This window comes from Trichomycterus rosablanca, chromosome 3, assembly GCF_030014385.1.
Source record: "Trichomycterus rosablanca isolate fTriRos1 chromosome 3, fTriRos1.hap1, whole genome shotgun sequence".
Classification (NCBI taxonomy): domain Eukaryota; kingdom Metazoa; phylum Chordata; class Actinopteri; order Siluriformes; family Trichomycteridae; genus Trichomycterus; species Trichomycterus rosablanca.
This window is the reverse complement of record NC_085990.1, coordinates 17466789-17538877: the sequence shown is the minus strand read 5'-3', so window position 1 is coordinate 17538877 and position 72089 is coordinate 17466789. Positions and strand designations below refer to the sequence as shown.

General features: G+C 39.6%; 4 protein-coding genes across 4 annotated transcripts; all 4 read left to right on the top strand.

The window, feature by feature from the left end:
- The first annotated feature begins 7158 nt into the window (after nt 1-7158).
- On the top strand, nt 7159-19707 carry gtpbp10 (GTP-binding protein 10 (putative)). The gene is made up of 10 exons (XM_062990995.1): nt 7159-7315; nt 11971-12164; nt 13170-13261; nt 13826-13970; nt 14188-14261; nt 15236-15288; nt 15379-15486; nt 15566-15643; nt 15840-15963; nt 18302-19707. The coding sequence occupies exons 1-10, from the start codon at nt 7283-7285 to the stop codon at nt 18553-18555; spliced, it is 1155 nt and encodes a 384-aa protein (XP_062847065.1). The 5' UTR covers nt 7159-7282; the 3' UTR covers nt 18556-19707.
- A 3855-nt stretch (nt 19708-23562) lies between these two features.
- LOC134310107 (uncharacterized) lies at nt 23563-43853 on the top strand. Its single transcript, XM_062991624.1, has 8 exons — nt 23563-23621; nt 23710-23764; nt 23919-24069; nt 24643-25216; nt 42460-42593; nt 42682-42734; nt 42824-42974; nt 43070-43853. Exons 2-8 carry the CDS (start codon nt 23725-23727, stop codon nt 43644-43646), a joined length of 1680 nt encoding a protein of 559 aa, XP_062847694.1. The 5' UTR covers nt 23563-23621; nt 23710-23724; the 3' UTR covers nt 43647-43853.
- A 12134-nt stretch (nt 43854-55987) lies between these two features.
- Nucleotides 55988-58971, top strand: LOC134310344 (apolipoprotein A-I-like). The gene is made up of 4 exons (XM_062991899.1): nt 55988-56020; nt 56104-56159; nt 56268-56418; nt 58183-58971. Exons 2-4 carry the CDS (start codon nt 56120-56122, stop codon nt 58757-58759), a joined length of 768 nt encoding a protein of 255 aa, XP_062847969.1. The 5' UTR covers nt 55988-56020; nt 56104-56119; the 3' UTR covers nt 58760-58971.
- Nucleotides 58972-64615: 5644 nt separating this feature from the next.
- LOC134310343 (apolipoprotein A-I-like) lies at nt 64616-65874 on the top strand. Its single transcript, XM_062991898.1, has 4 exons — nt 64616-64678; nt 64789-64832; nt 64953-65103; nt 65195-65874. The coding sequence occupies exons 2-4, from the start codon at nt 64793-64795 to the stop codon at nt 65769-65771; spliced, it is 768 nt and encodes a 255-aa protein (XP_062847968.1). The 5' UTR covers nt 64616-64678; nt 64789-64792; the 3' UTR covers nt 65772-65874.
- Nucleotides 65875-72089: the final 6215 nt, after the last annotated feature.

Sequence of the window (72089 nt, the reverse complement as noted above, 5' to 3'; positions counted from 1 at the left end):
CCACCTTTTGCTGCGATTACAGCTGCAAGTCGCTTGGGGTATGTCTCTATCAGTTTTGCACATCGAGAGACAGAAATTTTTGCCCATTCTTCCTTGCAAAACAGTTCGAGCTCAGTGAGGTTGGATGGAGAGCGTTTGTGAACAGCAGTTTTCAGCTCTTTCCACAGATTCTCGATGGGATTCAGGTCTGGACTTTGACTTGGCCATTCTAACACCTGGATACGTTTATTTGTGAACCATTCCATTGTAGATTTTGCTTTATGTTTTGGTTCATTGTCTTGTTGGAAGATAAATCTCCGTCCCAGTCTCAGGTCTTTTGCAGACTGCAACAGGTTTTCTTCCAGAATGGTCCTGTATTTGGCTCCATCCATCTTCCCATCAATTTTAACCATCTTCCCTGTCCCTGCTGAAGAAAAGCAGGCCCAAACCATGATGCTGCCACCACCATGTTTGACAGTGGGGATGGTGTGTTCAGGGTGATGAGCTGTGTTGCTTTTACGCCAAACATAACGTTTTGCATTGTGGCCAAAAAGTTCGATTTTGGTTTCATCTGACCAGAGCACCTTCTTCCACATGTTTGGTGTGTCTCCCAGGTGACTTTTTATAGATATCTTTGAGAAATGGCTTTCTTCTTGCCACTCTTCCATAAAGGCCAGATTTGTGCAGTGTACGACTGATTGTGTCCTATGGACAGAGTCTCCCACCTCAGCTGTAGATCTCTGCAGTTCATTCAGAGTGATCATGGGCCTCTTGGCTGCATCTCTGATCAGTCTTCTCCTTGTTTGAGCTGAAAGTTTAGAGGGACGGCCGGGTCTTGGTAGATTTGCAGTGGTCTGATACTCCTTCCATTTCAATATGATCGCTTGCACAGTGCTCCTTGAGATGTTTAAAGCTTGGGAAATCTTTTTGTATCCAAATCCGGCTTTAAACTTCTCCACAACAGTATCTCGGACCTGCCTGGTGTGTTCCTTGGTCTTCATGATGCTCTCTGCGCTTTAAACAGAACTCTGAGACTGTCACAGAGCAGGTGCATTTATACGGAGACTTGATTACACACAGGTGGATTCTATTTATCACCATCAGTCATTTAGGTCAACATTGGATCATTCTGAGATCCTCACTGAACTTCTGGAGTGAGTTTGCTGCACTGAAAGTAAAGGGGCTGAATAATATTGCACGCCCCACTTTTTAGTTTTTTATTTCTAAAAAAAGTTTAAAATATCCAATAAATTTCGTTCTACTTCACGATTGTGTCCCACTTGTTGTTGATTCTTCACAAAAAATTACAATTTCATATCGTTATGTTTGAAGCCTGAAATGTGGCAAAAGGTTGAAAAGTTCAAGGGGGCTGAATACTTTTGCAAGGCACTGTATATATATATATATATATATATATATATATATATATATATATATATATATATATATATATATATATATACATATATATTTATAATTATATATATATATATATATATATATATATATATATATATATATATATATATAATTATAAATATATATGTCAGTTTTCATTTTATATATATCAAGTTTTATTTGATATATATGGAGTTTCATATATATATATATATATATATATATATAAAATTTGTTGAGGGGGCCCAAAAAATTTTTTTGCACTGGGGCCCATGAGCTCCTAGTTACGCCACTGTCCTGGTCGGAGTCGCGGTGGGTTGTGTGCCTTCTGGAAACACGTTACACAAGGCAGAAATACAATCTGGACTTGACCACATTCCCACTAATTACCCACATTAAGTAGCAATTTAGAGCTGCCAATACACCCACTGGCATGTTTTTGAAAATCAAAGAAAACCCACACAGACACAAGAAGAACATGCCAAACCTCTCACAGAAACTTGTGAAACCAGTACCTTAGATACCATAGTGCTGTGTGGCACCTGCTTTAGTGGCTGCGTCAGCAAGCTCTCCACAATCACAATGATTTATAGACTTACAGTAATAACCATACACTAAATGGTCAAAATTATGTGGACACCTGACCATAAGCTTCTTGGACATTCCATATTAAAGGCATTAGAGATAGTACCAAATTTTACTGCAGCGTTTACTCTTTGTAAGGCTTTTTATAAAATGTTGAAATGTATCCATGAGATATTAATGACTGAATACACCCCAAAGGTGTTCAATGGGGTTGAAGTCAGGGCTCTCGTCAGTCGAATGGAATTGATCCACCGTGAATTAATTAATTAAATTAATTGAATTAATTAAACCTGGTATGGACCAAACTTTGTGCACAGGTGCACAGTCATGCTGAAATAGGAAAGAGCTATTAATTAAAATTAATCTGTAATGAATTTTAGTCATCTGTCATCTGTAATATTCAGTAATGTGACATTAAGATATAATACTGGCATGTTTAGGAAATTAAAGGAAACCCAGACAGACACAGGGAGAACATGCCAAACTGCTCACAGGAAATTGTGAAACCAGTACCTTAGATACAACAGTGCTGTGTGGCACCTGCTTTAGTGGCTGCACCAGTATGCCCCCCATAACGACAATGATTATTGTTATTAGACTTACAGTAATAACCATTCGAAAGTATGTGGACACCTGACCATAAGCTGCTAGGACATTCTATATCACAAGTCAATGGAAAGATAGCACCACCTTTTACTGCAAAGGCTTTTCATAAAATGTTGAAATGTATCTATGAGAATTTGTGCGTATTTAGTGTTCAATGGGGTTGAAGTCTCATCAGTGGACTGGAATTGATCCACAGTGAATTAAACCAGGTCTTTATGGACCAAGCTTTGTGCACAGGCGCACAGTCATGCTGAAATAGGAAGGAGCTATTAAACAAATTTATTTTAGTCATCTGTCATCTGTTAGCAACCAGCGTGGCTGAAGCACCTGAACCTTTTGGCCACATAGTGTGTGTGTGTGTGTATATATATATAATATGTATATATACTGTATGTATATATGAATATATAATATAATATATAAGATAATATATAAGATAATATAGGGTCCCTAGGCAGGTCCCTATATAATATAGGGTCCCTAGGCAGAACAATTAGGCACAATAAACAATATATATATATATATATATACAGTGTATCACAAAAGTGAGTACACCCCTCACATTTCTGCAGATATTTAAGTATATCTTTTCATGGGACAACACTGACAAAATGACACTTTGACACAATGAAAAGTAGTCTGTGTGCAGCTTATATAACAGTGTAAATTTATTCTTCCCTCAAAATAACTCAATATACAGCCATTAATGTCTAAACCACCGGCAACAAAAGTGAGTACACCCCTAAGAGACTACACCCCTAAATGTCCAAATTGAGCACTGCTTGTCATTTTCCCTCCAAAATGTCATGTGATTTGTTAGTGTTACTAGGTCTCAGGTGTGCATAGGGAGCAGGTGTGTTCAATTTAGTAGTACAGCTCTCACACTCTCTCATACTGGTCACTGAAAGTTCCAACTTGGCACCTCATGGCAAAGAACTCTCTGAGGATCTTAAAAGACGAATTGTTGCGCTACATGAAGATGGCCAAGGCTACAAGAAGATTGCCAACACCCTGAAACTGAGCTGCAGCACAGTGGCCAAGATCATCCAGCGTTTTAAAAGAGCAGGGTCCACTCAGAACAGACCTCGCGTTGGTCGTCCAAAGAAGCTGAGTGCACGTGCTCAGCGTCACATCCAACTGCTGTCTTTGAAAGATAGGCGCAGGAGTGCTGTCAGCATTGCTGCAGAGATTGAAAAGGTTGGGGGTCAGCCTGTCAGTGCTCAGACCATACGCCGCACACTACATCAAATTGGTCTGCATGGCTGTCACCCCAGAAGGAAGCCTCTTCTGAAGTCTCTACACAAGAAAGCCCACAAACAGTTTGCTGAAGACATGTCAACAAAGGACATGGATTACTGGAACCATGTCCTATGGTCTGATGAGACCAAGATTAATTTGTTTGGTTCAGATGGTCTCAAGCATGTGTGGCGGCAATCAGTTGAGGAGTACAAAGATAAGTGTGTCATGCCTACAGTCAAGCATGGTGGTGGGAATGCCATGGTCTGGGGCTGCATGGGTGCAGCAGGTGTTGTGGAGTTACATTTCATTGAGGGACACATGAACTCCAATATGTACTGTGAAATACTGAAGCAGAGCATGATCCCCTCTCTCCGGAAACTGGGTCGCAGGGCAGTGTTCCAGCATGATAATGACCCCAAACACACCTCTAAGACGACCACTGCTTTATTGAAGAGGCTGAGGGTAAAGGTGATGGACTGGCCAAGCATGTCTCCAGACCTAAACCCAATAGAACATCTTTGGGGCATCCTCAAGCGGAAGGTGGAGGAGTGCAAAGTCTCAAATATCCGCCAGCTCCGTGATGTCGTCATGGAGGAGTGGAAAAGCATTCCAGTGGCAACCTGTGAAGCTCTGGTAAACTCCATGCCCAGGAGAGTTAAGGCAGTTCTGGGAAATAATGGTGGCCACACAAAATATTGACACTTCAGGAACTTTCACTAAGGGGTGTACTCACTTTTGTTGCCGGTGGTTTAGACATTAATGGCTGTATATTGAGTTATTTTGAGGGAAGAATAAATTTACACTGTTATATAAGCTGCACACAGACTACTTTTCATTGTGTCAAAGTGTCATTTTGTCAGTGTTGTCCCATGAAAAGATATACTTAAATATCTGCAGAAATGTGAAGGGTTTACTCACTTTTGTGATACACTGTATATACTGTATCTAAATATATATAAATACACACACACACACATATATATATATATATATATATATATATATATACAGTATATATATATATATATATATATATATATATATATATATATATATATATATATATATAATATGTATGTATGTGTATGTATGTATGTGTGTGTATATATATATATATATATATATATATATATATATATATATATATATATATATATATATATGTAATATGCAGTAATGTGACATTAAGATAATGTAAGGTCACTAGGCAGAACAATTACGCACAATAAACCTTAGTTCTTAGTTTCTGCTCAAGTGTTCTGTTTACAACTACGGACAATATATATCACATCAATCTCCACACACAAATTTAAGTTTACCTGTATTGTAGTGAGTTTATCAGTGGTGCAAGTAAAGCTTCTTTGTTTTCCAGGTAGGCATTCACAAAGTCCCCCGCTGCTGCAGAACAGAGTTTAAACGCTAGTTTTCCCGCACAGCTGTGCACCAGGACTGAGAGTAAACAGGGTTTATGAACGTCTTACCGCACTTGCAGATGTGCGCAAGAACCGCGCGCCCACCTTTTATGCGTCACAATTGTGAAAGCGCGTGCATGTACCGCTTCTCCTGTGTCATTACTGCTGATTGAAAATGAAATGAGTGCAAGTTTAACAATGAAGGGCATGTTCAAGCACACTAGAATATACACTACATGCATGGTTGAAAGTATGTGGACAAAGAGGGCTAGATTAAATGACCAGACAGCACTAAGCAGACCACTGTTTCTGGGCACACTTTCCACCTTTGCATGATTATACACATGCATCAGTCGTATATAAACCATAAAAGTATCAGTTTGTTTATTAGGATTTTGACGTCATGTTTTACACACTTTGGTAACATTCATAACAGGAAAGGTAGTTACTCATTACACAAGGTTCATCAGTTTACAAGGTTATATTAAACACAGTCATGGACAATGTAGTGTCTCCAGTTTACCTCACTTGCATGTCTTTGGACTGTGGGAAGAAACCAGAGCACCCGGAGGAAACCCATGCAGACACGGGGAGAACATGCAAACTCCACACAGAAAGGACCCGGACCGCCCCACCTGGGGATCAAACCCAGGACCTTCTTGCTGTGAGGTGACAGTGCTACCCACTTAGCCACCGTGCCACCTAAAAGTATCAGTATCAATGTCTCACTGCAAAAAGGGTCCTTTCTGTGTAGAGTTTGCTTGTTCTCCCTGTGTCCGTGGGTTTTTCCCAGGTTTACCTGCGTTGGATTGGTGCTCCGTCCAGGGTGTTCGTTCCTACATTAATTCCTACCAATGCTTCCCGGTGGAATCAGACCCGCTGCAACCCTGACCAAGACAAGTGGTTGATAAAATTGAAAATAAAAACTTATTAAAAGGAAATTATAAAATGTGATGCTGCAGGTTTATTCATTGGACGTTTAGGTGACAGTCATTTTTCATGTTTATTCATTCACTGTCTGTTTTACCTTGTCTTTTTCCTGCTCAGGGTCGCAGTGGGTCTGATTCATTCATCAACAGTCCATCATAGGGCAGATACACACTCACATTTCGGGCAATTTCTAGTAGCTGGCCTGACCGCTTGTGGCAGGAAAAGCAGAGCACCTGGTGGGACCACAGGCAGGCACATGGAGAACATGCATACTTTGTACTAAAAGGACCCTGGCCGCCTGCTCGAGGAATCAAAACCAGGCCCTTTTTTTGCTGTGAAGTGAAAGCTTATATATACCTACTACGTATAAATAAAAAAGCCATGCCGCCACTGTTGGGCCCTTGAGCAAGGCCCTTAACCCTCTTTGCTTCAGGGGCGCCGTACAAACAAGCTGGGATATGCGAAGAGAGAATTTCGTTGTACTGTACATCTGTATATGTATATATGACAAATAAAAGCATTCTATTTTATAATTCATCACAGATAGTAGGGCAGTTGTAGCCTAGTGGTTAAGGTACTGGACTAGTAATTAAAAGGTCGCTGGTTCAAACCCCATCACTGCCAGGTTTCCACTGTTGAGCCCTTGAGCAAGGCCCTTAACTCTCAATTGCTTAGACAATATACTGTCACAGTACTGTAAGTCGCTTTGGATAAAAGCGTCTGCTAAATGCTGAAAATGTAGTAAGTAGAGAAACCGTATTACACTGCTGTGGCACCTCAAATTTGGTAAATTGTTCTTGTAAATATCTCTTTAAAAACTCTAACGAAGTTTTCTTGCAGTTACAATGTTTTAATTATCTTAAATAATAAAACAGTTTCTACTTAATTTTATCTTAAGATATGCGAGGACTTTTATTTGTTAAGCAATATGAGGCTAATCAAACTTTTATTTTGAAATGTAATTTTCGCTATGGCTGAGGCTTGTTATGCCGCTCCACAAACACATGGTTTGTGTACATCTGGTAGCTTCAGTTATGTGTAGTATTGTAGAAATGTATTACATATATAATTTGTACAGATAAATATATATTAGCGACTGCTTTCTGGAAGTGCTTCATAACGAGACTGTCAGAATGGTTTGGATTAGCAGGGCGTGTTTTCGGAAGGTTAGTTACTCCGTCCTTCAGTTACACATTCAGCAAACTACGTGCTCACGACATTTTTAAATGTTTTTTTTAATTTCATCTTTTTTTTTTTTTTTTTATAAACAAACAACACTACAGTATAGCCAGGGGATAGAAAAAGGAAAATACACATTAATATAAAAATAAAAAAATACAGAGAAGTATCAGTAAATTCTAGAACACATTACAAAATTATAAACAAGATTATTTACATAAAATGGCAAAATCAAAACACAGTTTCCAGGTTTTTAAAGCTTTTTCATTACAAAAAGAAGATAAGGTTTTTACAATACATAATACTACTTTTTAGCACCTTTTACATTACATTTTAGGCTTTTATCCAAAGCGACTTACAGTACTGTGACACTATACAGTCCAAGCAATTGAGGGTTAAGGGCCCAACAGTGGCAACCTGGCAGTGGTGAGGCTTGAACCAGCAACCTTCTGATTACTGGACCAGTACCTTGACCAGTACCTTAACCACTACGCTACAACTGCCTACAGACTAGCTGGATATGCAGGGGATCAAACCCTGGACCTCATACATGCAATGCATGCACTCTCCCACTGAGCTACATCCATTGGACACTTATGTGTGTAGTACTTTGCCAACAAGATAAAAAGATGACATAAAAAATGTTTGTTTTTCAGAATATTTTAGTAATTTATACTAGGGATGTAACGATGCACCACAGGACAGTTAAAAATCGATTCACATGTGTAACGATTTAAATCGATTTGACATGTAAAATGAATTGATATTTACTTTAAAGAGCAGAGGGCATTGGCGCTATTCACCTCGCCTGGTTTACGTCACTACAGGGTTGCCAGGTTCAGAATTTTCCAGCCAAATGTATTTATGTGAGGATACTTTCTTTATTTGTATTATTCATTTATTTATTTAATGTGGGATTTGTTTAAAAAATTTTATTTCAGTTTTTTTTACACAAAATGTAAAATATGCAGTATTGTTTTGCATAGTTTGTACCTACCTCAGAAATAAAAGGACATTCATTATTTAGATAAATAAAAGATAAACACAAATACAGTATTTTATTTTCCTTTTTTAAGTAGAAATAATAACCGGAAACTTTGTCATAATTTGTCTTTAATTTCATTTTGTTCAAAAAAATCGGGAAAAAAATCGTATCGTGAACCCAGTATCATGAATCATATCGCATCGTGGGTAGAGTGTATCATTACATCCCTAATTTACACAAAAGAGGTGGCTTGGTGGGTCCTGTGTTTGATTCCTTTCTGTGTGGAGTTTGCATGTTCTCCCTTTGTGTGGGTTTCCTTCGGGAGCTCCAGTTTCCTCTCACAAATTGGAGATACATAATTGTCCATGACTGTGTTTGACATTAAAGACTTGAACTGATGAATCTTGTGTAATGAGTAACTATCCTGCCAAAGTCTGTAAAATATGACATTAAAATCCTAATAAATTAATACACAAATAAAAGGATCAAATTCACAAGGAATAAAGTACAGGATAAAACTATTTTGCCATAGTCTTCAAGTGTGATCACTCAAGGCTTTGGGTGTGCCACAAAAAGTATACCTTACATCTTGACAAGAAGAAGAATTTTACTGGATTTATTTGGTGAATAATCTTATAAGAATCTTCCTTGATTTAATTTATCTGTAAATACTTTTTGGGAAGCATCCAAACCTTCTTCCAACAGATAACTGTTAGAGATATGTTCCAATTTGCAATTATCTGTGGAACAGAAACACCTAATTTTGGAACAATACATGAGTGTTTCTGTTATTTTTTAAAACAGTTGCTTGAAAACATACTTTTCCTATTGGTGTGTCAATTGGATTAAGAAAGGGTTTTACTGAACATAATGGATAAATTGATTCCTTACAGCATTCACAGTTCCGATGGGGGTCACAACTTTGTTGCAACTTCTATTTCTGACGCTTGTAATGTTGTATGTATGTACAGTGGTGCTTGAAAGTTTGTGAACCCTTTAGAATTTTCTATATTTCTGCATAAATATGACCTAAAACATCATCAGAAGTCCTAAAAGTAGATAAAGAGAACCCAGTTAAACAAATGAGACAAAAATATTGTACTTGGTCATTTATTTATTGAGGAAAATGATCCAATATTACATATTTGTGAGTGGCAAAAGAATGTGAACCTTTGCTTTCAGTATCTGGTGTGACCCCCCTTTGCAGCAATAACTGCAACTAAACGTTTCCGAAATTTTAGCCCATTCCTCCATACAGAACAGCTTCAACTCTGGGATGTTGGTGGGTTTCCTCACATTAACTGCTCGCTTCAGGTCCTTCCACAACATTTCGATTTTATTAAGGTCAGGACTTTGACTTGGCCATTCCAAAACATTAACTTTATTCTTCTTTAACCATTCTTTGTAGAACGACTTGTGTGCTTAGGGTTATTGTCTTGCTGCATGACCCACCTTCTCTTGAGATTCAGTTCATAGACAGATGTCCTGACATTTTCCTTAAGAATTCTCTGATATAATTCAGAATTAATTGTTCCATCAATGATGGCAAGCCACCCTGGCCCAGATGCAGCAAAACAGGCCCAAACCATGATACTACCACCACCGTGTTTCACAGATGGGATGAGGTTCTTATGCTGGAATGCAGTGTTTTCCTTTCTCCAAACATAACGCTTTTCATTTAAACCAAAAAGTTCTATTTTGGTTTCATCTGTCCACAAAACATTCTTCCAATAGCCTTCTGGCTTGTCCATGTGATCTGTAGCAAACTGCAGACGAGCAGCAATGTTCTTTTTGGAGAGCCATGGCTTTCTCCTTGCAACCCTGCCATGCACATCATTGTTGTTCAGTGTTCTCCTGATGGTGGACTCATGAACATTAACATTAGCCAATGTGAGAGAGGCCTTCAGTTGCTTAGAAGTTACCCTGGGGTCCTTTGTGACCTCGCCGACTATTACATGCCTTGCTCTTGGAGTGATCTTTGTTGGTCGACCACTCCTGGGCAGGGTAACAATGGTCTTGAATTTCCTCCTTTTGTACACAATCTGTCTGACTGTGGATTGGTGGAGTCCAAACTCTTTAGAGATGGTTTTGTAACCTTTTCCAGCCTGATGAGCATCAACAACTCTTTTTCTGAGGTCCTCAGAAATCTCTTTTGTTCGTGCCATGATACACTTCCACAAACGTGTGTTGTGAAGAGCAGACTTTGATAGATCCCTGTTCTTTAAATAAAACAGGGTGCCCACTCACACCTGATTGTCATCCCATTTATTGAAAACACCTGACTCTAATTTCACCTTCAAATTAACTGCGAATCCTAGAGGTTCACATACTTTTGCCACTCACAAATATGTAATATTGGATCATTTTCCTCAATAAATAAATGACCAAGTATAATATTTTTGTCTCATTTGTTTAACTGGGTTCTCTTTATCTACTTTTAGGACTTGTGTGAAAATCTGATGATGTTTTAGGTCATATTTATGCAGAAATATAGAAAATTCTAAAGGGTTCACAAACTTTCAAGCACCACTGTAGCTAGGAAGGGGTTGTAACAACTTGTTCTGCAACGTTTTATAGTAACCACCCAAAAACTTTTTTGCTGTTCCAGAAATGTTCCTCTCTGTGTCTTTAGCTCAACAATTTTATATTAATGCCCATGGTTTTTGTGATAAGATGTTTAACCTTGTTAGGTGTCTACATATGTTTGAGCATATTGAGTAGATCTACTTGGATTTTATATGTATACACCAGTAGCCTATTTTTTTTATCAATTGCCTATACCAGTTATTTAATGAAGATGTTATGAGGACACAAAAGTGGCACTAATGGGTCATGATCGCCAGGTGCTTTAATGGGTTTACCCCAGGTATGTCTGTTTTCTCTGACATCTCAAACATATGTAGGTTGATTGGCTAGGTGTGCATGAGTTACTCTGTGTGTGTGTGTGTGTGTGATGCTGTGCAGTGGGATTTAAGGAAGGCTCCAGACCCACCGTGACCTAGAGAAGATTAGTAAAGGAATATCATCATGCAAACTCACTTCAAATTGTGCACATCAAGCCTACACGATATGGTCAAAATTATGTGGACACCATGCTGTGAGCTTGTTTTACATCCCATATTAAAAACATGGGCATTAACATTGCATTGGCACCTGCTTACACATATAACCGCCTCAACATTTCTGAAAAGGCTTTCCACAAGATTTTGAAGTGTGTCTCTGGGATGTTATGCCCCTATATTCAAAAGAGCAAACACCAAACTATTAAACCATGTCTTTATGGACCTTACTTCGTGCATAGGGGCACAGTGATGCTGGAACTGTAAATGTCGTTTTCCCCAAACTATTTACACAAAGCGGAATATAGTTGATTGTGTTGAAGTGTTAGCTATGGCTGTTGCTGAAACACCTGAACTTAATAGAGTAATTAGGAGGGGTGTCCAGATACTTTTTTTCATATAGTTTTTTACATGATGATTCTGGGTCATTATCATCAGTCATTTGTTTTTTATATTATCTGCAAACAAAGGAAGCAACTTTTGGTCGTCAGACCCAATAGATTATTTTTTGGAGTATGCTATACTAAAAGCACATGCAATTTTTTTTAAATAATATATATTTTTATATTATTATTATTTCTTTTTGATCTGATTGCAGTATGGGAACTTCGTGGATAACCTGCGGCTGTATGTGAGGGGAGGAAGCGGTGGTATGGGCTTACCTCGCATGGGAGGACATGGTGGAAATGGAGGAGATGTGTTGGTGGTGGCTAAAAAAGACCTTACCCTGAAACGTGTCAAAGACAAGTTTCCCCAGAAACGCTTCATTGCCGGTGTTGGGACCAACAGCAGGTGTGTATATCAAGTTTATATCATACAAACCTCAATTCCAGAAAATACAAAAGCAATCCATTTTGCTCTGTATCTGAATGAAGCAGAACAAGGTTATTTATATTAAATGTTGTGCTTTTCTATTTATTTTTAATTTAATATATATACAATAATTTACAAATCAAATCTTTTGTTTTTATTAACAATTTAAACATAGTCCCATCTTTTTTGAAATAAAGGTTGGTAATACCTGCTTAGAAATTGTACCAGTGCGGCATGAAGCACTTTATTAGGTACACCTATGTGGCACTTACATTTAGTGATTATTTTATAAGCCACACATAACATACAGGTGAACTTTGTGGGTGTACAATTACTGACTGTAGCTCATCTGTTGCTTTTTACACTGTCACCACCCCCCTGACCCTCATATGACCCCTGGTGACTATTTACATTTACATTTTCGGCATTTAGCAGATGCTTTCATCCAAAGCGACTTACAGTTGAGATTTGAAACATTAGAGACTCATATGCGAACCCTTGAGGCACGGGCGAAAAAACAGGGGTTAAGGGACTGCGCACATGTCAGAGGGGGCGTGGAGCAGGCAAATATACCCTCCTCGAACAATCAGGATCTCCAGCAGCAGAATACTAATTGGCTACGCTAAATCGGGGGAAAAATGCATAAATAAATAGAAAAAAAAGAAAAGAAAATGCCTTTTTTTGTACAGGAGGAAAAAGTTAGTGCATTAGTGCCTTCCATGATTACTATTTAAATAATGCAGTTTAAATAAAATAACATATGGAAATTTACAGCTACTACCCTAAGATTACCAGATTACCCTAAAATGTTCGAGGTAATGAGCTGTGTCAAATGTAGTTCATCAAAGGATACATGTTGTATTAGGTGGCTACATAGTGGTGTTAAAAAACACAAATGTAAATAAAAATGGAAGTTGCTTCTCAGTAAGTAGTGGGCAGGTAAATGATTCATGTGATCAATGTCTGTTTTCTTTGCTTTTTTAGTATCCGTGCACTTAAAGGATCAAAAGGGGAGGATGTGGAAATCTCTGTTCCAGTTGGAATTTCAGTGACCACAGATGAAGGAAGAATGTTGGGTATGAATCTCAAAAATTGTGGGAATTTCATTAGTGAAAAGAACTTATGAGCAGTAATAATTAAGAGAGGATTAGTGTTTCTATGCCACTCTTTTAATAAATTTTTGTCACATTGAGCTTTATTTTAACGATAGACGTTTTAGACTCTCAGAAAAGCTGATTCTCATAATTCCTCAGAACCCCGAGCTGTAACACAAGTTTAAAAGTGAAACAGGAGGAAAATACAGCTAAACACAGATACCCAGCATCGTACCAACTTTTTAATGCCATCAGCAAAAAATGTTTTTGGTTGAGTTTGTAGCCACTGATGCAACGCTGCTTTCACATCATCATCACAAAATCTTTTTCCACTTAAAGCTTCTTTAAGCGGTCCAGAAAGGTGGAAATCAGATGGTGCTAAATCCGGACTATAAGCTCTCTGTCAGTCTCTTAGACACGACCAATTACTACTCCTCTCATCCTCACCGTTTCCAACCAAAATATATATATTAATGTTTTTTTATATAATTTTTTAAATATTAGGATTGTGACAAGCCTAATCATTCCTATTGTTTCTTGTTTTAGGAGAGTTAAATCATGAAGGAGAAAGGCTTTTAGTGGCAAGAGGTGGACTGGGTGGATCCCTCCAGTCTGGGTTTTTACCCAGTAAAGGCAAAACCCGGCACGTCCGTTTAGACCTCCGTCTCATTGCAGACCTGGGTTTAGTGGGGTGAGAGATATTATTTTTATTTGTTCTTTGGGTAACTGTTCTATCCTTAAACAAACAGGTACTAAACAGATAGAAAAAATGAATTTAAAGGAAATTATCCTAATATATTTCATCACTGAGTTTAGTCAAACGGAGTGGGAGGGGGCTGAGGTCCTAAAAAATTTAAAACCACTGGTATAGTAAACCACTTTTACATTTCTGTTATTTATCATAACAGGTTTCCTAATGCAGGTAAATCTTCTCTACTAACTGCCCTGTCTCACGCCACACCTCAGATTGCCAGCTACCCTTGTAAGTACTGACCACTAAATCCACCACCACTTTCTGCAACCATTTAGTCTGAACATTAGTCAATGTTCTGCTTCAGCTAATCTAAATGAATGTAATTTAACATATAATTAAATACTTTATTTAAGTTTGTGTTCAATTTGACATACACAATATGGCCAAAAGTATGTGAACACCTCTCTTAGTTATTGGGTTCAGGTGTTTCAGTCACATTCATTGCCAACAAGAGCATACAACTAATTATAATGAAAGAAATATGCTTTTAAGTTTGTGGCAGCAGTTGGTAAGGCCCTTTCCTGTTCTAGCATGATTGTGGCTCTGTGCACAAACTGAGCTTCATAAAGGGGCATTTGTAGCCTAGTGGTTAAGGTGCTGGACTAGTAATCACCACTGCCAGGCTGCCACTTTTGGGCCCTTGATATAGACAATATACTGTCACAGTACTGTAAGTCGCTTAGGATGAAAGCATCTGCTAAATGCCAAAAATGTAAATAAAGATATGGTTTGATGAGGTTGAGAACCATAAACTCAACCTTATCAAACTCCTTTGAAGTTTGGAATGTTGATTGCCAGCCAGGTCTTTTCATCCAACATTGTCTGACATGACAAATGCTATTGTTACCAAGTTGAAACAAACTCCTACAGACACTTCAAAATGCTGGAGAAAGTTATTCCAGAACGGGCTGTTACAAATGCAGCAGATATACCGCTAGCACACCAGCGCAAAGATTCTGAACTCCTCGATTTGAAACTTGGCGTTGCCATCGGTCAGCTGGGCGCCATCTGGAGGGCATAATTGGCATAATTGCGCTAAATCAGGAGGAAAATGCATTAATGCAATGGTTTTGGAACATAATGTTTGATAAGCCTGTATTGACATACTTATGATCATAGAGTGTACATGTTTCTGGCAAATGTTTTGTACAATTTTATTACGGTTCATGAATTCCAAGTGTCTTTGTCATGCTTTCCTTCAGTCACGACTCTGAGACCTGAGATTGGCAAGCTGATGTATGAGGACCATAAGCAGGTAACTGCTTGTTTGATTATAAGTGGATTCATGCGCTGCTCTTCAGCACGTTTCAGCATCTGTATGACCGACCATTGTATTGTTCCGTAGGTGTCTGTGGCAGATTTGCCCGGCTTGATAGAGGGTGCTCACATGAACCGAGGCATGGGTCACAAGTTCCTCAAACATGTAGAAAGAACCAAGCAGCTCATGTTTGTGGTAAGTTGAAAAATAGACGTTAGGCTTCAGTGTTAAATTTATAAACAAGACTCTCTATTTAAGGTCTCTGAATTTTCAGGTTGATGTCTGTGGGTTCCAGCTGGCCAGTAACACACCGTTCAGATCTGCGTTTGAAGCTGTGCAGTTGCTCACTAAGGTAAGACCCACTGTCCTGCCTCACACTATGGCTCTGTTTTATTTGGAACCCATTTAGGTCCATTTGGCACTGTGTAAAAGCCTGGGTATGGTCAAAAGTGTGGATTATTTTTAGTTCTGGTTTTTCAGCCACACTTCTTGCTAACATTTATATAAATGAATTATATAAAATGAACGATATGTTTCCAACTTAACAGGAACTGGAGTTGTATAAGGAGGAGCTATTGACTAAGCCAGCTCTTCTTGTGGTAAATAAGATGGACCTACCTGAAGCTGATGAGAAGCTCAGAGAACTGGAGAACCAGCTAGACAACCAAGAGGGTATAAACATGTTGAATCTGTCTAAATAAATCTAAGGTTATCTTTAAATAAGAGAATTAATATAGCCATGGCATCACAAAACAGGACGTGTTCCTGACAGCTGCCAAATAATATTTTCACACCTTTATTAAAAACCATTTAATATACCAAATATACCGAATTTGTATACTGATTGGGTAGAAATAGGTATGGTGCACTAGGCTATCCTAAATGATGAGCCCAATGCTCTTATTTACAATGCTTCTTGGTGGAGCCCATGCAGCTAACCATGTCGGGGACAGCCATGCAATTCAACTTAACCAGGACCTGACGTTAGACCACAAAATACCTCATGTACGTGTAGTGCCATCTGCTGAAAAAGCAGTGCAATTGCATGTCCTGTATAAAATGTTCTACTCTATATTGGACAATCTGCCTTTGTAACACAAAATTGACCTAGGAAATATTTATTTGTCCCAGGTAAACATGAGTGGGATTTTACTACATGACCTAAATGAAGAAAGGGCAGTTGTAGCCTAGCATGTAAGGTAGTGGACTAGTAATCGAATGGTTGGTTAGTAATCACTGTTGAACAAAGGCCCTTGAACAAAGCCCCTAACCCTTAGTTGCTTAGACAATATACTGTCACAGTACTGTAAGTCTGTAAATGTAAATTATAATGCATACACATACAAAAGTATTGGGACACCTACACACTACACCTACAGGAGCTTTTATTACATTCACTTCTCAATCCATACAATTCTAAAGGCATTTATATGGAGTTGGTCTCCTTCTTTGATGCTATAACAGCTTCCACTCATCTGGGAAGGCTTTATTTTTTCTCTTTTTGCCCATTTATTTAAAAGAGCATTTCTGAGGTCAAACACCGATGTTTGGCTTGCATTTTTTGAACCAAATCTTATTTAAAAAGGGAAATTTACAAACAAATATACAAAAATATTCAAAAGCTGCTGTGGTCAGAAGCTCCACAACGTGACATTTGACAAGTACCTGTCTCCATCAGGCATATTCTAATCGACTGTCCCAAGTATCTAAAAGAGCGGCGAAGACTTGCTTTCCCCCAAACCATGAGAGAAATCTTTAACAAAGTTTAAGCTGGTAGAACAGTAATCTAACTATTCATGAAAATAAAACTGAAAACATGCATATGAAGGTAGACAAAACAAAAACTGAACAATAAAGACTATGACTTGATTCTTTATTTATTAAAAAAAAAAAGATAATCATTTATCATGTCATGAATGTAACCAATGTGTTGACATGATGTTAAGCCAATAAATAAACAAATAAACAAATCTTGCAATAAGACCCGCTGGGTGGCACAAACAGTGATGGTAGTATCTAAAAAAATAACTGGAATCATGACTGTTGACCGAAAAGAAGGGTTTAATTCGGGTATTACTTGCAGAGGGATGAAGTGAGTTTCAGTGCTTTTACTCTTCAAACTTCAAAGACGACAGTTCATAAGAACAAAAACGACACTCCACTGACTGGGAAGGGGCAGGACTGAAGTCAGTCAGGGTTAGAAAAAAAGACTTTCATCATTAAGAGGCATAGAAGAATATGGCTTAGGTTTGCAAAAGACCATAATAAATTGACTGTAGAGTACTACAGTAAGGTCGTCATCTCTAATGAGTCCAGTTTTCAGCTTGGGCCAACATCTGGCCATCTAATAGTTAGATGGAGACCAATGGAGGTTGTCAAGCCACACTGCTTTACATCCACTCTTAAATTTGGTGGAGGATTGGCAGTGATCTAGGGATGCTTCAGCTGAACAGAAATCGGGCAAAAGTATGCATGAATCAATTTATGAATCAATCCTCTACTTCTAAGGATTGTTTTTTTGCCCAGCAGGACAATGCTCCATGTCACACTGCCAGGTCAGTCAAGGTGTAAATGGAGAACCACTAGATTAAGACCCTGTCATGGCCAGCACAATCTCCAGACTGAATCCATTAAAAACTTTTTGAATTTTTGCTTCAGAGGTGGCATTAAGTCACCTAACAGGAATGTGAAAAACTGGTGGAGAGCACAAGCCAAGATACATGACGACTGGGATAAAAAAAATCAGGGTTGCTTAAAATCGCAAAATGTGATTTACTCAAATGTTGAAACACTGTGGTGAATGTAATGCCTTAAATAGTGTGATCCTTCATAGGTTAGTTGTTTCAGACATATCAGAAAGGTCATATGTAGTGGTTCATCCTACAGAGGAATTTCAGTAGGGAAATAGAAATGACTAGGTGACAAATAAAGAGGGATTTTATGACAACAGAAACTACAGTCTTTTCTGACCCTAACCTGACTCACTGCTGTTTTCTTCTCCTTCATTCAGAACTGAGTCAGCTCATGCCTGAAGACATGAAACCCACAAGATTTGTTCATTTCAAACACATCGTTCCTGTATCTGCCTTGACACACCTTGGACTGCCTCGCCTCAAAGACCTGATTCGTGAGTCTCTGGAAGAGCAGGATGCCGTAGATTCAGAGAGGCAGCGAGTAGAGAGACTACAAGAGCTGAGAAGAGAGGTTCCTGTTGTTTCCAAGCCTGCCTGGGGTCAGCCTCAGTCAGCCTGGGAGCCCTCCTAAAACCCCTAAACTAGAACTGAACATACTAGATGGGACAGCTGCCTTTTTTCTATTTTTGTATGCAAAAACTCCTATCTCAGTTTATTATAGTTGTGATTTGATTTGCTTGGTCAAATAATGTCAGTGCAAGTAAACTAAACAACTAGTACAAGATTTTGTTGTTTTAATCTAGTGTCTACAGATTTGTCCACCTAAGAATTAGGTTTATGCCCAAATTTAACAGTACATCTGACCATGACGTTGTTGAACATCATATTTCAAAACCATGAGTATTAATGGGGAGTTTCCCTAGAAAGGCTTTCCATGTGAGTTAGTGTTGGAATTTGTGCCCATTTAGTTAAAAGAGCTTGTAAGAAAAGGCAGTGTTTTAGGCTCCAGGTTTGGACTCTAACTTTACCACTGGAGTTCTTCTACTTTTTCAATTGACCCACACTTTTTCTCCCAACTTTTAGCGCGTCCAATTGCCCGATAGCCTCATGCTTCCTCTCCACCAATGCCGATCCCTGCTCTGATTGAGGAGAATGACGCTAACCCACGTGGGCAGCAGCCGTATGTGAGTGCAATGCATGTCAGCACTGTGTACCGAGAGACACCCCCTGACAGCACTCTTTTCCCATCCCTGTGCAGGTGCCATCAATCAGCCAGCAGAGGTCATAATTGCATTAGTTATGAGAGAGTCCTTATCCAGCTTTTTAATATCCCACCCCTATCTGAACAACAGGCCAATCGTTGTTCATGTGGCTGCTCAGCCCAGCCGGCAGGCAGAGGTGAGACTTGAGACGATGTATTTGAGATCCCAGCTCTGGTTCCAGCGTGTGTTTTTACCACTGCAAAATTAAATATACTTAATCAATGAAATTGGCGGCAATCTGGTCCCACTGTGATTTACAAGATGTAACGTAAAGCCTCCACAAGGGGGCGTACATGTACAAGTTCATTTCGTGTTTTGTATCTGTTGTAATGTATTTTATTTAATTATTATTTTTCTCTGCAACCCATTTTTTTTGGTTCGTGGCTCATTTAAGGGTCACTACCCAGGTCTACTACATCAAACCATGTCTCTATTGACCATGCTTTGTGCACCGGGGCTGCTGGAACAGGATTGTGTTTTCACCGACTGTTACTTCAACTATAAAAGCAACATGTCACTAATTCGAATTTAGTAATTTGTTCAGTAGGAGGGGTGTCCACATTCATTTTGGCTATAGAATGGATATTTTTGACCTAACAGATTTTGTCATGCATCAGTAAAACCCTCAATAAATGTACATAATTTAAACTACATTTTTTTAAACAAAAAATGTGTCCCATAAATACAGTTATAGTAAAAAAAAAAATAGTACAGAAATAATTCAAATCTCAGGATTGCCATGTCATAAATGCCCCTTTACAAGGGTCTGTAAATTATTGAGACTGCTTGTTGTTTGCTCCTGTATGTGTCAGACGGTGGAATCCACACATGCCAGCGCTGTGTTGTCAGTGGACTCTGATCCTCCACGCTGGCTCTGTTATGAAAGTTGGGTGGGGAGAATTGATGGTTGTAGTACTGCTCAGGTCAGACAACGGGTATAAAATCCCTTAATATTTAAAGATACATCTTGATTAGTGGTATTAAAAAACAAAACAACAAAAAAGCACCGTCATAAAAACATAAAAGCCATAATCGAAAGTCTGCTGCACTTTGTTTCTGTACATGTACAGAGAAAACAACCACACATTCATTCCTAAAATGTAGGGAATAGAATTAATTGTGATATTGGGTGTCAGTGTACATTCCATGATGGATTGCTGCTAAAACAGCCCTGACCCGTCAAGGCATAGACTCCACTAGACCCCTGAAGGTGTGCTGTGGTGCTGTGTGTGCTGTAGTGGATCCTTTAACTCCTGTAAGTTGTGAGGTGGGGCCTCCATAGATCGGACTTGTTTGTCCAGCACATCCTACAGATGCTTGATTGGATTGAGATCTGGGGAATTTGCAGGCCAAGTCAACACCCCAAACTCATTGTTGTGCTCCTCAAACCATTCCTGAACCATTTTTGCTTTGTGGCAGGGCGCATTATCCTGCTGAAAGAGGCCACAGCCATCAGGGAATAGCGTTTTCATGGTCTGCAGCAGTGCTTAGGTAGGTGGTACGTGTCAAAGTAACATCCACATGGATGGCAGGACTCAAGGTTTCCCAGCAGAACATTGCCCAAAGCATCACACTGCCTCCGCCGGCCTGCCTTCTTTTCCATAGTGCATCCTGGTGCCATGTGTTCCCCAGGTAAGCGACACACATGCACCTGGCCTTCCATGTAGTGTAAAAGGAAACATTGTTCATCAGACCAGACCACTTTCTACCATTGCTCTGTGGTCCAGTTCCGATGCTCACGTGCCCATTGTTGGTGCTTTCGGTGGTGGACAGGGGTCAGCATGGGCACCCTGACTGGTCTGCAGCTATGCAGCCCCATACGCAACAAACTTCACTCCCCACGTGCATCAGTGAGCTTTGGCCGCCCATGACTCTGTTGCCGGCTTACCACTGTTCCTTCCTTGGACCACTTTTGATAGATGCTGACCACTGCAAACCGGGAACACCCCTCAAGAGCTGCAGTTTTGGAGATGCTCTGACCCAGTCGTCTAGCCATCACAATTTGGCTCTTGTCAAACTCGCTCAAATCCTTACGCTTGCCCATTTTTCCTGCTTCTAACACATCAACTCTAAGGATAAAATGTTCACTTGCTGCCTAATGTATCCCACCCACTAACAGGTGCCGTGATGAAGAGATAGTCAGTGTTATTCACTACACCTGTCAGTGGTCATAATGTTATGCCTAGTCAGTGTTAATATTGATAAACGGATGTGTTTAGGGAAATCTAAACAATGAGAAGCAGATGTTTTGCCAAAAGGTCTTCTTTGTTGAGTCCTGTTTTTAGCTTTGCCCAGAATCTGGTTGTTTAAAGGTTAGATAGAGGCCAGGAAACCAGGAAAGGCCTAGAGGCCACAGCGCCTCACACCCACTGTATTTTGACACCACAGATTACTTTATTGCAAAGCTGATGGCAGTTACGGCTTTCAGATATCTACGATAAGGAAAAAACCTTTTGCAGCATTGCGGTTCAATCTTGCCCCATTCCTATTTCTCTTGGCAAACTGGTGGGGTCAAGAAAAGGTCAGGAGAGAAGGAAAACACTTTGATATCTGCCTTTTTCTATAAAAACAAGTTTTAAGTTATTCTGACTTTATATTTAAGGTCTTTGTTTTGTTAAAATGAGATAATCATAAACTTATTGGGAAAATACTTTGTGTTTATAGCAGTATATGTCTCTCTAATATCCCAATACACACTTCTGCATCAATGGTACCTTTACACATATGCCATGACAGATGTGGGCTTTTGCACCTTGCACTTATAAAAGTCTTGATGGTCCTTTTCATCTTTGGCACTAATACCTTACCGACCATTTTACCTGTAAACTAGCTTGGTCTCTGTCTTCCGGTCCATCTGAGATAAGCTCGGGCCCAGAGAACTTGGCATTTCTGTCGAGAATAAAGTTATGGCTTTCTCAGGTTGCATTTCACGATGCAGCAGAGTTTTCCATAGTACTTCCCATGTGGCTATCTTTGTCACAGTAGCATGTTTCTCACCCTGTGTTGCTTTGGACTTAAATATCATGCACTTCAGCAGTGGTTTCTGGCATTGCCTTACATAGACTGAGAGGTCCCATGAATCTTTTTACAATATTATGTATAGTAGATGGTGAAAGACTTTTTGTTCATAAAATTATTTTTATCCTCATTTTATCCTTAAAGCTGATGTGTTAGAAGCAGGAAAAATGGGTAAGTGTAAGGATTTGAGCGAGTTTGACAAGGGCCAAATTGTGATGGCTAGACGACTGGGTCGGAGCATCTCCAAAACTGCAGCTCTTGTGGGGTGTTCCTGGTCTGCAGTGGTCAGTATCTATCAAAAGTGGTCCAAGGAAGGAACAGTAGTAAATCAGCAACAGGGTCATGGGCGGTTTGGGCTCATACAGCTCATACAGCTCATACAACAGACGAGCTACTGTAGCTCAAATTGCTAAAGAAGTTAATGCTGGTTCTGATAGAAAGGTGTCACAATTAGTTTGTTGCGTATGGGGCTGCATAGCCGCAGACCAGTCAGGGTGCCCATGCTGACCCCTGTCCACCGCCAATAGCACCAACAATGGGCACGTGAGCATTGGAACTGGACGACGGAGCAATGGAAGAAGGTGGCCTTGCCTGGTGAATCACGTTTTCTTTTACATCACGTGGATGGCCGATGGTGTGTGTGTGTCGCTTACCTGGGGAACACATGGCACCAGGATGCACTATGGGAAGAAGGCAAGCCAGCGGAGGCAGTGTGATGCTTTGGACAATGTTCTGCTGGGAAACCTTGAGTCCTGCCATCCATGTGTATGTTACTTTTACACGTACCACCTACCTAAGCATTGTTGCAGACCATGTACACCTTTTCATGGAAACGCTATTCCCTGATGGCTGTGGTCTCTTTCAGCAGGATAATGCACCCTGCCACAAAGCAAAAATGGTTCAGGAATGGTTTGAGGAGCACAACAAGAAGTTTGAGGTGTTGACTTGGCCTCCAAATTCCCCAGATCTCAATACAGTCGAGCATCTGTGGCATGTGCTGGACAAACAAGTCCGATCCATGGAGGCCCGACCTTGCAACTTACAGAAGTTAAAGGATCTGCTGCTAACATCTTGGTGCCAGATACCACAGCACATCCTCAGGGGTCTAGTGGAGTCTATGCCTTGGTGGGTCAGGGCTGTTTTGGCAGCAAAACCAACACGTTTACAATGTTTGCCCCCAGGGTTCATTTGAGGATTTTGTAACATATAATAGGTCCAAAATACAATGTCTTGTAATAACTGCCTAGTAACAGCTCGAAAAGGTAAAAAGGGGGAGTAGCACTGACAACATGGCACTGGGTTATGGACTTTGGGTTTGACTATGCAGTATTTCCTGTATATATGCACAACCCTACACTGTCTAGACCAGCAAGCTCACTGGACTCCAAAATATTCAGTAGTGAAGAGCAGCTAGGAGGTGAGTTAGAGAATACTACGAACCTTCCTTAAAGTAAAGGTAGACTGAGTATAATATAAGTATTAATGTGCATGTATTTGTTTTTAAGGTGACAACAGTAAAGATGAAGGCGTTCCTGGTTTTTGCCATTGTGGCATTTACTGGTAAATAATGTTTTATGATTATTTAAACATATATACATTATTTATATATACTGATTTATATTTGGCATTGGTATTTGTTTTTTATTTAAAAAAACGTATAGATAATAAATGTATTTTGCTAAAGACTGAAACCAAATTCATTTATCTTCACCAGGCTGCCAAGCCAACCTGTTCTATGCTGATGAGCCCAAACCACAGCTGGAGCAACTGAAAGATGCATTCTGGGACTATGTTGCCAAAGCCACACACACTGCAGAAGATACTCTAAAAACGATCAGAGAGTCCCAACTTGGACAGGACGTCAGGTAAGCAAAAGTTTTATTTAATTATTATTTTAAATATACACCGATCAGCCATAACATTAAAACCACCTCCTTGTTTCTACACACTGTCCATTTTATCAGCTCCACTTACCATATAGAAGCACTTTGTAGTTCTACAATTACTGACTGTAGTCCATCTGTTTCTCTGCATGCTTTGTTAGCCCCTTTCATGCTGTTCGTCAGAGCAAGTATTATTTAGGTGGTGGGTCATTCTCAGCACTGCAGTGACACTGACATGGTGGTGGTGTGTTAGTGTCTGTTGTGCTGGTATGAGTGGATAAGACACAGAAATGGTGATGGATTTTTTAAACACCTCACTGTCACTGCTAGACTGAGAATAGTCCACCAACCAAAAATATCTAGCCAACATCGCTAGATTTACAACATTGTAGAACTACAAAGTGCTTCTATATGGTAAGTGGAGCTGATAAAATGGACAGTGAGTATAGAAACAAGGAGGTGGTTTTAATGTTATGACTGATCAGTATATACTGTATTGTGACATTTATAGAGGCTTCTATGATCTAAACTTAATTCTCTTCTCTGACTCCTCAGTGCTAGAATTACAGAAGGTACCACTGCAGCCAGTGAGTACGCAGTCACCCTCCGGAAACAGATGGACCCCCTGGTCGAGGAATACATGGCCAGAATCACCAAAGAGGCTGAAGTTCTGAAGGAGCGTCTTGAGCTGGACCTGTCCCTCGTCAGAGACAAAGTGGAACCCTATGCTGAGGATCTCAAGACCCAGATTCAACAGAGAGTTGAGGATCTGAAAGCAGCTGTGGCCCCCTACGCCGACTCCATTGACACCGAAGGCTTGAGGGCCACCGTGCTTGAGAAAACTGAGAAGCTCAGGGAAAGCCTGGAGGAGAAAGTGAAGGAGCTGCAGTCCCAGATTGAGCCCTACACAAGTGATCTTAAAGAGAAAGTGGATCAGCACATGGAGGAATTCAGGAAGACCATAAATCCCGTGGCTGAAAATCTTCAGACCCAGTTTGTGGAGAAAACCCAGATGGTTCAGCAGAGTCTGGCTCCCTATGCTGAGGATCTGAGAGAGAAACTGGATCCCTATGCCCAGAATCTAAAGGATCAACTTACCTCTCTTTACGAGTCCTTCACCAAGACCAACTAAATACTCCAAAGAACTTTTAACATAATGGACTGTTTTTTAATTAAAGAACACTGAAATATTGTCATACTGAAATATCAAACATCTGATCAAACATTCCAGTCATCATGAGTAAAAAAACACAACAAACAAGCTGTAAATTTATTCTAATGCATCAACAACATAGAATTGTGTATTTATCTAGTGCTGATAAGGAGCTGTTGGCTCTTTATAAATGTTTGTAATATTCTTTGTGTTAAAAATTTATAATGTTTATGTGTGTATACCTGAATAAAACTGGAAAACTGAAAAAAATTTTTTTTGAGATTTAATTTATCAGATCTCATACAATTTAGCCACTGGAGAAATTAAGCGTTAAATAATAATAATGTATGGACGATCTCAGTTGTGATTACTTGAAGATGACATGAGTTAACTGAGCTTTTAAAGTTTATTGTTAGGTATGTGAGCACAAATCCAAAATCAAACATCCAGTAGTCCGGAAAGTCCATGCATCTAAATTAGCTTTACTCAGATTTTAATTAAGTTAAAATGATTCATTTGGAATAATAACTGGTCGATCAACCATAACATTAAAACCACCTCCTTGTTTCTACACTCACTGTCCATTTTATCAGCTCCACTTACCATATAAAAGCACTTTGTAGTTCTACAATTACTGACTGTAGTCCATTTGTTTCTCTACATACTTTGTTAGCCCCCTTTCATGCTGTTCTTCAATGGAATTTTTTTGGTTGGTGGATCATTCTCAGCACTGCAGTGACACTGACATGGTGGTGGTGTGTTAGTGTGTGTTGTGCTGGTATGAGTGGATATCACTGTCACTGCTGGACTAAGAATAGTCCACCAACCAAAAATATCTAGCCAACAGCGTCCTGTGACCACTGATGAAGGTCTGGAAGGTGACCAACTCAAACAGCAGCAATAGTTAAGCGATCGTCTCTGACATCTACATCTACAAAGTGGACCAACTGGGTAGGAGTGTCTAATAGAGTGGACACGGTATTAAAAAACTTCAGCAGTGCTGCTGTGTCTGATCCACACGTACCAGCACAACACAAACTAAAATTGGGACAGTATGGAACATGCAAATAAAATAAAAATGCAGTGTTCCTTAAATTTACTTTCATTTTTATTTGATTGCAGACAGTTTGAACCCAATATATTTCAAGTTTTATCTGCTCAACTTCATTTCATTTGTTAATATACCTCCTTTCCTGCATTTTAGGCCTGCAACATATTCCAAAAACAGTTGGGATGGGGACAGTTTAGGGCGTGGGGTGAAAAAACTAAATAATGATGTGATTCCAAACAGGTGATTGTAATCATGGTTTGGTACAAAAGCAGCATCCAGGAAAGGCTGAGTCTTTGATGAGGATCTCCAGTTTGTTGAAATGTTTAAAAACAATGTACCTCAAAGAAAGAGGGGAAGGGATTTGCATATTTCTCCCTCTACAGTTCATACTATCATTGAAATTCCTCCCGAGTCCTTGAATTGTTTAGTGCGTTAAGGCCAAGAGCGCAAGCTTAAGCTGAACGCTTGTGATCTTCGATCCTTCAGATGGCACTGCATCAAGAACCGCCACTCAACAATAGCTGATATAACCACATGGGTGGTGAAGGATTACTTTGGCAAATCTTTGTCAAGCACTACAATACAGAGTTACATGCACAAATGCCACTTAAAACTTAAAAGGGTCTGTCATGGTATGGGGCTGTGTCAGTGCCCTTGGCAAAGGTCATTTACACTTCTGTGATGGATGCATTAATGCAAAAAAGTACATTGAGATCTTAGAGCAACATATGCTGCCCTCAAGACGTCATCTTTTCCAGGGACGTCCATGCATTTTTCAACAAGACAATGCAAAACCACATGCTGCACACATTACAAAGGCATGGCTGTGGAAGAAGAGGGTACGGGTACTGGACTGGCCTGCCTGCAGTCCTGACCTGTCCCCACTAGAGAATGTGTGGAGAATTTTGAAACAAAAAAATGTGACAACAACGACCCCGTACTGTTGTACATCTTAAGACGTGTTTGCAGGAAGAATGAGACAAAATAAAGCTAAAACACTAAATCACTTGGTATCCTCGGTGCCAAAACATCAAAAGTGTGGTGAAAAGGAATGGCAACATCACAAAGTGGTAAATGCTTTACTGTCCCAACTTTTTTTGGAATGTGTTGCAGGCCTGAAATGCAGGAATGGATGTTTATTAATAAATGAAATGAAGTTGAGCAAATAAAACATGAAATATCTCAGGTTCATCCTGTCTGCAATCAAATAAAAGTCAAAGTAAATGTAAGAAACTCTGTGTTTTTTATTATTTGCATTTTCCATTCTTCCCTTTCTTTTTCTGATTTGGGGCTGTATAAAAGTTAGCAGACAGCTGATATGCCAGCTAGTTAGTTACTGTGACCTTCGACCACATCTCTGCCTATGTTGCGCAACTATACAACCATAGACTGGCATTCTGGTCAATATTGATAAGAAAATTTATAATAGTGCAGGGTACAGAGATATCTTGGAAAACAACTGCTCCCTTATACCAAAAAAGCGTCACTGCCAAAGCAGTAATAAATTTGGTGTCATAGTGCAATATTAATGCTAAATATTGACTAAAGGATTAATATTTTAACTGTATATAAACCAATTATTTGCTTCCAACCTTGTGGCACCATTAAGTTTTGATCTCCCAGATTGCAATGCAATAAAACCTGTTTATCAAATTAATGTCCATTTATTAATTCATTCCTTCATTCATTGTCTGTTTTACCACTGCTTTATCCTGGTCAGGCTTGCGGTGGGTCTGATTCATCGGGCGAACGGCAGGAAACAAGGTCGCAATCTATCACAGGGCAGACACACACTCACACTCAGGGCAATCTTTAGTAGCTCAAATTAACCTGACTGCATGCATTTGGACTGTGAGAAGAAAACTGGAGCACCCGGAGCACACCTGTAGGGTTATAGCGCCGCCCGCTGTGCCATCGTGCCAGCCATCTGACATGTTTCTGTATTGAATATACTATAGCTCCATGGGCTGAAGATTGCTCCAGAAAAACCTTCTCAGTAAACAGTTTGATGCTGCATATACAAACGCAAGTCAAGACTATACTATGCAAATTAGAAGCCATACATCAACAACATCCATAAATGGTGTTAATTTCTCTGGGCTCAGGCTCATCTAAGATGACCAGAAGCCACAGTGGAAATGTGTGCTGTGTTTTAAATGAAAATGTTGTTGTATTGCTGGCCAAGGATTAAAGGACTATCCCACTTGTTACCCATACAAAGTTTAAACACCAGTATTTGTCATGGAATTTGGGTTGCAATTATGATGAAACCTAAAAAGACATTTGTGGTGCCAGTAGGCCTTTTAAAGTATTGGGAAAATTATGATTTGATTTGATCAAAATGTCGGGCTGATTCAGTTTATGTAATCATTCAAATAATCATTTTTTATAGTGTCCCATTCAGAACTTTGACTAGGCCACTCCAAACATTTAATTCATTTTGAGTTATTTACAGGTGGCTTGCTGTTGTGCTAGGGATTGTTGTCTTGTTGCAAAATCTAATTGTGACTGAGCCTCAGCTCATGGACTGATGACAACCATTTAAGATTTTTTGGTAAAGAGCAGGATTCATGTACCCATCAATTATGTGAAGTCAAAGTGTTAGCTCTAAGGCAGATGTAATGAAACCCATGTCTTCAAAAAACACAGAACATTATCACTACATGCTTTAGTGTCATTGTTTTCTTTTGACAAATGTGAGGCAAGCCTTCATGTTCTACTTGATTAACAGAGGTTTTCTTGCCTAATCTCTTTCTAATAGTGGATTCATGAACAATCATCTTATCTAAAGCAAATAAAGGCTGGATTTCTATAGATGTTTGTCTTGGCTCTTTTGTGACTTTCTAGATAAGAGTTGATAGATCTGCCAATTGTAAAGATTCACCATTGTTACATAGTTTTCTTTATTTGGAGATAACAGGTTTGCAGGAGTCCCAATCTTAGGTTTGATATACACTAAATGGACAAAAGTATTGGGGCACCTTGCTGGACACGGTGAACTTGTTGGACATCCCATTACAAAACTATGGATATTTAAATTGAATTGCTCTTGATTGTGGTATATTGTACTGTATATTGTGGTGTTTGTTAGAACCTTTTAACCTATTTCACATTATTTGAGAGATTTAATTTAATTTATTTAATGTTTAGATTCAACAGGGCTTCTAATCACAAGTGTGTTTGGTCTAGTAGTTAATAACTATTCTAAATTAAAATGTATTAGTTGATAAAGTACATACACAGTTAATTTTTCTGATACAGGGCCCAAAGAGGATGGGTCCCTCCTGAGTCCGGTTCCTCTCAAGGTTTCTTCCTGTATTTTAAGGGAGTTTTTCCTTGCCACTGTCACCCTCGGCTTGCTCAGTATGGTTACTCAGGGTTTTTTTGTCTGTTGGTCCTGGATTCTGTAAAGTTGCTTTGAAGAGACAATGTCCATTGTAAAAAGTGCTATATAAATACATTTGACTTGACTTGACCAAGTAGAGTTGGATAATTAATTTCCTTCAACAAATGGAATTTTAATGTAAAACTATATTTTGTGTTTAATCAGAATGTCCGTTATTATATTTTGTTTAAAGACCTCAAATCATTAAATGTGACAAAAATGTAATAAAACAGGAAAATTCAGCAGGGGCAGATATTTTTTATGGCTCCGAATGTAAACTTTAGACTCTTCAACTTTAGGTTCCATCGTAAAAAGTTTTAAGTCTTGTACAACTCGCCAACTGAATGAGATCAAAGTTCTAGATTCCGTCTATCTTGTTACACCTATCCGCCTATCCTTAGTTACACCTATCTAGTGTAACTAAACCCTTTGAGCTCTCAAGCCAACAAGACACTCAATATAAATTTAATAAATTCTGTTTTTATGACAGTCAATATAAATAATCATAAAAATTTTTGAATGTGGTTACACTTATAATAGACATTTCAATTAAAAGCAATATTTTTTATTTAAATTCTTTTAAATGTACATTTAGATTATTGATTTGAAGAATTAATAATTGTGTAGATGTAGCAGCAAGTGCCCCAGGTGTTAAAAAGTCTATTTTTAGTCATAAATAAACTCTTAAATAAAATTATTTAAACAGTATTTTAAATGTTTACTCTTTTCAGTGGTTCTTTAACATTGTTAGTACCATAAAATAGTGCCACAACAAATATAAACGTTTGGATATACTGTACTTAATTTCTCTTTGCACCCTGGTGCGCCCTGTCTGTCACAACACCCTTGCTGACTGGTAGGGTTGCAGGCTTGCACGCGCATCCTCAGACACCGCCATATAGTAGATTTTTACGGAGCATCTTTCTGTGTCTAAGTCAGCCCATAGTAATCACTGTTACAGCGACAACAAGGCTCTATACCACCTGACCTTTTCTCTTTCAGATACGGGCAATTGTGTTTGGGGCACTGCTAAGACACAAATGCTAGGGTCAATAGGCATCAGAGGTGGGCTAGAATATTAGGCTGCATTCACAAAATATGCAGCAAATCCATGCCTTTGCCATGACTGTGCTTTCATTTCCTTACTTTGCCACTGTGCTACCTTGAGTGTCGCAAACTATGCAGATTTACTGCCTTGACACTCAAATTTTACAGATTGCAATCTGACTAAACTTTGACCCATGTTGCCTCTTACATTTTCAAAGCATCAAAGTGTTTATATGATGTAGTCAAAACATTTCACAAACCTTGAATTGTTGTATTCCACTTTAAATTGCTTAGGCTTGCATTCTTGCCTTTTATGCAGTAAAAGTCCTCCAAATTCCTTAAATCATTTGATGATATTATGCACCGTGGAGTGAGAAATACACAAACCCCTTCCAATCTTTCTTAAAGAAACATTGTTTTTAAACATTTCAATAATTTTCTCATGTTTTTGTTGACACACTGATCCTCAGCTCTTCATAGCCCTTCATAGATACTGCTTTTGTTACCTGTTGACATCACCTGTTTAAAATCACATCATTATTTGTAACGAAGACCCTGAAGGTACATAGTGTATTTTGCTGTAGTTCTTTTGACAAAATAAACCCTTAGTTTTTAATATGCGTTTCAAATGTCTCTCACATAGTATCTGGTGCACACCACATAGTAACTGGTGGTGCTCACCACTTTTTTTTTATTTTATATTTTTGTTTATGCATTTTCTCCCCTGTTCCCCAACTTTTTTAGCGTGTCCAAATGCCCGATTGCGTCAAGCCTCCTCTCCACTAATGCCAACCCCCGCTCTGATCTAAAGAGCACGAAGCTAACCCACCCCACCTCCGAAACGTGGGCAGCAGCCGTATGCATCTTGTCATCCCCACTAGGCGAGTGCATACAGTGGGGGAAATAAGTATTTGATCCCCTGCTGATTTTGTAAGTTTACCCCCTTACAAAGACTTGAACAGTCTATAATTTATATGGAAGGTTTATTTTAACATAGAGAGACAGAATATCAACAAAAAAGAAAGAAAACATTAAATAAAAGTTATACATTAATTTGTATTTAATTAAGGGAAATAAGTATTTGATCCCCTACCAACCAGCAAGAATTCTGACCCCCACAGACCGGTTATGTGCCCATGAGGCACACAAATTAGTCCTGTCCCTGTATAAAAGACTCCTGTCACAAAATCAGTTTCTTCCGTTCAAATCTCTCGACCACCATGGGCAAGACCAAAGAGCTATCAAAGGACTTCAGGGACAAGATTGTAGACCTGCACAAGGCTGGAATGGGCTACAAGATCATCAGCAAGAAGCTTGGTGAGAAAGAGACCACTGTTGGTGCGATAATTCGAAAATGGAAGAAATACAAGATCACAGTCAATCACCCTCACTCTGGAGCTCCATGCAAGATCTCACCTGGTGGGGTAAGAATGATTCTGAGAAAGGTGAGGTCAGTCCAGAATTACACGGGAGGAGCTTGTCAATGATCTCAAGGGAGCTGGGAGCACAGTCACCAAGAAAACCATTAGTAACACACTTCGCCGTAATGGATTGAGATCCTGCAGTGCCCCCAAAGTCCCTCTGCTCAAGAAGGCTCATGTACAGGCCCGTCTGAAGTTTGCCAATGAACACCTGAATGATTCAGAGAAAGCTTGGGAGAATGTGATATGGTCAGATGAGACCAAAATTGAGCTCTTTGGCATCAACTCCACTCGTCGTGTTTGGAGGCAGAGAAATGCCCGGTGGGGATGGTGTTCTTGGGGTCATACCCAGCATTTCTCTGCTCCCAGCTCCCTTGAGATCATTGACAAGCTCCTCCCGTGTAATTCTGGACTGACCTCACCTTTCTCAGAATCATTCTTACCCCACCAGGTGAGATCTTGCATGGAGCTCCAGAGCGAGGGTGATTGACTGTGATCTTGTATTTCTTCCATTTTCGAATTATCGCACCAACAGTGGTCTCTTTCTCACCAAGCTTCTTGCTGATGGTCTTGTAGCCCATTCCAGCCTTGTGCAGGTCTACAATCTTGTCCCTGACGTCCTTTGATAGCTCTTTGGTCTTGCCCATGGTGGTCGAGAGATTTGAACGGAAGAAACTGATTCTGTGACAGGAGTCTTTTATACAGGGACAGGACTAATTTGTGTGCCTCATGGGCACATAACCGGTCTGTGGGGGTCAGAATTCTTGCTGGTTGGTAGGGGATCAAATACTTATTTCCCTTAATTAAATACAAATTAATTTATAACTTTTATTTAATGTTTTTTTTTCTGGATTTTTTGTTGATATTCTGTCTCTCTCTGTTAAAATAAACCTTCCATAAAAATTATAGACTGTTCAAGTCTTTGTAAGGGGGTAAACTTACAAAATCAGCAGGGGATCAAATACTTATTTCCCCCACTGTATATGCCAATCAGCCTTGTGTAAGGAGAGACACACCCTGATCAACACACTCTTTCCACGCCTCTGTGCAGGCACCATCAATCAGCCAGCAGAGGTCATAGTTGCATCAGCTACAAGGAGTCCCTATCTGGCTTAATACCCCACCCCTATATGAACAACAGGCCAATCATTGTTCATGTGGCCGCTCAGCCCAGCCGAATGGCAGAGCTGAGACTCTATATGATGTATTCGAGATCCCAGCTCTGGTGTGCTAGCGTGTGTTTTTACCGCTGCGCCACCTGAGTGACCTCACCACTTTTTTACTTAAAATTTTTTTTTTTTATTAAAAATTAAGTTTTTACTTAAATCTTTTTTACTTAAAAATGTTGTTTTTACTTACATTTCTTTACTTAAAAATTTTGTTTTTACTTACAGTGGGGCCAAAAATATTTAGTCAGTCACTGATTGTGCAAGTTCTCCTACTTAGAAAGATGAGAGAGGTCTGTAATTTTCATCATAGGTACACTTCAACTATGAACGACAAAATGAGAAAAAAAAAATCCAGGAGATCACATTGTAGGATTTTTAAAGAATTTATTTGTAAATTATGGTGGAAAATAAGTATTTGGTCACCCACAAACAAGCAAGATTTCTGGCTCTCACAGACCTGTGACTTCTTCTTTAAGAAGCTCTTCTGTCCTCCACTCGTTACCTGTATTAATGGCACCTGTTTGACCTCGTTATCTGTATAAAAGACACCTGTCCACAGCCTCAAACAGTCAGACTCCAAACTCAACCATGGCCAAGACCAAAGAGCTGTCGAAGGACACCAGGAAGAAAATTGTAGACCTGCACCAGGCTGGGAAGAGTGAATCTACAATAGGCAAGCAGGTTGGTGTGAATAAATCAACTGTGGGAGCAATTGTAAGAAAATGGAAGACATACAAGACCATTGATAATCTCCCTTGATCTGGGGCCGCATGCAAGATCTCATCCCATGGGGTCAAAATGATCATGAGAACAGTGAGCAAAAATCGCAGAACTACACGGAGGGACCTGATGAATGACCTGCAGAGAGCTGCGACCAAAGTAACAAAGGCTACCATCAGTAACACACTACGCCGAGAGGGACTCAAATCCTGCAGTGCCAGGCGTGTCCCCCTGCTTAAGCCAGTACATGTCCAGGCCCGTCTGAAGTTTGCCAGAGAGCATATGGATGATCCAGAAGAGGATTGGGAGAATATCATGTGGTCAGATGAAACCAAAATGGAACTTTTTGGTAAAAAGTCAACTTGTCGTGTTTGGAGGAAGAAGAAGAACCCAAGAACACCATACCTACTGTGAAGCATGGGGGTGGAAACATCATGCTTTGGGGCTGTTTTTCTGCAAAGGGGACAGGACGACTGATCCGTGTTAAGGGAAGAATGAACGGGGCCATGTATCGTGAGATTTTAAGCCAAAACCTCCTTCCATCAGTGAGAGCATTGAAGATGGAACGTGGCTGGGTCTTCCAGCATGACAATGATCCCAAACACACCGCTCGAGCAACGAAGGAGTGGCTCCGTAAAAAGCATTTCTAGGTCCTGGAGTGGCCTAGCCAGTCAGGAATGGGCCAAAATACCAGCTACAGTGTGTGCAAACCTGGTGAAGACTTACAGGAAACGTTTGACCTCTGTCATTGCCAACAAAGGTTATGTTACAAAGTATTGATTTGAACTTTTGTTATTGACCAAATACTTATTTTCCACCATAATTTACAAATAAATTCTTTAAAAATCCTACAATGTGATTTCCTGGATTTTTTTCCCCTCATTTTGTCTCTCATAGTTGAAGTGTACCTATGATGAAAATTACAGACCTCTCTCATCTTTCTAAGTAGGAGAACTTGCACAATCAGTGGCTGACTAAATACTTTTTGGCCCCACTGTACATTTTTTACTTACAAATTTTGTTTTTACTTACATTTTTTTATTTAATAATGTTTTTTTTACATACATTCTTTACTTAAAAAAATTGTTTTTACTTACATTTTTTACTTAATGTTGTTTTTACTTACAATTATTCCTTAAAAATTGTTTTTACTTACATTTTTTACTAAAAATTTTTTTGTTTTTACTAAAATTTTTTACTTAAAAATGTGTTTTTACTTAAATTTTTTTACTTAAAAATTTTGTTTTTACTTACATATTGTTTTACTTAAAAATTTTGTTTTTACCGACATTTTTTATTTAAAAATTTTGTTTTTACTTACATTTTTTAATTAAAATTTTTGTTTATATTTAAATTTTTTACTTAAAAATTTTGTTTTTACTAAAAAACAACAAAACACCATGTTCCTTCAGGGGCTCCGTAAGCGTATTATGGAAAAACTACATTTCCCACAGTTCACAGCGCTCATCAGTGAATATTTGCAGCACCTGGGCTTGCTGCTATATTAATGCGCGTTCTCAACAGCGCGGTGCATAGTCTCATGACTGAGCCGGTATGCTATCGGGTATTCCTGAGAGGTATTATATTGTAGCGTCGGCACAGGCTTTACCCAGAAAGCCTTGCGGCAGTGGTGTCTAAGCTCACCGTAGCAGTGTATCCCGTTGTTGGGAGTGGGGTGGCTGCGGTGAGGGTTGGGTAAGTAGCTTATATGTTTGTCTGTTGTATGACTGTATGTGTGTATGAATGGGTGTCTGTCCCTAAACCACTGAATGAACTGCCAAAGACAGCTCACTCGCGGCCCCGACGCTATCCTTCCTGCTCGCCGGCGCTACATTGGTGTCAGAAGTGGGATTGTGGCATTTGGGTGGCTCTGGTGGTACAGTGGGCCAATATGCCCGATCTGTCTGAGTGCGCTAGCCCAGGTGGCTGTAGGGGCAGGGTGCCCGGTCCAGCAGTGGGTGGAAGAGTGGCTCGGCAGTGTAATGGGGTGCGGTCCGGACATGGAGCCACCCAGTGGACGCTGGTGAATGGGTCACCGGGACGGTTGACCATTAGGGAGGGGGCAGTGTAGCGTCGGCACAGGCTTTACCCAGAAAGCCTTGCGGCAGTGGTGTCTAAGCTCACCGTAGCCGTGTATCCCGTTGTTGGGAGTGGGGTGGCTGCGGTGAGGGTTGGGTAAGTAGCTTATATGTTTGTCTGTTGTATGACTGTATGTGTGTATGAATGGGTGTCTGTCCCTAAACCACTGAATGAACTGCCAAAGACAGCTCTCTCGCGGCCCCGACGCTATCCTTCCTGCTCGCCGGCGCCACAATATTTTATTATATTTATTTATTTAGATATAATCAGAATAGAGCTGTAGAAAGAAACAGTCGTACAAAGAAAAGGGTAAAGAGTAGAAAGAAAAGAAAGGGGAAGAAAATTAGGATTGCATGAAGTAGTTTTAAACGTGAACAGTGTTGCTGAGGTGATTCGGGCGCTGTTCACGTTTCTCTCGCTTTAGTTCCGTGCGTCAAGTGAGGATTTCTCACACGCTGGACATTTATTTTGTTCGTTAGAGTTTGGTTATTATTTAAAACAATGTGGATGCTAAACGTGTTTTATTAAAGCCGTGTGAACGCGGATACACAGGCAAAATAATCTTCGCCTCGCATTGCTGTATGTGTAGCGCAGAGAACAGCATTTCTTTGCCCTTGGTTCGAACCCGGTTTAGGGCGGTTCAGTAACACAAGCACCACCGAACTCACTCATTTTTCACTCTTCTGCACAGTAGGTCCAAACCGTGTGTGAGTGAATAATATAAGTAAAAGCAATAAAGTTGAACCTTATTATGAGTTGCCACACACACCCCTTACAACTATTTAATTTTTCTTATCCAATTACTAGCCCTAAATTGCCCTCTCATTTTTCTGAAATGCAGGAATGGACTTATATGAGCAGACAAAACATGAAACCTTGGGTTCAAACTGTCTGCAATGAAATAAAAGTCAAAGTTTTTGCAAGAAAAGCTGTGTTTTGTTTATTTGCATTTTCCTTAGTGTCTTCTTTTATGATTTGGGGTTGTTAAAGAGGTGAAATAACTCTTTTTAAGGCAGTGGTGTCCAAACTTTTTTCTAGGAGGGCCAGATTTGATAATGTGAAAGTGCCCGAGGGCCAACAGTCCCTGATGACATTATTTTAAACAATAAAATGTGCAGGCTGCTCAGGTGGCACAGCGGTAAAGTACGTTAGCTCACCAGAGTTGGGGTTTTGAATACATCATATCGAATCTCAGCTCTGCCTTTCCGACTGGGCTGGGCGGCTGTATGAACAATGATTGGCTGTTGTTCAGGGTTAGAGGGTAAGAAAGTCAGATCATAGGTCCTCATAACTGGTGCGACTGCGGCCCCTGCTGGCTGACTGATGGCGCCTGCACAGGGCTGAGGAATAATGCTGATGGGGGTGTGGCCCTCTGTGCACAGTGCCTGTCAAGTATATGAACTCGAATCGTGCAGGTGAAAAATGCACCTTCTGTACTGACTGTGCGTAACGGAGGGGGGCGCAAGTCAGTTGAAAGGCGTCCTCAGTCAGCGGTGAAGGGTCGAATCAGTATAGAGGACACAGTCAGGGTAACTGGACACAACTAGACTGGGGGATAAAAACTGGGGGGAAAAAGAGGGGAAAAATATTTAAAAAAAAAAAAAAAAAATATGTATATAATACGCTGTTATTTAATCATTTTATTTTCACACAGCGAACAACAACCAAATATAAGCATTCAGGTGCCAAACATGGTTTGGGTTTAAACTATAACAATTTCCTGGCATAAATAACCATAAGACAAAACAGAAAAAAAGACGTTCATATTGAACAATCCTTGACATTTTGCTTAAGTTATCTGGCTAACTCAGAAATCATGCTATTCAAAATGTTTTGATCTAATGTGCATCAATAAAACATCAAAACACAAATAGATCTATTAAGAAAACAGAAACATGACTGGGAAATACTGTTCTAAATTACCATTTAAATACCAATAAATACCTGAAACAATCAAGTTACCAAACATTATCTTTACTTTGTAAATCAAGTTATTTACTGCTATAAAAAGTTCAATTGTGTTAAAAAATACAGTCCGTGTAAACGCTTAGTCCATATGAATATCAGATACAAATGTGTTTTTAAAAAACTACAAACATCACAAATATAAATCATGTTTACAACCATGTGATTGAATAACCTGAATAAACTGTAGAGATGAAACCACACAGGAAACGAGTTTCGCTTCTTTCTCAAACAATAGCGGAGGGGAAGGAGGCGGAGATATGCGGTTTGATGGACAGGTCTAGCAGCCAATGGAAATACTCGTTAAAGAGATTGCGTGATTTCATTCATCTTTTAATTATTCATTTTGATATTCGCTGCTATGGACAGACAGAGATTTATACCCACAATCAACACGTGTAAAAAAGTGAAAACCGCTAAAAGTGTTTTTAATCAAACAGCGACGATACATTTTTTTTTCTGTTTGACTGTGCTGGCGGGCCACAAGTAATGCAATTTAAGACAGAAGACGCGGGCCGTAAAAAATCCTGTTGGAAAATGAAATCTGCATCTCCATAAAGTTGGTCAGCAGCAGGAAGCATGAAGTGCTCTAAAACTTCCTGGTAGACGGCTGCGTTGACCTTGGACCTCAGAAAACACAGTGGACCAACACCAGCAGATGACATGGCACTCTTAAACTTTACACTGGACCTCAAGCAACGTGGATTCTGTGCCTCTCCTCTCTTCCTCCAGACTCTGGGACCTTGATTTCCAAAGGTAATGCAAAATTTACTTTCATCAGAGAACATAACTTTGGACCACTCAGCAGCCTTTTTGTCTTTAGCCCAGGCGAGACGCTTCTGACGCTGTCTCTTGTTCAAGAGTGGCTTGACACAAGGAATGCGACAGCTGAAACCCATGTCTTGCATACGTCTGTGCGTGGTGGTTCTTGAAGCACTGACTCCAGCTGCAGTCCACTTTGTGAATCTCCCCCACATTTTTGAATGGGTTTTGTTTCACAATCCTTTCCAGGGTGCAGTTATCCCTATTGCTTGTACACTTTTTTCTACCACATCTTTTCCTTCCCTTCGCCTGTCTATTAATGTGCTTGGACACAGAGCTCTGTGAACAGCCAGCCTCTTTAGCAATGACCTTTTGTGTCTTGCCCTCCTTGTGCAAGGTGTCAATGGTCATCTTTTGGACAACTGTCAAGTCAGCAGTCTTCCCCATGATTATGTAGCCTACAGAACTAAACTGAGAGACCATTTAAAGGCCTTTGCAGGTGTTTTGAGTTAATTAGCAGATTAGAGTGTGGCACCAGGTGTCTTCAATATTGTACCTTGTCACAATATTCAAATTTTCTGAGATACTGAATTTGGGGTTTTCATTAGTTGTCAGTTATAATCATCATGGAATTACTGAAATAAATAAACTTTTTCATGATATTCTAATTTCATGACTAGCACCTGTATATTTTCCCTTAATCTTAAATTATAGAATGGACATTCCTGTAATAAACAATAATAAACAACAATACACAGTAGTACTGTACATAAAACACACATCACATTTCAGTGCAGTACATGTGCTGTACCACACCATAAAACATTTCCTTTTTTTATAAAATGTATCTACCAGAAACAACAATGACTCTCATATTTCTCTATTATTTCCTTCTTTATTTCAATAGTGTTGTATTTTGTAGGTGTAATTGCACGAAACGATAACTTCCTTCTCTCTTACTCACTGTCCCCTCTGTCTGAAACACAGTGACAGCTACTGGAAGGAGTAATTATACAACAACAAATAGCAATAGATTTGTTCATTGTCTCACCACTAAGTTTTCTCTGCACCTTCTTTGGGGCCATTTTAATATATTTTAGAGGATATAAACAAAACACAGAAAACACAGAAAAAACATTATATATTTATATATATATAAATATATATATATATATATATATATATATATATATATATATATATATTTATATATATATAAATATATATATATATATATAATCTGAAATTTGTTCGTACGTCAAGTTGGAAAAGATCGTTCGTAACCCAAAATATTCTTATGGTAAACCGTTTGTAACTCAAGGGTCTACTGTACCTTGAAACTCAACGTCAATTGGTTATGGAAGTGGCGTTGAGTTTAAAAGTTGTTGAGTTTTAAGGTATTTTTTTCCTATAATGATGTATGGAAAACCTGTTAATGCGTTCCATGGTCCCATGGAACTGCATATGTTTTAGGCTCATGTAAAATAATGGGGTTGTTTTTGACACTTATACACTGAAAATAACACAAATATAATATAAAAAACACAAATACAATTACAAACAGTTAAAAAGGAATATAAAAATACAGTAAAACCTGCGCTTTACTTTAACTTCTTTATTGTTTTCTTATGCTTCTTAATTAGTGGAGAGAACTTATGAGCAGTAATAATTAAGAGAGGTTTAGTGTTTCTATGTCGTTCTTTTAATACATTAAGTCACATTAAACTTTCTTTTGCTTTTTTCTGAAAAGCTGATTCTTACAATTTCTAAACACAGAGACATGTGGGACTTTAAGGCTTGATTTGACGGTTCTTCCACACAAATGCAGATTCGTCTCATGTTCTCACTCTGATGTTTTACTGCTCTGTTCAAGCCAAGTGCTGAACACAGCACAGAAATGCTGAGGAAATGTTGAGTTTAAGGGTACAAATTTCTTGACGAAGGGTGTTGAGTTTCAAAGATTTTGAGTGTAGGGGACGTTGTTACAAGGTACCACTGGTATTTGTATTTGTACCACTGGTAGTTGTATAATAACATACAATACATTATATTCTTTCTTATTTTTGAAAAGAAGTTGTGCAATACCATTTTCAGTTCTAGCATGTCCTGGAGAAGCACCCTGACCTGACCTTTAAACACCTTTTATCATGTTACATCACTACCAATAATCTAGCCTGGCCTTTACGTCCAACATGAGTGCTTGCTCTAACATAGAGTTTTTTAAGCCAAACAATCGGTCGCAGAGAAAAATTATAATAAAAAAATAAACTAATATTAATGCGCACATAAATATGAAATGAACTTGTACATGAACATTGCTTGAGGAGGCTTTACGTTGGAGACGGCACCATTTGTAATTATTAAGTATATTTGTTTTGTGTTTCATTTTGATGCATTGTTTTTGTTGCCTGGGTTGCAGTAAAACATCATGGACAATGGACAAAATGTGGATTGCTTGAAAAAAAGTTTAAAAGACTCTGCTCTAACATATGCTCTGTTGACAAAAAAAATCCTTCCTAGAATAATAAATTTGCTATAGTGACGATAGTGACATGATTTTGTAGAGGGATGTCTAAGAAGCTTATGGTCGGGTGGCCACTTACATCGATCAGCCATAACATTAAAACCACCTCCTTGTTTCTACACTCACTGTCCATTTTATCAGCTCCACTTACCATATAGAAGCACTTTGTAGTTCTACAATTACTGACTGTAGTCCATCTGTTTTTCTGCATGCTTTGTTAGCCCCCTTTCATGCTGTTCTTCAATGGTCAGGACCCCCACAGGACCATCACAGAGCAGGTATTATTTGGGTGATTGATCTTTCTCAGCCCTAAGTGACACTGACATGGTGGTGGTGTGTTAGTGTGTGTTGTGCTGGTATGAGTGGATCAGACACAGAAATGCTGATGGAGTATTTAAACACCTCTCTGCTGGACTGAGAATAGTCCACCAACCAAAAATATACAGCCAACAGCACCCTGTGGGCAGCGTCTTGCGACTTTACATCTACAAGATGGACCAGCTAGGTAGGAGTGTCTAATAGAGTGGATAGTGAGTGGACACAGTATTTAAAAACTCCAGCAGCGCTGCTGTGTCAGATCCACTCATACCAGCACAACACGCACTAACACACCACCACCATGGCATTGTCACTGCAGTGCTGAGAATGATCCACCACCTAAATAATACCTGCTCTGTGGTGGTCCTGTGGGGGTCCTGACCATTGAAGAACAGGGTGAAAGCAGGTTAAAAAAGCATGTAGAGAAACAGATGGACTGCAGTCAGTAATTGTAGAACTACAAGGTGCTTCTATATGGTAACTGGAGCTCATAAAATGGACTGTGTGTGTAGAAACCAGGAGGTGGTTTTAATGTTATGGCTGATGGGTGTATGTTTTGACATGTAGTGTATTTAATTTTACTAATTAATGTAATGTCCGGATAATGACCCATTTGTTGAAGCAAAAAGTGTTTACTCAATGGGGGTAAAACTTAATGGCTGACATTTTACCTTTCACTTAGACTGCATGTTATCTATGCCGTCACAGGCCATGAGAGTTCAACATTTATCAGTCTCAGCTCTGACTGAAGGTCTAATAAGAGGGTTATGATGTGAAGTGGAGTGGACAGCAATGCATTACCTCCTGGACTTTGAGTTTCCAATACAGCACACGTCACAGTACAGTATATATACTGACTGCTAGGCTGGACTTTCTCACACTACAGGGGTTTGACAGGACACACTCAGGAAGGTAAGAAAAGGCTTTTAATGCTAAAAAAGCTTCGTAGTTTGATGGTAACATATTCTGATGAGACTTCTTATTTTAAATTGCTTTATAGAACCAAAACAAAAACAATGAAGGTCCTTGTATTGGTGTTGGCTGTATTCACAGGTAGAACTTGATTTCATCTTCATTTCATGTAATGTTCTTGCATGTATCTTCTGACCTTACCTAATATTTTGGTTTGCTTCTTTTAACAGGCTGCCAAGCCAACCTGATTTATGCTGATGAGCCCAAACCACAGCTGGAACAACTGACAGATGCATTCTGGGACTATGTTGCCAAAGCCACACACACTGCAGAGGGAACTCTGAAAATGATTAGAGAGTCTCAACTGGGACAGGAAGTCAAGTAAGGGAACAACTCAATGGATACTATCTTCTAAAAAATATTTTTAAAATGATGACCACAGTAATTTAATATATCTGTCTCTCTTTTAACTTCAGTGCTAGAATTACTGATGGTGCGAATGTGGCCAGTCAGTATGCAGTCAGCCTCCAGAACCAAATGAACCCCCTGGCTCAGGATGTCATGGTGAAAATCACCCAGGAGGCTGAAGTCCTGAAGGAGCGCCTTGAGCAGGACCTGTCCATCGTCAGAGACAAACTGGAGCCCTATTCTGAGGAGCTCAAGACCCAGATTCAGCAGAAAGTAGAGGATCTGAGAGCAGCCGTGGCCCCCTACGCTGACTCCCTTGACTCTGAAGCCATGAAGGCCATCGTTCTTCAGAAGACCGAGGAGCTCAAAGGAAGCCTGGATGAGAAAGTGAAGGAACTGCAGTCCCAGCTTGAGCCCTACACCGAAGAGCTGAGGCAGAAAGTCGATCAGCACCTGCAGGACTTCCAGAAGACCGTGGCCCCTCTAACTGACGATCTCCAGGCCAAGGCTGCTGAGAGAGCTGCCATGGTTCAGCAGAGTCTGGCTCCCTATGCTGAGGATCTGAAGGAGAAACTGGATCCCTATGCTCAGAACCTGAAGGATCAGCTTATTACACTTTACAATTCCTTCACCAATACCAACTAAATACTCCCAAAAGACTTTTATTTTTAGCCGTTGGACTATGATACATCTGGAATGTTACCATCATTATGTAACTGTCATGTATTTATGTACTGCTGCTAAGGAGCTGTTTGTTTTTTGCAAATGTAAGTAATATGCAATACTTGCTTAAACATGACACTGGTTTTCATTTCTTGTATTTATGCTACAATAAAACAGCTTGCAAAATAACATACTGGTTAATTTCTTTATGTAATATGTGATTTTTAACAACCCAAAATGTCATCTTTAAACTGTCATCTTTAAATTAGTATGATTTGTTACTTAATATATACTAAAGAAAATGTCAAATACACTTAATCACAACACATAGCTGGTTTAGTATGTACACTATATGATTAAAAGTATATAAACACTAGTTTAAAGTATTATATTCGGGTGTTTTTAGCCATATCAGTTAGTGTATAAAAGCAATTCGAGGTCCATAAGGACATGGGTCCAGAATGACTTTGGAACTTTGGTGGCCTGCACAGAGCCCAGACCTCAACCCCATTAAACATCTTAAGGATGAATTGGAAAGTTGATTATGGGCCAGACCCGTCAAGGAATGGACTCCACTAGACCCCTGTAAGTTGTAAATGCATCCTGGTGCCATGTGTTCCCCAGGTAAGCAACATACACACACACCTGGCCATCCACATGATGTAAAAGAAAACGTGATTCATCAGACCAGGCCACCTTCCATTGCTCCATGGTCCAGTTCCGATTCTCACGAGCCCATTTTTGGCACTTTCAGCAGTGGACAGGGGTCAGCATGGGCACCCTGACTGGTCTGTGGCTATGCAGCCCCATACACAACAAACTGTGATGCACTGTGTATTCTGACACCTTTCTATCAGAACCAGCATTAACTTCTTCAGCAATTTGAGCTACAGTAGCTCGTCTGTTGGATCAGACCACACGGGCCAGCCTTCGCTCCCCACGTGCATCAATGACCCTTGGCCGCCCATGACCCTGTCGCCGGTTTACCACTGTTCCTTCCTTGACCACTTTCTGCAGACCGGGAACACCCCACAAGAGCTGCAGTTTTGGAGATGCTCTGACCCAATCGTCTAACCATCACAATTTGGCCCTTGTCAAACTCGCTCAAATCCTTACGCTTGCTCATTTTTCCTGCTTCTAACACATCAACATTGAGGATTAAATGTTCACTTGCTGCCTAATATATCCCACCCACTAACAGGTGCCGTGATGAAGAGATAATCTGTGTTATTCAACCTGTCAGTGGTCATATTGTTATGCCTTGTTTGTGTATTTTACCAATATTCATACAAAATTACTAAGTAATACAAATCAAAGGGAAGGTTCCGGAGAACACATATTGTAAAATATATCAAAAGATCTACATGCAGATCACACTAACTTTTACCTGTGCTTTCCTTTCTTTGCTTTTAAGTTGTAAATGTGGTTTAATTTTTTGGATCATTGGAATCTAGTCTGGATTCAGTTAGCTAAATTGAATTATGAATTAAACTTGGTAAACTGGATGACTGAGTGAGGTAACAAAATATTCATTTACTTTTTAGGCCAAAAGTAGGTCAAATTGAGTCAAGCTTTAAAAAACTAAAACGACTGATGCTGTCAGTTATCGGGTATAAAAGAAGTCAATAAAAGAAGAACAAATTCTAAAGTCTATAAAATAATTTAAGAAATCAAGGAATCCAGAGAAATCTGTTACATGATACAACAGTGTTTCTTCATAGTAAAAAATTGCAGATGATAGATAAGCTGCCTTGCCTCTCAATAAAACCCATGAAGCTTTATAAAGTGCAGTACGTACACTGATCAGCCATAACATTAAAACCACCTCCTTGTTTTTACACTCACTGTCCATTTATCAGCTCCACTTACCATATAGAAGCACTTTGTAGTTCTACAATTACAGGGGGTCCTGATAATTGAAAAACAGGGTGAAAGCAGGTTAAAAAAGTATGTAAAGAAACAGATGGATTACAGTCAGTAATTGTAGAACTACAAAGTGCTTCTATATGGTAAGTGGAGCTGATAAAATGGACAGTGAGGCAAGGCAAGGCAAAGTTTATTTGTTTAGCACCTTTCATACACCGTGGCAATTCAAAGTGCTTTACATAAGGGAAAAAAAAATTAAAAGCATTAAAACATTCCTGAGATCTAGAACCTCAGAAAGACTTCTTGCAAACATTTAGTTACAATTAAGACAACATGAAATTCAAAAAATTTAAATTAAGAACATGAAAAATTCAAAGAAAATATTGTAAAATATACCCTACAATTTAGGAAATATGAAATTAAAACAAGAGAGATAAGCAATTAAGAACATGAAAAATTAAAGAAAATATAGTAAAATATACCCTACAATTTAGACAATAAGAAATTAAAACAAGAGAGATACACATTATTATAAGGGACTAATTATACATATTAACGGGGAAATTTCAGTACTAAATACTAAGACTATCCCACAGACTGACAGCAGACAAAGTAACTTATACTACCGGTCGTCACCAATAGTACAGTGTTCCGGTTCTACTGCCACACAATGGCGCTCATATAGCGATTTCGTCCATGGTGATATCTCTGTCTTACATAGACATCTTTACTGTTAATCCTTAAACTACGGGTCAGGTGGAACACACAGCGTCACCTTTTCTAGTACTATGGGCCAGACGGTATCACACAGCCTAGTCTGATTCCCACCGGGGTGGAACACACAGCATCACCTAGTACTGAACCAACACAGGTACAATGGGGCAGACGGTGTCACACAGCCTCGTCTGATTCCCACCGGGGTGGAACACACAGCATCACCTAGTACTGATACAACACATGTACTATGGGGCAGACGGTGTCACACAGCCTCGTCTGATTCCCACCAGGGTGGAACACACAGCATCACCTAGTACTGATACAACACAGGTACTATGGGGCAGACGGTGTCACACAGCCTCTTCTGATTCCCACCGGAGTGGAACACACAGCATCACCTAGTACTGAACCAACACAGGTACTATGGGGCAGACGGTGTCACACAGCGTCGTCTGATTCCCACCGGGGTGGAACACACAGCATCACCTAGTACTGAACCAACACAGGTACTATGGGGCAGACGGTGTCACACAGCGTCGTCTGATTCCCACCGGGGTGGAACACACAGCATCACCTAGTACTGATACAACACAGGTACTATGGGGCAGACGGTGTCACACAGCCTCGTCTGATTCCCACCGGGGTGAAACACACAGCATCGCCTAGTACTGATACATTAAACTACACAACTTACCACGGTAATGTCCATAAATACTCATACACTACTCTATATTAAAAAAAAAAATTATTAAGAGCATGAAAAACTAAAAGAAATATGGTAAAATGAGGGTACTAGCAAATATTTCGAGCTCATAGGCACAAGAAACAAGGAAAAGTTTTTAACCTGGATTTAAAGATTTCTACATTTGAGGAACATCTAATATCTCCTGGCAGTCTGTTCCTGTTATATGCAGCCCAACAGCTAAATGCTGCTTCACCATGTTTAGTTTGGACTCTGGGCTCAACTAGCTGACCTGAGTCCATGGATCTAAGAGATCTACTTGGTTTATATTCTCTAAACATTTCTGAGATGTATTCTAGGCCGAAACCATTCAGTGATTTATAGACCAGTAGCAGCACTTTAAATAATTCTATTCTGTAACTAACCGGAAGCCAGTGTAGAGATTTTAGAACTGGAGTGATGTGCTCAGTTCTATTCGTCTTAGTTAAAACTCTAGCAGCAGCGTTCTGAATGAGCTGTAACTGTTTAATGGTCTTTTTGGGAAGTCCATTACAATAGTCCACCCTACTGGAGATAAAAGCATGGATCAGCTTCTCTAGGTCTTGTTGGCACATTAGACCCTTGATTTTGGCTATATTTCTAAGATGGTAGAAGGCTGTTTTGGTGATGGTTTTTATATGGCTGGTGAATGTGAGATCTGAGTCTATTAGAACGCCAAGATTTTGGACTTGGTCTTTGGTTTTTAGAGCCCGGGAACTAAGGTGTTCACTGACACTAGACCTCTTCTCTTTGCTGCCAAACACAACAATCTCTGTTTTGTCCTTATTTAACTGTAAAAAATTCTGGCTCATCCAGTTATTGATGTTCTCCAGACACTGACACAGTGAATCTATTGGGCTGTAATCATCTGGTGAGAGAACCAGATACAGTGGGGTCAAAAAGTATTTAGTCAGTCACTGATTGTGCAGGTTCTCCTACTTAGAAAGATGAGAGAGGTCTGTAATTTTAATCATAGGTACACTTCAACTATGAGAGACAAAATGAGAAAAAAAATCCAGGAAATCACATTGTAGGATTTTTAAAGAATTTATTTGTAAATTATGGTGGAAAATAAGTATTTGGTCACCCACAAACAAGCAAGATTTCTGGCTCTCACAGACCTGTAACTTCTTTTTTAAGAAGCTCTTCTGTCCTCCACTCGTTACCTGTATTAATGGCACCTGTTTGACCTCGTTATCTGTATAAAAGACACCTGTCCACAGCCTCAAACAGTCAGACTCCAAACTCAACCATGGCCAAGACCAAAGAGCTGTCGAAGGACACCAGGAAGAAAATTGTAGACCTGCACCAGGCTGGGAAGAGTGAATCTACAATAGGCAAGCAGGTTGGTGTGAATAAATCAACTGTGGGAGCAATTGTAAGAAAATGGAAGACATACAAGACCATTGATAATCTCCCTTGGGGTCAAGATCTCATCCCGTGGGGTCAAAATGATCATGAGAACGGTGAGCAAAAATCACAGAACTACACGGAGGGACCTGATGAATGACCTGCAGAGAGCTGGGACCAAAGTAACAAAGGCTACCATCAGTAACACACTACGCCGAGAGGGACTCAAATCCTGCAGTGCCAGGCGTGTCCCCCTGCTTAAGCCAGTACATGTCCAGGCCCGTCTGAAGTTTGCCAGAGAGCATATGGATGATTCAGAAGAGGATTGGGAGAATATCATGTGGTCAGGAAGAAGAAGAACCCAAGAACACCATACCTACTGTGAAGCATGGGGGTGGAAACATCATGCTTTGGGGCTGTTTTTCTGCAAAGGGGACAGGACGACTGATCCGTGTTAAGGGAAGAATGAACGGGGCCATGTATCGTGAGAGTTTAAGCCAAAACCTCCTTCCATCAGTGAGAGCATTGAAGATGGAACGTGGCTGGGTCTTCCAGCATGACAATGATCCCAAACACACCGCTCGGGGCAACGAAGGAGTGGCTCCGTAAAAAGCATTTCAAGGTCCTGGAGTGGCCTAGCCAGTCTCCAGACCTCAACCCCATAGAAAATTTGTGGAGTCCGTGTTGCCCAGCGACAGCCCCAAAACATCAAAGTATTGAGTTGAACTTTTGTTATTGACCAAATACTTATTTTCCACCATAATTTACAAATAAATTCTTTAAAATCCTACAATGTGATTTCCTGGATTTTTTTTTCTCATTTTGTCTCTCATAGTTGAAGTGTACCTATGATGAAAATTACAGACCTCTCTCATCTTTCTAAGTAGGAGAACCTGCACAATCAGTGGCTGACTAAATACTTTTTGACCCCACTGTATATCTCTGTGTCATCTGCATAACTATGGTAATCAATGTTGTTTGCCTGTAGCATTTGGCCTAATGGCAGCATATAAAGATTGAACAGAAGAGGTCCGAGAACTGATCCCTGGGGGATTCCACATGTCATAACCACCCTGTCAGATTCACAGCTGCCAATAGTGACGAAGTAACTCCGGTCCTCTAAATAAGACCTGAACCAATTAAGGACTGTTCTGGATAGTCCAACCCAGTTTTCCAACCTATCCAGCAATATTCTATGATCTACAGTGTCAAAGGCAGCACTATGATATCCAGTAAAACCAGAACTGATATTTTACCCGAGTCAGTATTCAGCCGTAGATCATTTAACACTTTTATGAGAACCGTTTCGGTGCTGTGGTGAGGCCGAAAGCCTGACTGAAATTTGTCAAAATAACCACTGGAATTAAAAAAACTGCTGACTTGACTGTAAACAACTTTCTCAATTATCTTAGCTATGAAAGGAAGATTTGAAACCGGCTTGTAGTTGTTTAACACAGACGCATCCAGAGTTCTCTTTTTTAGGAGTGGTTTAATGGCAGCTGTTCTCAGTGACTTTGGGAAAACGCCTGATGGTAGTGAGCCATTAACTATTTGTTGCAAGTCAATTTTTAAAGTCAATAGTTAAAAATAGTTTTAAAAAATTCAGATTGCAGCATGTCGAGACAACGTCATTGATTTAAGATGCTGAACTGTTTTCTCCAGAGTGCTTTGGTCTATTGTATTAAATTGTGACATAAGTCATGTTATTTCTAGGTGTCTGTAGGGGCAGCATGGTTTCATCGTTTGACTGAGTGGTGTTGATGGTCAGTCTAATCATTACATTTGTCTGTAGACAGAAGTTCTGGCGTGATCTGTTTTGGAGGATTTGTAAGCTTGTTGACCACGTTGAATAGAGTGCGGGTGTTGTTGATGTCCCTGTTAATGATCTTAGAGAAGTGCAGCTGTCTAGCCCTGCATAACTCTGAGTTAAAACTACAAAGGCTTTGCTTATAGAGATCATAGTGGATTTGAAGTTTAGTTTTCCTCCACTTACGTTCAGCTCTCCTGCATTCTCTTTTTAGAGCTATTACCATCATTGTGTTACGCCATGGTGCTTTCTGTTTGCTCAAAGTTTTCATGACTTTTACCGGGGCAACCACATCCATGACAGTCAATATTTTCACGTTAAAGTTATCCAGGAGTTCATCAACTGAATCGGCAATTAAAGTTGGTGATATAACTATGGCCTGCATAAACGGAGAACTAGTACTTTCATCTATGTACCTTTTCTTAACAGAAACAGAGCTAGTTTGAGCATCTGGAGTGATCAGTATTTCAAAGAAGACACAAAAATTATTAGAGAGGGCCAAGTCCTTGACCATAACAGAAGAAATGTTAAGACCTTTAGAAATAACTAGATCCAGAGTGTGCCCTTGAGTATGTGTAGGCTCCTTCACATGTTGCAATAGACCAAACGTGTCAAAGTCCAAAAAGTTATTTGGTGTTATTGTCCTTGTTATTATCTAAGTGGATGTTAAAATCCCCAGTTATGATGAAAAAGCTGTACTCAGTGGAGATAACTGCACATTTTATAGATGAATTTGCTGAACTACTGTCAGAGTATCTTGCAGGTTTATAAATGGTTAAAAATAAAATTTTGGGAGTACCCTTCAAAATAAAACAGAGGTATTCAAAATACATAAAATTGCCAAGTACAGTCTCTTTGCACTGGAATACATCTTTAAATAAGGCAGCTACTCCTCCACCTTTCCTACCACTTCGACACACATTCATAAAACTGAAGTTTGCTGGTGCTGTTTCGTTAAGAACAGTGGCACTGCTGCCTTCTGCTAACCATGTTTCAGTTAGAAACAGAAAATCCAAACTGTAGGATAGAATTATGTAATTCACTAAAAATGATTTGTTGGCTAGAGATCTAATATTAAGCAGAGCTAGCTTTAAAGGAACCACAGGAGCCCCTGGGGCAGCCCGAGGTTGTCGTGGTACAGGTAAGAGGTTAGACTGGTTGACTTGATATGCTGAATGCGTTCTATTCTTTCTATTTCTAATCAACACAGGAATAGAAAACATTTCAGGCATACTGGGTCCAAGCTTACTCTCCAAACTGTTGTCAGTATCATATCTGCTATAGCAAGGACCCTGAACACATCACAACGTGTTATCATTGTTTTGTATTCTGAAGCTGCTATCAGTAGCACTCGCTGAACATTCTGAACTCTGTACAGCCAGAGTCGATGAAGGACAACAACAAGGGCTGCTGCTGACGGTGTTGAAGTGGCCTCTGAGAACGGGGAGGGGGCTGTGGACAGGGGGGAAGGGGTGCCCTGCGCTTTTTGGGTGAAACATGTGGACTGGCTGAGATGGAGTGTGAGAATTTAATCCCAACACACACCAGTTTCACCATTTTCTCTGTGAAATCCATATGTGGAGGTGATGTTGTTGAGAGAGAGAAATTGGAGGATGACTGTGATGTCTCTGCTGTTCACTGCTGTGTCACTGCCTGATGATGAAGGTCGTAATAGCTTTCATCAAGAGTCAGAAACTCAGTCTGAGCTGTGTTCTCCAGTGATGGGGATTGTATGTTTGATGGTCCTTCATGGTTGAAAGCAGGTGAGGGAGGTTGAGGATGCACGTATTGTGTCGAGTCAGTCCAGGTTGTCCTTTAGTGCCTTCACTTCAGTCTTGCTTAGGTGGGTGCCATCTGGGTAAAAAAAATTCTCTGCACCCCCAGAATAAATTGAAATGGTCAATATAATTCATACCTTTCAGACTGCAGGTTCTTCTTAGCCACGTGTTGAGGTTGAGTAGCCGTGAAAACATTTTAGACCCTTGGGCTGGGAGAGGCCCCCTGATGAACTTCTGAGCAGTCAGCTTCTCAAGTGTATTAAACAGTTCAGTGAAGTTGTTTTTTTAAGATTCCTGACTTCTCTCTGTGAATGTCATTTCTGCCCACGTGCAGAATAATTCGGTCGATCGCTCCATGCTGGGAGAGAATGTTGGGAAGTTCCTCATTTAATTCTGAGACAGTCACGTTCGGGAGACAGCATGTTAGCATTGATCTGCTGCTGCTGATGGCAGAGTCACCGACGATCAGAGTTTTCAGAGCGGTCTCTGCGTCAGGCTTAATCAGCCTCATGTTTTGCTAGCCGGCTTTGAGTCCCCTTTTATAGTCAGCTTCGCTGGTTTTGTTTCATTATCATTACCACTGGGGATAACCTTGATCAGATTTCTGAGCGGTTTAAAATGATTCAGCAAAGGGATCGGTTTTTGTTGCGACCCTGCTATTTTTCCACGGGGTGCAATTGTGCTAGCTTTTGGAATAGTTTTAGCTTTTCCGAGCCCATGATGAACAGTCTGGCATGGAAGACATTGACAGCCACCTGCTGCTTTTGTGCTTTTGGTTTTGCTCCAAGTTTGTGCCACCGACTTATTCTCTCACATGGCTCGTTTCTGTTCCCCTGTTTTGATTGAATTCTGTTCGGGAAGTCTGTTAAGCTCTCTAGCCTTAGCTTAGCTGGTTGTTCTGTGTTAGATTTTGACTCACCCTCAAGTAATCTGGAACCATTTCTCCTGTCCATTCCAGGTAGAATTGTGAGCATTTTTGTCTCCAGCACAACGATTTTCCTTAGAAGTCTGTAGCAGTTGGAGCAGCACGAAGAACCCGCTGTAATGATAGGAGCCATGGTAGTCCTGATAACTGTGCCCGAGTTCAGTCTGACAGCTAGTGGAAAACTCTGTTAACTAAGTGTCTAGTTTAATGTAGTTCTGTAATTCTGTGAATCTTTCCAGCCGATCTATCGTCAGTGTCTGCTGATTGAGCTCTATATTTTAGAAATAAGAGATAGAAAATAACTAAAAACTAAAAGCAAGTGGAGAGCAGACAGAAAGCGTGCAGCCAGAGCGAGCGTCAAGGTTAAGGTGTTTCTACCCAGTGAGGGTAGAAACAAGGAGGTGATTTTAATGTTATGGCTGATCGGTGTCTATGACAATAAAGATGCCATGCTGTTGAGTATTATACTGGAATTGGAAATTCACAATTCACAACTATATCAACTTACTGTATATCCTCAGTTTACAAACGATAACATAACATTGTTATGTATAAATATCTATTTGCAAATGTATGTAAATATCTCGACTACATGACAAATCGATTAGCAAATGATTGCCGTTTGTTTTCATCTGCATTTTTCCTACTGTCCCAGTTTTTCAGAATTGAGTTTGTATTGTTTCACCATTCTAAGAAAGCTTGTGCGGTGTAATGATATGAGCGCCTGAGTTCCAGAAGTTCGAATCGTTGGCTGGGCTCACAAATACAGAAGACTCATGGCGTCACATGAACTCACCCATTAATGGGACACATATCAGTCACTCTTAGTACCGGTCCCAAGTTTGGATAAATAGGAAGGTTGCGTCAGAAAGGGCATCCGTTGTAAAAATTGTGCCAAATCAAATACGGGGACGAATGATCCGCTGTGGCGACCTCTAATGGAAGCAGCCAAAATGAATCAACAGTGTTTACATTTGTGGCATTTAGCTGGTGTTTTTTTCCAAAGCAACTTAAAATTACAATGACTGAACACAGTTTGAGCAATTGAGGGTTAGGGGCCTTGCTCAGGGACCCGACGGTGGCTACTTGACAATGGCGGTGTAAACTTGCAACCTTCTAATTACTAGTCCAGCCAAGTGGTTACCTTAACCACTGAGCTGCCCTTGTTTCACCATCCGGATTTTCTTTTAATCTACAATACACATAAAAAGTATTGTTATAATTAAACTTATGAATAACAGTAATAAAAGTACAACCCCAAATCAGAAAAAGTTGGGACAGTATGGAATATGCAAATCAAATAAAAATGCAGAGTTCCTCACATTTACTTTGACTTTTATGTGATTGCAGACAGTTTGAACCCAAGACATTTCATGTTTTGTCTGCTCAACTTCATGTCATTTGTTAATATACCTCCATTCCTGCATTTTAGACCTGCAACACATTCCAAAAGAATATGGGACGGAGGCAGTTTAGGCCTAGTAATGAAGAAAAAAAACTAAATCATGATGTGATTCCAAACAGGTGATATCAACAGGTGATTGTAATCATGGTTTGGTACAAAAGCAGCATCCAGGAAAGGCTGAGTCTTTGATGAGCAAAGATGATCAGAGGATCTCCAGTTTGTCAACAAATGTGTGAGAAAATGATTGAAATGTTTAAAAACAATGAACCTCAAAGAAAGATTGGAAGGGATTTGCATGTTTCTCCCTCTACAGTGCAAAATATCATTAAACCATTCAAGGAATCGGGAGGAATTTCAGTGTGTAAAGGCCAAGGGCGCAAGCTTAAGCTGAACGCCTGTGATCTTCGATCCCTCAGACGGCACTGCATCAAGAACCGCCACTCAACAATAGCTGATATAACCACATGGGTGAGGGATTACTTTTGCAAACCTTTGTCATGCACTACAATACAGAGTTACATGCACAAATGCCAACTAAAACTTTACTGTGCAAAAAAAAGCATTATGTTAACCATGTCCAGAAGCGGCGTTGACCTCTCTGGGCTTGAAGGCATCTAGGATGGACCATCACACAGAGGAAACGTATATTGTGGTCAGATGAATCAGCATTCCAGGTCTTTTTTTTTTTTTAAATGGACGCTGTGTGCTTTGGACCAAAGACGAAAAGGAACATCCAGACTGTTATCAGCAACAAGTCCAAAAGCCAGGGTCTGTCATGGTATGGGGCTGTGGAAGAAGAGGGTACAAGTACTGGACTGGCCTGCCTGCAGTCCTGACCTGTCCTTAATTCAGAATGTGTGAAGAATTTTGAAACGAAAAATGTGACATCGACAACCCCGTACTGTTGCACATCTTAAGACGTGTTTTCAGGAAGAATAAGACAAAATAAAAGCTGAAACACCAAATCACTTGGTCTCCTCGGTGCCAAAACGTCTTTTAAGTGTGGTAAAAAGGAATGGCAACATTACAAAGTGGTAAAAGCTGTCACAACTTTTTGGGAATGTGTTGCAGGCCTGAAATGCAAGAATGGATGTTTATTAATAAATGAAATGAAGTTGAGCAGATAAAACATGAAATATCTCAGGTTCATCCTGTCTGCAATCAAATAAAAGTCAAAATAAATGTAAGAAACTCTGTGTTTTTTTTTATTATTATTATTTGTATTTTCTATGCTTTTCTGATTTGGGGTTGTATTTAAAAATAATAATAATAATAAAAGATTTTGGCTGTTGATTGCAGTCACTGTAAATCATAAAACTGAGACTGTTCGAATAACAAAGGTCAAAGTTCCAGGAACAAGTTGGCTGTTCTAAAAGTACCTGGTGTAACTAAACTAAACTATTGATTTGTTACCATGAGCTCTTAAAAATTACATTTTATTCAATTCATATACAGTATATTTACTCATAGATTTACATGTACTCATTAAACATAACTTTGAAATAATTTGAGATTATAAATAAAGTAAAAGAGGTTCCAATTAGGCAACTGAACAATGTGTCTGCATGTTATCTAGGCTTTAATTAGGACATGTGACTCATCTCAGTCTCAGCTCTAAATGTCCAATAAATAAGTTATGATGTGGAGTAGTGTGAGTAATGTGGACAGCAATGCAATACCTCATGGACTTTGGGTTTCCTTTACAACATAACATCACTTTACAGTATATATACTGACTCCTTAGCTAGAGGAGTCAAGCATTCTGTTTGGAAAACACATTCAGAAAGGTAAGAAATGTTCTTGTCTTTATAAATAAACATTCAACAGAATATGTACATTGAGAAATTAATTATATTTTGGTGTCTTTTAGAATCAAACCAAGAGCCATGAAGGTGTTTGTGGTACTGGTGCTGGCTGTTTTCACAGGTATAATTATTATTTATATCCATTTTACCGCATAAAAATGCAACATTAAACAAACAGTAGCAGACTACAATCTGTAACCCAACTAAAAATGGTTTTCTTCTTCACCAGTCTGCCAAGCCAACCTGTTCTATGCTGATGAACCCAAAACACAGCTGGAGCAAGTGACTGATGCATTCTGGGACTATGTTGGGCAGGCAACCCACACTACCGAAGACATTCTGAAAAAGATTAGAGAGTCTCAACTGGGACAGGACGTCAAGTAAGTAGACCAAATTATCCTTACTGTCAGACTTCTGATTCTTCAAGTCATCTTTACTGTTTTACACCTCTTATACAGTGTATCACAAAAGTGAGTACACCCCTCACATTTCTGCAGATATTTAAGTATATCTTTTCATGGAACAACACTGACAAAATGACACTTTGACACAATGAAAAGTAGTCTGTGTGCAGCTTATATAACAGTGTAAATTTATTCTTCCCTCAAAATAACTCAATATACAGCCATTAATGTCTAAACCACCGGCAACAAAAGTGAGTACACCCCTAAGAGACTACACCCCTAAATGTCCAAATTGAGCACTGCTTGTCATTTTCCCTCCAAAATGTCATGTGATTTGTTAGTGTTACTAGGTCTCAGGTGTGCATAGGGAGCAGGTGTGTTCAATTTAGTAGTACAGCTCTCACACTCTCTCATACTGGTCACTGAAAGTTCCAACATGGCACCTCATGGCAAAGAACTCTCTGAGGATCTTAAAAGACGAATTGTTGCGCTACATGAAGATGGCCAAGGCTACAAGAAGATTGCCAACACCCTGAAACTGAGCTGCAGCACAGTGGCCAAGATCATCCAGCGTTTTAAAAGAGCAGGGTCCACTCAGAACAGACCTCGCGTTGGTCGTCCAAAGAAGCTGAGTGCACATGCTCAGCGTCACATCCAACTGCTGTCTTTGAAAGATAGGCGCAGGAGTGCTGTCAGCATTGCTGCAGAGATTGAAAAGGTGGGGGGTCAGCCTGTCAGTGCTCAGACCATACGCCGCACACTACATCAAATTAGTCTGCATGGCTTTCACCCCAGAAGGAAGCCTCTTCTGAAGTCTCTACACAAGAAAGCCCGCAAACAGTTTGCTGAAGACATGTCAACAAAGGACATGGATTACTGGAACCATGTCCTATGGTCTGATGAGACCAAGATTAATTTATTTGGTTCAGATGGTCTCAAGCATGTGTGGCGGCAATCAGGTGAGGAGTACAAAGATAAGTGTGTCATGCCTACAGTCAAGCATGGTGGTGGGAATGCCATGGTCTGGGGCTGCATGAGTGCAGCAGGTGTTGGGGAGTTACATTTCATTGAGGGACACATGAACTCCAATATGTACTGTGAAATACTGAAGCAGAGCATGATCCCCTCCCTCCGGAAACTGGGTCGCAGGGCAGTGTTCCAGCATGATAATGACCCCAAACACACCTCTAAGACGACCACTGCTTTATTGAAGAGGCTGAGGGTAAAGGTGATGGACTGGCCAAGCATGTCTCCAGACCTAAACCCAATAGAACATCTTTGGGGCATCCTAAAGCGGAAGGTGGAGGAGCGCAAAGTCTCGAATATCCGCCAGCTCCGTGATGTCGTCATGGAGGAGTGGAAAAGCATTCCAGTGGCAACCTGTGAAGCTCTGGTAAACTCCATGCCCAGGAGAGTTAAGGCAGTTCTGGGAAATAATGGTGGCCACACAAAATATTGACACTTCAGGAACTTTCACTAAGGGGTGTACTCACTTTTGTTGCCGGTGGTTTAGACATTAATGGCTGTATATTGAGTTATTTTGAGGGAAGAATAAATTTACACTGTTATATAAGCTGCACACAGACTACTTTTCATTGTGTCAAAGTGTCATTTTATCAGTGTTGTCCCATGAAAAGATATACTTAAATATCTGCAGAAATGTGAGGGGTGTACTCACTTTTGTGATACACTGTAGATGCTTCCATGATCTAAACTTATTTCTCTTCTCCAACTCCTTAGTGCTAGAATTACCGATGGTGCCAACATGGCCAGTCAGTATGCACACATCCTCCAGAACAGAATGAACCCCCTGGCCCAGGACATCATGGCCAAAATCACCCAGGAGGCTGAAGTTCTGAAGGAGCGCCTTGAGCAGGACCTGTCCACCATGAAGGGCAAACTGGAGCCCTATTCTGAGGATCTCAAGACCCAGATTCAGCAGAAAGTGGAAGATCTGAGGGCAGCTGTGGCCCCCTACGCTGACTCCCTCGACTCTCAAGCCATGAAGGCCATCATTCTTCAGAAGACAGAGGAGCTCAGGGCAAGCCTGGGAGAGAGAGTAAAGGAACTGCAGTCCCAGCTTGAGCCCTACGCCGAAGAGCTGAGACAGAAAGTCGATCAGCACCTGCAGGACTTCGAGAACACCGTGGCCCCTCTAACTGACGATCTTCAGGCCAAGGCTGCTGAGAGAGCTGCCATGGTTCAGCAGAGTCTGGCTCCCTATGCTGAGGAATTGAAAGAGAAACTGGATCCCTATGCTCAGAACCTGAAGGACCAGCTCATGTCCCTGTATGAGTCCTTCACCAAGACCAACTAAATCTTCTAAAGGAAACTTTTTACACACTGGACTGTTTTTTCCCCCATCCAATGTTAAACAATTTCTCATCAGTTTAAACCATATTGAACTAAGTGTGTAAAATTGCACTAAAATCAGTTATGGAAATATTGCATTTTTATTCAGTGTTTTCCATTTCTTGTATTTATTCTAGAAGATAAAAGTTTCATCCACAATAAAACAGTTTCTCCCAATTTTGTTGGTCTTCTTGTTTAGATAGAAAATTTGTCATATATACATATACACGTGTACAGTACAATGAAATTTTTTTATGCATAGCCCAGCTTGTTTGGAAGCTGTGGTCAAAGTGCAGGGTCAGGCCTTGGAGCAGACAGGGTTAAGGGCCTTACTCAAAAGCCCAATAGTGACTGTATTATAATAATAATAATACATTTTATTTGCATACTTTGAGATTTCTTTTAAATGTAAAGTGCCACATGATAAAACATCATTACAAAAAACAATAAATAAGCAATTTAAAAGATAGCAGCTATCACTACATTAATTTAAAAATTACTTATTAAGTTTTGCTAAAAAGAAAGGTTTTGAGTCTCTTTAAAAGTCCCAACCATCTGAGGTGCCCTCAAATGGTCAGGGCGGGCATTCGAAAGGGGGGGCGAGGGGCAGCAGAACAGAAGGCCCGATCACCCATGGTGCTGAGCTTGGTTCTTGGGGATTGGAATGAGGTTTGTGTGGTGAGCAGTTCTTTCAGATAGGTGGGAGCATATCCATAAATACACTGGTGAGTGAGGAGGGAGACCTTGTATTCAATCCTGACAAAGACGGGGAGCAGAGAATAGGTGTGATATGCTCATATTTTTGCACTCTCATCAGGATCCTAGCAGCGCTGTTCTGAATGCACTGTAATTTCTTCTATTGTCAGAGAAGTTGATGAATATGATGATGATGAAGTGGAGTGTGTGTCAGTTTTCAAATACAGTTGTATGTCATCAGCATAGCAATATTATGAATATTCCATGGTGACTAATGACATGACCAAGCGGGAGCATGTATAGATTGAAAAGGATGGGACCAAGAACTGACCCCTGTGAAACTCCGCAGGTCATAGTATGTGTCTGGTATGCAGCTCATAAGTCAAGGAGGATGAGCAGGGAAGGTGAGCCAGCAGAGGCTCTACTCACTAGGCTACCACTGTTCCTTATTATTATTATTATTATTAAATCTATTATAACAGATAATTACATTAAAATTACATAAAAAAAACATCTACACTTTATGGACAAAAGTATGAAGACACTTCATCACACTGATTACTGAAAGCTGATTGATTAGACTCTCTGGAACATAAAGAGAATTTGTCCATAACGTATAGCATTATATACTTGAAGGTATATGATGTAGTAAATATAATTGAGTTTATTTAACTGTAAGCACAGATAACAATAGGACTTTTTTAAAGTTGCTGGAAGTCAAGAACACAATTTGTTCATATGTGAGCAGGATTTCTTGTAATGTCAGACAACTTATCTCTTGTTCTTTTGACTTTCACAGGAAAACTTCACTGTTTGTACACTTACAGTAAGAAGTAGGAATTATATTTATGAATGTTTATTTATTCATTAGTATTTTAACGTCATGTTTTACTCTTTGGTTATATTCATGACAGGTCAGGTAGTTACAGGTTACACATGATTGGTGTATCTCCAATTCAGCTTACTTACATGTGTTTGGTCTGTCGGAGGAAACTAGAGCTCCCGGAGGAAACCCACACAGACACTGGAACAACATGCAAACTCCACACAGGAAGGACCCAGACCACTTCATCTGGGTATTCAAACCAAGGAACTTCTTGCTGTGAGGCAACAGTGCTACCCACCAAGCTACCGTACCGCCCCTATTCATGAATAAAATGCAGTCCAGGTTTTATAGCACCACCATGTTATATCTAAACAATAATTTTTTTTATCAACATATTTAATACTCTTTCCATGTATAAACATATTTAGGTGTGTATGTTACTAACAGTGTTGTTGAAGTTAAATAATAAGTCCTCACTAAAAAACACAAAATTCATAAAAAGATCATATAATAACAGCAAAATAAACAAACAAGCAAACATACAAATAAATATATAATTGAAACAGGAACAAAATTAATCATTTTAAAAGAATTGGACTTAATAAAGTGAAAGCTGGGTGCCACCATTTCTGGGATTGACCACATTCCAGTAGGGAATGCTTGTTCTGTATTCATAACAATAAATAATTTCAGGTCATCAAACCAAACATAAAACTAAACAATACTACACATACTTCTTTAATACACATGTTACACTTGTGAAAAAGTTATGGCCCCCTTAATTTAATAACTGATGAACAAACCATTTTACTTTGCGGTGGAGAAATTTTATCCTGATGTTCTTAGTTCTAACTGCTTTGAATTAGAAACACTAATTAATATATAATTAATAAAAATATACATTTTCAGACAGGAGCTATACTCGTTTCAGGTCATACACAGCATATACTGTATATTAAATTCATATCTACCTAAGCTTCAGTTTATTGACTGATCAGCCATAACATCAAAACCACCTCGTTTCTACACTCACTGTCCATTTTATCAGCTCCACTTACCATATAGGAGCACTTTGTAGTTCTACAATTACTGATTGTAGTCCATCTGTTTCTCTGCATACCTTTTTAGCCTGCTTTTAACCCTGTTCTTGAATGGCCAGGACCACCACAGAGCAGGTATTATTTGGGTGGTGGATCATTCTCAGCACTGCAGTGACACTGACATGGTGGTGGTGTGTTAGTGTGTGTTGTGGTGGTATGAGTGAATCAGACACAGCAGTGCTGCTGGAGTTCTTAAACACTGTCCACTCACTGTCCATTCTATTAGACACTCCTACCTAGTTGGCCCACCTTGTAGATATTAAGTCAGAGATGGTCGCTCATCTATTGCTGCTGTTTGAGTTGGTCATCTCCTAAACCTTCATCAGTGGTCACAGGACGCTGCCCACGGGGCGCTGTTGGCTGGATATTTTTGTTGGTGGACTATTCTCAGTCCAGCAGTGACAGTGAGGTGTTTAAAAACTCCATCAGCGTTGCTGTGTCTTATCTACTAATACCAGCACAACGCACACTAACGCACCACCACCATGTCAGTGTCACTGCAGTGGTCCTGTGTGGGTCCTGACCATTGAAGAACAGCATGAAAGGGGGCTAACAAAGCATGCAGAGAAATGGATGGACTACCATCAGTAATTGTAGAACTACAAAGTGCTTCTATATGGTAAGTGAAGCTGATAAAATGGACAGTGAGTGTAGAAACAAGGAGGTGGTTTTAATGTTATGCCTGATCAGTGTATATGACCCTGTAAAACACCGGATGTAATTTAATAAGAAACATTGTTGATTATATGGTCTCTCTCTTTCAAACACATCTCATTGGACAAAGGTCATCAACTATATCTTGTGACAACATACCACTAATGTGAATTCTCCTAGACTCTGACCTGGGTTCAAAATCATCAGTGACACTGTGTTACATTGTGTCTTCATGTACATACAACTGTCCTATTTCACCAGACCAAACACAAATAAAGAATTCTGTGTGGGATTGCTGTGCTGACACAGTTATTCTTGTGTCTATTTTAAATGAGTTATTTTTAATCAGTTGGGGTAGATTTCTTGCCGACTGCACATCAACCTGCCTGACGTCATCCTTATATAAAGTCATCAGAAAGTCGCTGGTTCAAACCCCACCTCTGACAAGTCACTAACCCTCAACTGCTTACATTTGCGTCCCCTAATGCTGACCATTGTTTGTGTTTTCATTACAGTCACTAACACCAATGGCCAATTTTAAATAGCCAATCCACCTGCTGCAAGGAACACCACAGTCAACATTGGATATGCTATGCCCTCTTTTGCTATTTTTGCTCTTTTAACCCTTTAATGGTCTCACCAACAAAATATTGTTAAAAAAATATTACTTTGCATTACTTAGTTTCTTGCAACTATACCAACAAGAAGTCACTCACTCTCTTTCTTAACAGCTTATTTTTACCCAAATATTTAGACTCAAAGTAAGACCAATGGTCTTAATGGTTAAGCAGTACTGTATATGAATACCTTATATTAACTGACAGTAATTTGACAAGTTTCATCCTAATATAAATATAATAAAGTGGAACCTTGTAACTCAATGTCCCCTAAACTCAAAATCTTTGAAACTCGACGCCCTTCGTCGAGAAATTTGTACCCTTTAACTCAATGTTTCCCTTAAACTCAACTAATTTCAAATTAACAATGAACTGTCACTTTGTTCATCTTTGTTCATCTTTGTTCAGCAATGCAGTAAAACGTCATTAAAATGTGAATATGAGACGAATCTGCATTTGTGTGGAATAACCGTCATATTCACTCTGAAAGCTCCACATGTATCTGTGTTCATCTGGATTTTCCTCACTGTTTCACTTTTAAACTTGTGTTAAAGCTCGTGGTTCTGAGAAATCGTAAGCATCAGCTTTTTATTTGAGTGTTTTTATATTATATTTGTGTTATTTTCAGTCTATAAGTGTCAAAAACAACCACATTATTTTACATAAGCCTAGAAAATATGCAAGTCCACGGGACCATGGAACGCATTAACAGGTTTCCCATACATTCTTATGGGAAAAAATACCTTGAAACTCAACGCCTTTAAAACTCAATGCCAGTCCCAGAACCAATTGACTTTGAGTTTCAAGGTACCACTGTATTTATAATAATAATAATAATAATAATAATAATAATGATGTTGCAATTGTTCTTATAAATATTTGGAAAAACAGACTGGTGGTGGTGTGCCAGTGTGTGTTGTGCTGGTATGAGTGGATCAGACACAGCAATGCTGCTGGAGTTTTTAAATACCGTGTCCACTCACTGTTCACTCTATTAGACACTCCTACCTAGTTGGTCCACCTTGTAGATGTAAAGTCAGAGATGATCGCTCATCTATTGCTGCTGTTTGAGTTGGTCATCTTCTAGATCTTCATCACTGGTCATCGGATGCTGCCCACGGGGCGCTGTTGGGTGGATATTTTTGTTTGGTTGACTATTCTCAGTCCAGCAGTGACAGTGAGGTGTTTAAAAACTCCATCAGCATTGCTGTGTCATATCCAATCCTACCAGCACAACACACACTAACACACCACCACCATGTCAGTGTCAATGCAGTGCTGAGAATCATCCACCACATAAATAATCCACAACCCAAATAATATCTACTCTGTGGTGGTCCTGTGGGAGTCCTAACCATTAAAGAACAGGCTAAAAAAGCATGCAGAGAAACAGATAGACTACAGTCAGTAATTGTAGAAGTACAAAGTGCTTCTATATGGTAAGTGGAGCTGATAAAATGGACAGTGAGTGTAGAAACAAAAGGGTGGTTTTAATGTTATGGCTGATCGGTGTATGTAAGACAGCTTTCCAGCTGTGTAGGATAAAAGATCCAGACTCCAGTTAACTTCATGTAACTAAACCTTCACCGGTATTCTCTTAAGATTGTAATAATATATAAAATAACTCCCAATATGTTATGATTAATCTTTTAAATTCAATGTGTTTGATTAAAAGCAAGCATTAATCACAGCTATTAATACATTCCAAAGCAAGCACATTTATGACTGACCTTTTACCCATGTCTGCAATTATCTCTACTTTTATTGGGCCATGTGATAGTCAGACATTTATCAGTCCCAACTGAACTACAGTCTGAGGGGTAACTGAAGGTCCAGTAAAGAGGTTATGATGTGGAGTAGTGTGGACAGCAATGCATTACCTCCTGGACTTTGGGTTGCCAATTCAACACGTCACTCTACAGTATATATACTGACTGCTAAGCTAGATCTTTCTACACACCACAGGAGTTTGACAGAACACAGTCAGAAAGGTAAGAAAATGCTTGTGATTGTAATGTGTATACAATGATTATTTTAAATATGTCCATGTTCACAGTAAACAGTTTTAATTACATATTTTCATGTATTTTATCAAACCTAGAACAATGAAGGTGTTTGTGATACTCGCCCTGGCTGTAGTCACAGGTAAATATTTCAGTTTTCTTCGTATTCCAGCATGTAAAAGTAACATCAATATCTGTAGTATCAAACAAAAAGCAGAAAACAATCTGTAACCCAACTGAAATATTTTGCTTCTTTCACCAGTCTGCCAAGCCAACCTGTTCTATGCCGATGAGCCCAAAACACAGCTGGAGCAAGTGACTGATGCATTCTGGGATTATGTAGGGCAGGCAACCCACACTACCGAAGACATTCTGAAAAAGATTAGAGAGTCTCAACTGGGACAGGAAGTCAAGTAAGTAATGTTGGACCCCTAACTCTCCAAAGATTCTGTCTCATATCATCTAAACTTATATATACATATTTTACTCTCTTTTACTCCACAGTGCTAGAATTACCGATGGTGCCAACATGGCCAGTCAGTACGCAGTCACGCTCCAAAACCAAATGAACCCCCTGACCCAGGACATCATTGCCAAAATCACCCAGGAGGCTGAAGCCCTGAAGGAGCGTCTTGAGCAGGACCTGTCCACCGTGAAGGGCAAACTGGAGCCCTATGCTGAGGATCTCAAGACCCAAGTTCAGCAGAAAGTAGAGGATCTGAGAGCAGCCGTGGCCCCCTACGCTGACTCCCTCGACTCTGAAGCCATGAGGGCCACCGTGCTTCAGAAGACAGAAGAGCTCAGGGCAAGCCTGGAAGAGAAAGTGAAGGAACTGCAGTCCCAGCTTGAGCCCTACACCGAAGAGCTAAGGCAGAAGGTCGATCAGCACCTGCAGGACTTCCAGAAGACCGTGGCCCCTCTAACTGACGATCTCCAGGCCAAGGTTGCTGAGAGAGCTGCCATGGTTCAGCAGAGTCTGGCTCCCTATGCTGAGGATCTGAAAGAGAAACTGGATCCCTATGCTCAGAACCTGAAGGACCAGCTCATGTCCCTGTATGAGTCCTACACCAAGACCAACTAAATCTTCTAAAGGAAACTTTTTACACACTGGACTGTTACCAGTGAACTGAAATGGCAAATATAATTACATCAACAAAGCACTGAATAAATGCAAGAAAAAGAAACATCTACATTGTCTTTCTTTTTATATACTTTTCTGTAAGTGCCAGCATTTTACCTGTCATTATAAATGGGTGATGGGAGTTTTGCCACAATTAACAACTAACATTAAAAACTATATTTTAAAATAATGACTTTTTGAATGTACTACTACTTTTGTAAGTATAAAAAATGAGGTAAAGGAAAAATATATTATTTAGAAATCTTGGCACCCAAATGGCGCTGCGGGATATTCCGCTAGCACATCACCGCCGAGATTCTGAACTCCTCGGTTGGCTGGGCGCCATCAAGCGGGCATAATTGACGGTGCCTGCAGCAGACACAATTCTGCTAGGGCAAGATGACTGGACTATGTGGGTGGGGTCTTCAAACACTGTGTAAGGACCCTGATTGGCAGATAGAGAGGCACCTGTGCAGAGTGCATAGGTGAAAAAGGGTTCCGCGCAGGTCAGAGGAGGCGTGAGCAGCAATATACCCACCTCGACTGCAATCAGGGATCCCCCAGCAGCGGAAGACAAATTGACTACAATAAATTGGTTGAAAAATAAAATGAAAATAAAATACAATAAAATGGGAGAAAAATACAATGAAAATTAAATACAATAAAATGGGAGAAAAATAAAATGAAAATTAAATACAATAAAATGGGAGAAAAATAAAATGAAAATTAAATACAATAAATTGGGAGAAAAATTAAATGAAAATAAAATACAATAAATTGGGAGAAAAATAAAATGAAAATTAAATACAATAAAATGGGAGAAAAATAAAATGAAAATTAAATACAATAAAATGTGAGAAAAATAAAATGAAAATTCAATACAATAAATTGGGAAAAAAATAAAATGAAAATAAAATACAATAAAATGGGAGAAAAAAATGCATAAATAAAATGGGGAAAATTTTTTTTGTATACATATTTACTAGCAATTTTTCTTTATACAGAATTAAATTATAAGTAAATTAACACACTTACAGTCTATTCTTATACCAAAATGTTAATAAACAAAACTATCAATTTCATTTTGACTACATTGTCCAAATGCATTTTGCATTTTTAAAGCAATAACAATAACACCAACTCAACAAACAACTAAAGGAAACCATTTTTATATTGTAATAAGAGATTTTACGGTGAAGTAGTCAATCACTTTAATCTCAATAAGAAAATAAATAATACAACAAAATCAATTACACAAAACACACAAATCACCAACAAGAATGTCTTATTTTCATCAAACCTATACAACCCTATACACCTTATGGTCAGGGTGTCACATGCACCCAACACCTTTAGTTTTAAGTTTTAACTTGACATCAAAATTAGTAGTCTTAGTCTTATTTATGCAAAGATATTTAGTGATTTAGTGATTAGTTGTTTTTTTTTTTAACTGGAAAAGAGTGTCTGGCATGAATTAATTTCGGAATAGGGGTTGCTTTCTCCTATTCCCCTAGTCCATAAATCCCTAAATACACATATACTGCATTTTCCTTAACATTTTTCAAATAAAAATGTGTTTAAAATGTGTGAAGGTAAAATTGGTTGTACGTTATTTTTAGGCAGAATATGCATGTCTACTATCAGATCACTTTTTTATAAGTAATTTATGCTAAACTCCAGGTAGCTACAAAGTGTTGTAGATAGGTAGGTAGGTAGGTAGGTAGGTAGAACGATAAATAGTTAGATAGGTAGATAGATAGATAGATAGATAGATAGATAGATAGATAGATAGATAGATAGATAGATAGATAAATAGTTAGATAGGTAGATAGATAGATAGATAGATAGATAGATAGATAGATAGATAGATAGATAGATAGGTAGGTAGGTAGGTAGGTAGGTAGGTAGGTAGGTAGATCGATAAATAGTTAGATAGGTAGATAGATAGATAGATAGATAGATAGATAGATAGATAGAAAGATAGATAGATAGCTTAGATAGATAGTTTAGATAGATAGTTTAGATAGATACTTTATTAATCCCAAGGAAAATTAAAGTCCCAGTAGCATGATACATCAAATATTCCAATAGTATTTTTTCCAAATGTAAATTCTCTAAAGGTCAATTTTTGAACCAAGGAGTTCAGAATCTTTGCGCTGGTGTGTGCCACCTGGGCACCCTCAGTTTCTTTTGACATTGTATTTATTTTCTCAAAATTTATAGAACTCTGCCATAAAGATTTTTTAAAATAAAATGCAAGTCAATTAACTGAGCCCTTACGTTTTCAGTTTTTGTTTAGATGGTAATTGTCCTGATACGTCACTATATTTATTTCTTTTGTAATGCCCCAGTATCAACTCATAAAAGCAGTCCCATATCATCAGCATCCATACTTTACTGTGAGTATGGTATTTCTTCAATTATACATACAATCTTACTTTTTTCGAACATAACAAGCTGAATTATTTCCAAAAACATCTTACCAGACAAAGGGGTTTTGATTTGTTTAAAGTTCATGGCAAACCTGTCTAGGGTGAATTTGTGATTCCATTAACTCTCCATTATCAAACCTAGGTGAACAACTGGACTAAAAGAGATGTTTTCAATCAATGGTAAACCAAAAAAATAATTTATGTTAAAAAGTATGGTAATGTTAAACATTCAGATACACCAGTTGATAACAAGTGTGTAAAAGTGTGTAAATGATATGCTGCCTACATTGTAGCCACAGTTAGGGTAAGGCCCTCTGGCACAACTGCGCCTTTGTGCACAAAGCAGGGTCTATAAACACATGAAAATAGATTGGTGTAAAAGAACCACCATCCAACATTAGTGCCTAACTTTAGAAATGTATTTTAGTAAAGGCTGTTATAGGAATGACTAGTTTCTATTAATGCACATGACTTGGGATGTCAAACAAGCTCTCCACATACTTACTGGCTTTAGAGTTTACCTGTAATCTGGGCATCTATAAAAGCAAGAGCTAGTATTACTAGACATCTAAAGAGATTATCAATACATTAATATTTTTATTAGTTTATTTGATTGGGTTTAAGAAGATAGACGAATTATGGAAAAATTACAAATAATAGCCACTAGATAGTGCCAAAGAATGAGCTTTAGATGGATTGACGAGCCAGAAAGAGCTAAACCGAACATGAACCAAGGTTATAGACCAACACACGACAGTTACAAGATTTCAGTGACTGGTACAACTGTTCTTTTCATGCTACTACATGAAATAAAAAAATATACAGTATGTACAGCATGGACAGCAAATCAGATTATTAAATTTGTGATGAAGAAAGGTTCTTTAACGTCTTTTAACTTTGTGGCATGACCTCCCAAATTTCACTAATTATGACTATCCTCATCTAGTCTCCCCTTTGAGGACAGCACTGGGAAGCGGCTGCTTCAACTTCATGCCTTTTATTTTCTGTGTGGTTGGTTGTAATAACCATAAAGGCAGTGAAGGGTTAACGTTCTATAAAATCCCAAAGTTTACATACAGCTCAAGACGGGATTCATTACCTAATAATATAAGGTATTCTGACCAGGAAAAATAATGCAGTGCTGGACTGGAGCTGGGGAACTCTGCACTAATATACAAAATCACAACACATCTGTCAAATCACAACATTTAAGTCAATCTAAGCCACTTCCATAAACCAAAGAGGATATTAGACCCCAAAAGGATGGCATGGCAGTGGGTGGTCAGCATAGTGTTTACAGCACGCAAAGTTAAAATCTTATTGATAAAATTGTGATGTAACCAAATGAACTAGGAAATTACCGTATTAATGAATGTTCTACTCAGCAAATTTAGAGTCTACCTGTGATACTTTAGTACAAAAAGCATGAAATTCATCTTTCTTACTTATCTAAATAAATGGATGGTAAGCTGACCACCAGAGCTGTTCTCAGGGAAAGTGGTGGCTTGAAACCAGTGAAATACAAGTAATTTCTATTGACTTCTTTGTCCGTAAGCCAATGACAGTTAATTATGATCATTACAACCATCTGGTTAAATTCCAACGGAGGACAAATATGTGTCCATCCAGGCATTGTGTCGTACCGGTCCATCTGCCCTAAAACTGGACATAAGGACACACTATGGTAACCAGCTCTTTGCTAACTGACTTTACTAACGGTATCTACTGTCTACTGACATTAGCAAATGTATTAGTATGTCTAAATGCTAACATGGTTTACATCCTTGTTAATTAGCTGATTAGCTAATTGCTTACAGGGTTGGACAATGAAACTGAAACACCTGGTTTTAGACCACAATAATTTATTAGTATGGTGTAGGGCCTCCTTTTGCGGCCAATACAGCGTCAATTGGTCTTGGAAATGACATATACAAGTCCTGCACAGTGGTCAGAGGGATTTTAAGCCATTCTTCTTGCAGGATAGTGGCCAGGTCACTACGTGATGCTGGTGGAGGAAAACGTTTCCTGACTCGCTTCTCCAAAACACCCCAAAGTGGCTCAATAATATTTAGATCTGGTGACTGTGCAGGCCATGGGAGATGTTCAACTTCACTTTCATGTTCATCAAACCAATCTTTCACCAGTCTTGCTGTGTGTATTGGTGCATTGTCATCCTGATACACGGCACCGCCTTCAGGATACAATGTTTGAACCATTGGATGCACATGGTCCTCCAGAATGGTTCGGTAGTCCTTGGCAGTGACGCGCCCATCTAGCACAAGTATTGGGCCAAGGGAATGCCATGATATGGCAGCCCAAACCATCACTGATCCACCCCCATGCTTCACTCTGGGCATGCAACAGTCTGGGTGGTACGCTTCTTTGGGGCTTCTCCACACCGTAACTCTCCCGGATGTGGGGAAAACAGTAAAGGTGGACTCATCAGAGAACAATACATGTTTCACATTGTCCACAGCCCAAGATTTGCGCTCCTTGCACCATTGAAACCGACGTTTGCATTGGCACGAGTGACCAAAGGTTTGGCTATAGCAGCCCGGCCGTGTATATTGACCCTGTGGAGCTCCCGACGGACAGTTCTGGTGGAAACAGGAGAGTTGAGGTGCACATTTAATTCTGCCGTGATTTGGGCAGCCGTGGTTTTATGTTTTTTGGATACAATCCGGGTTAGCACCCGAACATCCCTTTCAGACAGCTTCCTCTTGCGTCCACAGTTAATCCTGTTGGATGTGGTTTGTCCTTCTTGGTGGTATGCTGACATTACCCTGGATACCGTGGCTCTTGATACATCACAAAGACTTGCTGTCTTGGTCACAGATGCGCCAGCAAGACGTGCACCAACAATTTGTCCTCTTTTGAACTCTGGTATGTCACCCATAATGTTGTGTGCATTGCAATATTTTGAGCAAAACTGTGCTCTTACCCTGCTAATTGAACCTTCACACTCTGCTCTTACTGGTGCAATGTGCAATTAATGAAGATTGGCCACCAGACTGGTCCAATTTAGCCATGAAACCTCCCACACTAAAATGACAGGTGTTTCAGTTTCATTGTCCAACCCCTGTACCTTTCCTATGATCAACCGGATGTGAAGAGACATACAGTATATTTATATATAAAGATCACCTACTGTTATACATTCTATTCCAAAACCATGGGCATCATTACAGAGTAGGCATGAATGGGAGTGTGTGCTAATTTAGTAAAAAGGGTTTCAATAGGGTCATGATACAGGCTACTGGAGTTCCTTTACACTATACTTGCCAAAACAGTGTTTTGTGCACAAGGGACATAACACAAAGTTAGAAGCATTTTATTGATTTCATACAGCTGTTCACATACTTTTGAAGTGTGTATTTATCTTGTGCAACCATTATTAAAGAATCAATCATTTTTTTATATTCAGTTTTACCAGTGTGAATCAGAGCCTCCAAACAATTAGTCTCATCCCTGATGTTTTTAAGGATCTGCCATTTGTCCTTAATGGGTGTGTACATAAATACACCGATCAGGCATAACATAATGACCACCTTTCTAATATTGTGTTGGTCCCCCTTTTGCTGCCAAAACAGCCCTGACCAGTCAAGGCATGGACTCCACTAGACGCCTGAAGGTGTGCTGTGGTATCTGGTACCAAGATGTCAGCAGCAGATCCTTTAACTCCTGTAAGTTGCGAGGTGGTGCCTCCATGGATCGGACTTGATTGTCCAGCACCTCCCACAGATGCTCGATTGGTTTGAGATCTGGGGAATTTGGAGGCCAAGTCAACACCTCGGACTCGTCATTGTTGTGCTCCTCAAACCATTCCTGAACCATTTTAGCTTTGTGG

Excerpts from the sequence above, each read along its gene's own strand:
- gtpbp10 (XM_062990995.1), top strand. The coding sequence starts at position 7,283 with ATGGTTTGGATTAGCAGGGCGTGTTTTCGGAAG. Across the intron at positions 13,971-14,187 it reads GCAGACCTGGGTTTAGTGGG|GTTTCCTAATGCAGGTAAAT; the intron begins GTGAGAGATATT and ends TTATCATAACAG. Across the intron at positions 15,487-15,565 it reads CCAAGCAGCTCATGTTTGTG|GTTGATGTCTGTGGGTTCCA; the intron begins GTAAGTTGAAAA and ends CTGAATTTTCAG.
- LOC134310107 (XM_062991624.1), top strand. The coding sequence starts at position 23,725 with ATGAAGGCGTTCCTGGTTTTTGCCATTGTGGCATTTACTG. Across the intron at positions 23,765-23,918 it reads TGCCATTGTGGCATTTACTG|GCTGCCAAGCCAACCTGTTC; the intron begins GTAAATAATGTT and ends TATCTTCACCAG. Across the intron at positions 25,217-42,459 it reads AGTCCTTCACCAAGACCAAC|TGGAGTGGACAGCAATGCAT; the intron begins TAAATACTCCAA and ends TATGATGTGAAG.
- LOC134310344 (XM_062991899.1), top strand. The coding sequence starts at position 56,120 with ATGAAGGTGTTTGTGGTACTGGTGCTGGCTGTTTTCACAG. Across the intron at positions 56,160-56,267 it reads GGTGCTGGCTGTTTTCACAG|TCTGCCAAGCCAACCTGTTC; the intron begins GTATAATTATTA and ends CTTCTTCACCAG. Across the intron at positions 56,419-58,182 it reads CAACTGGGACAGGACGTCAA|TGCTAGAATTACCGATGGTG; the intron begins GTAAGTAGACCA and ends CCAACTCCTTAG.
- LOC134310343 (XM_062991898.1), top strand. The coding sequence starts at position 64,793 with ATGAAGGTGTTTGTGATACTCGCCCTGGCTGTAGTCACAG. Across the intron at positions 64,833-64,952 it reads CGCCCTGGCTGTAGTCACAG|TCTGCCAAGCCAACCTGTTC; the intron begins GTAAATATTTCA and ends TTCTTTCACCAG. Across the intron at positions 65,104-65,194 it reads CAACTGGGACAGGAAGTCAA|TGCTAGAATTACCGATGGTG; the intron begins GTAAGTAATGTT and ends TTTACTCCACAG.